General features: G+C 35.9%; 1 protein-coding gene across 3 annotated transcripts; it reads right to left on the reverse strand.

Annotated features, from left to right (window-relative positions):
- Positions 1 to 406: 406 nt before the first annotated feature.
- LOC149538690 (putative phospholipid-transporting ATPase 4) lies at positions 407 to 56,212 on the reverse strand. Of its 3 annotated transcripts, XR_016356096.1 has the most exons (11): positions 53,944 to 56,212; positions 53,733 to 53,843; positions 14,304 to 14,580; positions 14,112 to 14,200; positions 13,909 to 14,002; positions 13,609 to 13,818; positions 13,366 to 13,491; positions 2,444 to 2,542; positions 2,057 to 2,248; positions 1,106 to 1,874; positions 407 to 951 (listed from the first exon to the last, which is right to left on the reverse strand). XR_016356096.1 is itself a non-coding variant. In XM_089800023.1 (10 exons), exons 1-10 carry the CDS (start codon positions 55,785 to 55,787, stop codon positions 1,200 to 1,202), a joined length of 3,702 nt encoding a protein of 1,233 aa, XP_089656149.1. In that variant the 5' UTR covers positions 55,788 to 56,212; the 3' UTR covers positions 407 to 1,199. The 3 variants fall into 3 exon arrangements, 2 of the variants coding, with proteins under 2 accessions (XP_089656149.1, XP_089656148.1); XM_089800023.1 differs by having other exon boundaries at positions 407 to 1,874; positions 14,304 to 14,565; XM_089800022.1 differs by having other exon boundaries at positions 407 to 1,874.
- Positions 56,213 to 72,089: the final 15,877 nt, after the last annotated feature.

Here is a 72,089-nt window from a genome sequence, read left to right on the forward strand (position 1 = left end):
TGTTAACAATGTGTTTTAAAATTATCCTTGATTATGTTTGTAAATTGCACTTTTGTGTTGGCTTTGATATCAAATCCACACCTTTGTCAGTTTTGATACAAATAAAAATGCCATTTGCAATTATTTCCAACTTTATGGGTTTATTGGTGACAACTACTTCGATTCGAGCAAACTGAATGTTTTACCTTAAGTTGTAAAGACAGAATATGTTGAATGCTGATTATGCAGAGATGTAAAATAAAAAAGAAATAAATAATAAGTTTATGCTGGTTATTTGCTATCCTTACTGAAAGCTGACGAGTTCACAAATTATTGTTCTTAATGTGTAAAAATTATTAATGTTCATAGTATCTAATAAGACAAATGTAGTTCTCTCATGCAACAATAATTAGCTTTAAAAAATATAGAGAGAAATGTAAATCGATAAGATTTTGAGTCATTTATCACAGCCAATGAAAGCAGATTGTGACAACTTTCTTTTTTCAAAAATTGTTCTGCATCATAGAAATGATAGTTTATCGCACATTTGAGCAGAACAAGAGGATCATACAAACTAAAATACATTCCGTTTCTGTTCTCCCTGACCTGATGCAAAACTGCTTGGCCATGCCCTTTGCATCATCAGAGAGCTCTTTCTCTTTTTTGACAATGTCAAAAGCATGGCTACATACAGATTAAGCATAAGAAACTTTCCTTTTAGATTTCCAATTGTGCAGTCACTCATTGGTTCTCTGCGTCTGTCATTGTTACACTGCACATATAAACAATTTAGTGCTGTGGAGCCATAATTAGCTACCACTCTCAAGACCAATGTAACAATGATACAAAATACTGTTTGAAACTGCAAGAAGACATCAGAACGGCTAGTGTACTAAACAAATCCTCATGATTCCTGAAGAATAGTGATAAATCTACTCGATTGACCTCTTCAAAAATTATGCATCTTGAACCCTGGAATCAATAGACTCTGTATATCAAGTCCAAAATTGTAGGCAATATGAAATGGACTGCTGAACTCCATTATGTAACTATAACATTTTTAATGATACAAATATTGATGTATTGCTGAAACAAATGAAAAAAATGATAGAAGACAAGATAGTACAAAAATTTGTAGGTGTGCATCAAAAAAGGGCTCTCTTCTTTCCAGTGTATAATTCTGAATGCTGCAGTCAGATGCATTGAAATATACAGCTTCATCAAAGGCGTGGACTTCCTGCAGCGGAAGTAGATGAAACCAAACGTTTTATGTGCAACCTTTCCTTAAAATACCGGATCCTTGCATCTACCCTAGCTGAAAATCCAATCTTAGTCTTTTGCTTGGCTTTTTCACTCTCTTTTGACCACATTAAATCATCACTCACATCTTTCTTCAAATATTTGATTTCTTGAATAATTTGATGGTCCATGGGATTATAAGCCCTTTGGAAGACAGAGTAAATATAATAAGGAAAAACAGAAATTATGACAACAATAAGTGTAGCTGACCAATATATAGGTGCAGGACCAAGCGCTTCAGTTAGGATTTGGAAAGCATTGGTTGAGTAGGTAGGAGAAATCATACCATATATCAATAAAAGTAAATACCAACCAGTAATACTCCCCCAAATAAACAAGTGTTGAATCCAAGTAAAATGGCTAACACTTAATGCCAGCTGGCAGTTGACCGTCCAAACAATGCATGTGAACATGGTGGTTCCTAGAGTTGCCATGTCTGATGTCTGGCCCCTCAGATGGAATGCCTGACCTTGAAGAATACTTATATTTAAAAAGAATATAGCAAGAGATGCATACACTCCATTTGCCATCCACCCGAGTACCCGGTACCAATCAAAGAATACATTTCTTGGACCCTGCTGGTATAATGCAGGAAACTACAGCATAAAACAGGAAAATAAGAATGAGAAAAAGGTCTAATCTATAAAAACTAAAAATAGGATAAAATACAACAAAGGAAGCTGCTTATGTGTTTCATCCTAGACAACAAATGAACACAAGAACATAATTTATTTCCAGAAGTACAACATGCTACAACATGCAAAAGAAATACATGTACCTGCAAGCACACTTCAGATGAAACATCTTGCTCAAAGACTCCTAAAGATATGACTGGCAATGATGTCAAAATGACATTAAAAAGCAGCATGTACCAATCATCATATACAGACTGCCCAGAGAAACTTGTAAGTGCTTCAAAGTAGAAGATCGTAAGCCCAAAAGCTATATTTTTGTAAAAGAAATAGCAGATCTGCAACCCATAATGATGCATTGTCATTAAATATTTCCCCATGGAAAAGACATCCATAAATTTGACACAGCTGACACATTATAGCCATGGAAACCAGATTAAAAAAATGGGAATACAGAAATGACAATTTAGTATAAACCTGTTATAAAATCTTAAGATTTATGTTTTTTCTTTTCTGTATAAAAAATTGCATACCATTTGAGCAATTCTCTTGTAGCACCAGTGTCCATGAACAACCAGCAAACGCTCTAGAAAACGGAATTGTGCTATAGCGAAGTCACTTGCCATGACTGCCTGAAAGAGTAAAGATAGACAAGAAGCAGAATCATAAGTAATCAAATGCAAGCAAGGATGATGAATTTTTTAAGGAGGGATTACAAATAAAATGTTTAGAACTGATGGATAAGAAGTACCTAAACTAAGTAATACTGATGAAAAAGACTTGGATGTAGCCAACTGACTTTCAGATATAATAAAAGCATAACTAACACTAATTTTAAGTAAGTGAGTAAAGAGGACACAAGTGTGTATCAGATACGCATGAAGATTTTCCAAATTTCTAATTCAAAGGTTCAAAAGCATGCATGAAAACACAGTTAAAGAAATAATGCTGTTACAACCACATATGATATGATTATATACTCATGCTTTATGCACTATGCGTGTTCACGTTTATGCTTCGTTACTTAAGCAAATTCATGCTTATGTATATATTTACATATATACTTCAAGCCTTTCATGCATTCATAAGCTTTATGCCCTTTCTGTATTTGGGGTGCATACTTCATGCTCTTCATGTATTTGTGTGTATGACTCGTACCTTATGCATAGTCAAGAGAATATCCATACTTAACATGTTTGGTTTATTTCTATTGTGTTTTCAGCATATGCCTCACATTGATTCCATGAATTGAATACTGATAGATGTTTCAAGAGCTAGATATTCTTGCATTCTTAATAAACATTGGTAAGACTCTAGAAAAATAACCTCAGGATTGTTGGACAAACAATACTGTGCAAATCTATGAGGGTATGCCCAAGGGAGAAAGAACAGACAGGATCTGACAGCAAGTGATAGTATGAGAACTTTATGAATAGAGGAAAATCATTTATAAATTGTGAAAGAAAACGTGCTGATGATAAAATCCATCCATGATATATTCATGATGATAATAGGGCACTGCAACAATGGTCATTAAATCATGAGAGGAGCAGTATAGAATAACAACAGCATCCTCTAAAAGTGCACAAATCAAAATAGAGTTATCTATCACAACACCAAAACATCCCTGCATATGGACACATCATTGATTAATTGAGTTCAAGATGATAAAGTTGATGTACAGCTCTCTTTTGAGAAATCAATGAATTCATACCATCCATCAAAACATTTTCCTAAGAACTTTACAAATTATGCTTGAGAAAAAAAGGTACTACTATATCATACCTTCAAAGGATGACTTCATTGTGTCAGGACTAATAATATATCAAGCAACATCTAACTCAAGTATAATGTTTAAACACAATACAATGTATAATACATCTACCATAAATATTCTTCTGTTATATGAGCTTTTACATTATTGACAACAGAAACAAGAAGCACTTCATCATGAGTAACAGACAACTTCACATCAAGTAGAACAAAAATTAGTATTAGCAACTTAGGACTACAGTAAAACGTTGTGGACATCAGAAGATTATCTGCTAAAGCAACACAATCGAGAGGAACAAACACATCTATAGATATGTTCCATGCTTCTAATCCTCCTCTTAATATACAGATTCTTCCTTTAAGATAACCCACATTCAAATTAAAAGAGAAAAACTAATGGTCTTATGAGGACAGTAGCATAGAAAAGGTGGATTCCAAAGTAGACTCCATCATTATTTGAGGACAAGCAATCTTGGGCTAAATTAAGATCACATCTTTAAGAATAATGAGATCCTACAATAGTCAAAGGAGCTATGATTAAGAATAAAGACAATGGATCAAAATTAAACTGTTAAAAATGAACCAGAAATGTATATGAAAGCAACAATTAAAAATCAAATATTTTGAAAACAAATAACACTAAGGAATTTTATCCTAGGAAAACTCCTGCTCGAGCGAAACAACCCAGCCCTCAAATGCAGATCTCATTATTCAGAATCTTAGAAAACAATTACGAAGTCTTCAGCATATGATTGAAATCCTCAAGTGTGCTCAATCAATTAAAACTTTTTCTATTTCAAGATATTAAATACAAGTAAACAACATAAAGAAGAGAACATTTCTATGATCAACCACTGATCATTCTCCTGACAAAATTAATCAATAAAAACATATATGTCCAAACATATAAAAATTCTAATACACAGAACATATATATCATCTCACTGAAGAATCATGATACATATCTCCCATGTGCAGGAGAAGAATAATACACGATAAGCAAAACAAATAATAATTATCTCTTGAAAACGATCACCGCTATATCAAATACAAAGTTCAATCATGCAAACTTCAGTAATCACAAAAACGGCACTCAAAGAAACCAATACACCCAATATGAAGAAAATAGCCAGCTGAATGAGAAGTAACAAAGTTTATGGCAAGAAAGATGAAATGAAATGATGCCAGCAAAGCTAGAAACCAACATCAATAAAGACTATGAACCATTGACCATAAATGACATGAGCTCAAGCAACTTAAAACTGCCGGCATTACACATGCACATATAGAATGCCATGTCAGTGTCCTACTTGGAACAATAAGGAGAGTCAAGAATGAATAAGCTGACAACAGAGGAACCATGCCAAATAAGAGCTAAGCATCAAACGTAAGATGTTGGCTATAACACAAACATGAAGAAGACCAAAAAAACACAAGATCATATGAAGGCATCCATAACAGGAAAACTCCAAATGAAAACACGAGCTAAACCATGAAGAACATTGCAGAGTGCAGACTAAAAATATGAGGGAAATGGATCAAAGTTGTAGAGGAATTTCTAAGAACTTATTTGCAGATAATCCCAGCCTTTCTCAGGTATGCAAGATCTCTTTCGCAGCTACCAAATTCAACACTCCCTCTTAGCAAGATTGAGATCTTCAATATGTCATCACCTGACAAGTACACATAGCTGCAACCAAAAAGAATGACAACAAGAAACCTCATTACATATTTTCTGAATATAAATTCTTATCTCAGCATAACAATATTCACCATAGCTACTCCTAGAGGGTGAATCAAAAACAGAAAAACAAAGTCATAGAGTAACACACATGACTTCCACCATGGCTACTCGTAAACGGTGGATCCACCATAGCTACTCTAGGTGGGTGGATCCACCACAGATTTCACCTCGAACTTCTCTCGAAGAGAAGAACTCATTAACAAGGGATTTCACCTCAAACTTCTCTCGAAGAGAAGAGCTCATTAACAAGGGATTGAACCTAGAACTTCTCTCACAGAGAAAAACTCATTAACAAGGGATTGCACCTCGAACTTCTCTTGCAAAGAAGAAATCATTACATAGGTAAAAATCATAGAAGTTGAGACTCTATCTCAGGAAGAGCATCATTCTCCATGATACCAAGCATATCCCAAAAGAAGTGGCTTGGTGAGAATGTCAACAATGTGCTCCTTTGTAGAAAGGTACTTAAAATCAATTGCTTTCCTTTGAACCATATCCCTCAAATAATGGTATTTAATTTCCACATGTTTGGTTCTATTATGAAAAACTAGATTAACCAAAATTTTCACACAACTTTGGTTATCACGCATAATCACTGTAGATTCCAAAAGCTGCCCACCCTGCAGGCAAATTTTGAAGCCATAGAGCTTCCCTGGCAACCTCACAAGCTGCTACATATTCTGCTTCAACCTCACTTTGATCAACACAAGATTATTTTCTGCTGCACCAGGAAATCATGGCTGAACCTAGACTGAAATAACATCCTGAAGTACTAATCGTGTCGAGCAAACATCCTGCCCAGTCTGAATCAAAGAAACTCTGCACATAAAGAATATTTCAAGTCGTGTCCTTCTATACTACAAACATATGTCAGTATGTGTTTGGCTACCACAAGGTAAATTTGTCTTGGTTCATACATGAACTGACTCAAGGTATTAACCACATAATATATACCAAGCCTTGTGTTGACCAAATACATAAAAGAACCAATTAATTGTCTGTACGTAGTAGGATCCACTAAATCTGAAAAAGTTGCATCCTCATGTAACCTTTTCAAGTTTGCTTCAATAGTTGCCACCATAGATTTACACTCTAACATGTCAAATCTTTTCAGAATATCAATTGCATATCTTACTTGACTCAATATGATTTCATTTGGTCTTTGCCATACTTCAAACCCAAGGAAATAATGAGACAAACCAGGAACTTTCATTTCAAATTCAAAAGCTAACTCGTTAAATTTGAGAATAAGATCATTATTACCAGTCAGAAATAAATCATCAACATACAATACGAAAAATCAGCAACATTGCATTTCTTGAAGTATAAATTTGGATCAGCATCATTTTTTAGAAAACCCAAACTCAAAAGGTAATGATCTATACTCCCATACTAGGCACGGGGGGCTTGTTTAAGGCCATACAGTGTCTTTTTCAGCCTGCATAAATGTGTGTGTCTATCATGAATCACAAAGCCCTCTAGTTGTTCAATGTATAGTTTCTCTTCAATTATACTACTTAAGAATGTTGCTTTCACGTCCATTTGATGAAGCTTCCAACCCTTAACTGATGCAACAGCTATGATAGTTATGATGGAAGTGTACCGAGCTAACAAATGAAGAAGTCACTTCATAGTCTCTGTCTTTCTGTGAAAACCCTCTAGCTACAAATATGGCCTTGTACTTTTCCACACTTCCATCCCTGCATGGTTGATTTTGAACAGCCACTTAGAAGAAACAACAGACTTATTTTTAGGCCTTGGAACAATGTCCTCCATTATGGCATCTTTCCACACTTGCTCATTTGAAGTCTCTTCAACACTGGAAGGCTCGGATGCTATTATGTGACTCATCAAAGCTACATAACCAGAAAACTTATGTGGCCTATTACTCTCTCAAAAAGTACCAGTAGGGTCTGCATATTTTTCAACCTCTTTCCATAGTGTGTCTGGCCCACAGAGGTCTTTTCTTATTAGCTGAACTATTATTGGGACCTCCTGAAGTGTCCATAGAATCAACTGGATCAGCAAGGTCTTCTAAATCTATATTCTCCCTCTGAAACTCTAAAGGTGAATTTAAAGATTCACTATAATCAACAAAGATGCCCCTCTTTCTTAATGGTTCTAACTTTGTTCTTTTCTCTTTAGGAACACAAAAACACTTAGGCATCCAAAAATTATGATATAACTAATATGATAATATCTGGTCTGATACTTTTAAGAGCCTCTTTTGGATTCATGTTGTCTAGAATCTGATGAGGACTACAATTTTGAATGTGTACAGTTGTCCTGCAAGCATCAACCCGTAAAATGTTTGAAGGCTTTGATCATGATTCATAGCCTTCACTGCCTCAATAATTTTCTTGTTCTTTCTTTCAACTACACCATCTTGTTGAGGGGTTTAAGGGACGTTACTCCCTCTTAATCCCAGCTTCAATACAAAAGTTATGAAAGATAACTGAAACATATTCTCCTCCATTATCAGACCTTAAAATCTTAATCTTTTTGTTAGATAAATTTTCAACAAGTGTTTTGAATTCTCTAAAATGGGAAAGCACTTCATCAGATTCTTTAGACTTAAGAAAATAAACCCAATACTTAATGAGAAAAGTCTTCAATGAGGTACTAAAAGCTGTTAACAGAAGCAACAACTGACATAGGAAAACACAAATCAGAATGAATTAACTCTAGAATTTCTTTTGCTCTATTTTCACTACTATGAAAAGTATTCTTGGTGTTCTTAGCATCACTTGCAAATTGCTTCACAGTTTTGTTTAGCTTTGGTAGACCAACCACAACTTTCTCCATAGAAGATAAAGTTCTGAAATTTAGATGTCCAAATCTTTTGTGCCAAAGTTTGGCTGAAAGTTTGTAAAGAATGTCGAGACGAACTTCAATTGCACAAGCTGATTGAAAGTTGGAGTTCTTCCATGCAAGAACTTTTCCATCAACAGAGGCAACATGATAAATGCTGACATAGAAATCAGAGTCCTTTTAATGCCAGGAACAAAGAGAACATCACTCAAGTGAAGAAATTCAATAATCCAGCTGGAAGGAAGTCAAACCAGCACCCTTTACACAACAACATGCATCATCACCAATCATAACTTGAAGATGAGAATCTTTTTCTTTCAAGTTGAAGTGCTCTCGGTAACCCGTAATATGACGAGATGCTCCATTGTCAGTCAGTCATGTATCGCTGTTTGTAGGAACATTGCTAGAGAGTGCAGAAATATATTAGAATCCTTCAAAATTTTCACCTGACTCTCTTTGAGGAGAAGAATTTCTACATTTGCACCAGTTGTTTGAGGCTTTGGTCCAGAGGAACACTCTCTAGTAAAGCGTCCATATTTGTCACATCTAAAGCACCGGATTCTAGACAATCCCTTCTTTTTTTTCTTTCACTAAGGAGCCGACACAAAGTTCTTATCTCTGAATCTTTTGAAATTTTCTTTCTTCCCTTTCCTTTTGAGGTGTGGGCAGCAAGAACTTAATCATCTTCATGATGATTTTTACATCCATTTCCTCTGGCTTCTAATCTGCATTCTTCTCAAATGCAATCTGCTCTCAACTTGTCAAATTTAGGAAGCTCATCTCTCCCACTAACATCTTGAACAAAGGATTCCCAAGAGTGGGGAAGCCCATTCATGGCAAACATGACTAAATTCTTATTAGCAAAAGATTCTCCAATTGCACTAAGCTGGTCCTTTAAGTCTGTAATCATCATAAATTATGAATAAACTGATTCACCTCTAGCCATTTTCACGTGTAGAAGTTGACATCTCAGAGCTAGAGCTCTATTGGCGTTGTTGAATTCATACAGGTCCTTAAGAATCTGAAATCAGTTTTTAGCTGAATCCAGTTTTGAGATAATGGGAATCAGATGATCCTTAATTGACTTGATATAATTTTTTTTGTCAACTCTTGTTCTTTTTCCATTGAGTTATTTCAGCTTCTTCACATGGCTTTATAACATCAGAATTTACATAGTCCAAAAGGTCATTCTCTTCAAGTGCAATCAGAATCCTAGGCTTCCATAAAGAGAAGTTAGAAGTGTCATCTAATCTATCTTCAACTTTCAAACCATTCACCGTTGTCACAAGTTGACAAACAAACAACTGAAAGTAGAGTAAATAACACAAGTAACTTGATACTTTGGTTCTAGATCGTTTCCTTAGACCCGCTTTGATACCATGTTAATAATGAACGAGAAATATATATGAGAGCGACAATTGAAAATCAAATATTCAGAAAACAAATTACACTAAGGAATTTTAACCTAGGAAAAATCCTCCTGCTCGAGAAATCTCTTTATTCTGAAACTCAGAAAACAAATACAAAGTCTTCAGCATATGATTGAAATCCTCAAGAGTATTCAATCAATTAAAACTGGTTAACTCTTTCAAGAGATTAAATAAAAGTAAACAACATAAACAAGAGATCAGTTCTATGATCAACCACTGATCATTCTCCTAACAAAATTGATCAATATAAAGTATAAACATATATGTCCAGACTCATAAAAGTTATGATACACAAAACATACATATCATCTCGCTAAAGAATCATGATACATAACATATCTCCTATTCACAGAAGAAGAAGAATACACAAGCAGCAAAATGAATAAGTATTTTCTCTTGAAAACTATCACCGCTATATCAAATACAAAGATCAATCGTGCATACTTCAGTAATCACAAAATGGCACTCAGAGAAACCAATAAGCCTGAAATGAAGAAAACAGCCAGCTGAAATGAGAACCAACAAAGTTTATGACAAACAAGGTGAAATGAAATGATGCCAGCGAAGCTAGAATCTGATGTCCATAAAGACTATGAAACATCAGCAATAAATGACACAAGCTCAAGCAAGATAAAAGTGCCAGCATAACATATGCACATATATAATGCCAAATCAGAGTCCTACTTGGAACAACAAGGAGAGACAAATGAATAAGCTGACGAAAGAGGAACCACACTAAATAAGAGCTAAGCATCAGACATAAGATGTTGGCTATAACACAAACATGAAGAAGACCGCTAGATCATATGAAGGTGTCCATAACAGGAAAACTCCAAATGAAAATACAAGCTCAGCCATGACAAACATCTCAGAGTGTGCAGACCAAAAATATGAGGGAAACAGATCAAAGTTGCAGAGGAATTTCTGAGAACTTAATTGCAGATAATTTCAGGATGCAAGACCTCTTTTGCAGCTACCGAATTCAACAAAGACAACAGTTCATAACGGAGTGGCCATTATTGTAAAAGGAAGCAATTATTAGTAAGTGAGCAAGAGAGTCACTGAGTTTAAAGGCACTGATAAAGTAAGAGAGTGATTAGTATACATTAAAAAAGGGTAAATGCTTGTGTATATTACTAATAAACACAAATGAGGGTAGTGATTGTAACAATAATTATGATCACCACATGGACAGCAACCCATGTGAATAGTTTATAATTAATTAAGAAAACAACATAGCAAATGAGCTTGATGAACAACAATCCAATGAAGGGCAGTGATTCACTTAATAGATAGTTTAATATTAATTAAAGGCCATAATTGGCAGCCATTGTGCAGCCACTGTGCAGCAGTAGCACATGCTATTAATATAAGGTCAGGTGCAGTAATGACAGCAACTTGATAGTTATGATGGGTCATCACCGTTCCAAGGATTGTGACCACTAAGAGAGGCATAACCTCCTTTTCATATTGAAGGAATATATGTGAAGCACAACGGCTTTTCAGGAGGGATAATCCAACAGATATATGGACATCTCTGTTATTATATTAACTATACATTACAGCACTGAAACTGTACATCAATAGGGTAAAGAAGGGATATGCACTAAGGGAAAAAGGCATTAGGGCACCCTGTTACAATGGCCAGTAGGGAGAACAGATATCAGGGCACCATATTGCTCTATGAAAGGGAGAGAATGGTTAAGGGATCCCTATTGCAATTTCCTTTCTAAAACCTATAATGAGGGACTGTTGGTGACCCAAAGATCTCAAACCATGTAAGAATGGAGGGGAATTGCACAGGGAGAACAGCTGTCTTAAGGCACCCTCTCATGCCTCCTTGTTCCATATCTTTTATGACTGAGACTCAGATAAAAATCAGACATTTGCGCTTATTGATAAATGTATGATTTCCTTACTCTAATAATAGATTCATTTCATGAATAGCATCTGCAACGTCTCCTAATCTGATTGCAGGTTCCCAGAACAGGCTTAGCACATCTTATTCTCAGATTAAGAAGGCACCCTAACTATATTATATGCATTATATACTTAGTTTTGTGATCTTTAGGGCAAAATATAGTGGCCCAGACAGGGAATATTACACCTCATTACTACCCCTGCCATGGGTTTGGAGAGGAAAGGCTTGCCAAAATGTCACCCAGGATTTCAAGGAAAGAATAACTCTAGCACCCTCCAAGGTTCTGACAGGCATTGATCAGAGTTCAATCCAATGATGAAGAATAAAAGGCCCAACCTAGAGAAAACAATAACATCCAACGAGCAAGAAAACTGTGAGACCAACCAAACACAAAAGTATAAAAGCTGAGGCAGATAATGTACCCATCTTAATTCAAGAGAAACACAGGCCAAATGCCTCCCCAGGTAGTGCCCACTATAAACCTATTTCAAGACAACATGATCCGACAGTGAATGCAATTTCAGAAGATCCTAATCACTACAACCACCATCAATGCATTCATTCCATGCAGCTCACCTTCTTGTGGCCCCAGCAAAATCAGGAAATCTTCAGATCATCTTTAGCGCATCTTGATTCCCTTTGTGAATCCCTGCCTATAATGTATTTTCATTAGAATTGTGGCTTAGCAACTGATGCAAATCAAGATTACATCACTGAATCTCAAAGATTAAGGTTGTAGCCCAAAACACAAGGGTGTCAAATCATTTCAGAGAATAGAATGCAGACCAAACCAACATTATCAGAGATTATCAGGCAGACATCCTACATTGGAAAACATGTGTCCCTATCGCCCCTTTTGTGTGGCCCAGATCAATGCAATTGACATAACATTTTGTTGCCCTTTTGGTTGTATATTTATAAGCTTTGTTCTTTGTAAAGAACTGAAATCCTTAGAGATTGACCTAAATTGCTTCAAAGTTTTATCCTCCACCGAGCTACCATAGAAGCCTAGTCTTTGTATTTTTCAGTAGTTGCAATCCATGTAAATTTTTGAAGTGGAGAGGTCCTCATGAAATTGAGTGTAATCAGAAACAATGTTTAAAGATCATATGGCTCTCTACTTGATCTAATTTTAACGTAGATGTTTAAAATGCTGTTATAGTATTAATTCTGATCTTTTATGTGCAGAATGGTTAATCCTATAAGTGTTTTAAAATATAAGTAGAGCTGATAACCATGAAGATATCTACACCAGCAGTCATTACATTCCACAGCCTATTAATGCAGTTTATTGTACACATCCCTTCTGTTCTAGCTGAAACCATTGTTGCTGATGTCTTCGGAAGAATTCTATATTTGCATAAATGGGGTAGCAAAATTTTGCCTATCATGTATTGATTATCTAATGAATTATAAACTGTGATATCGATAAGTAATTTTACAGTAGTATGACTCTGCCCTGGGTGTTTTTATGTTATTTTGGTGCTGGATGTTCTTAGTTACTCTTTGGTTCTAATATGGGTTAGCTGGTGCCAGCAGATTGTGAATTGACCTTAATATCTTATATTGTGTAACCTGTTTTGTTGACTACTCAAAATATTTTAAAAATATATAGTTGAGAGTGAGGTAAAGTACATGGACTTACACTATCAAGCAATTACATGATAATGGAGACTAAAAGCCCATAGTTTAATAAGATATCAGAAAAATATTCATTTCTTTCCTGACAGCTTGACAATAAGCTCAAGAAGGTACTGATGAATCAATTATCATTACCTGCATGCCTTCCACACCACTGATGCCAATACCAATATCTGCCTCTTGAATCATGCCAACATCATTGGCCCCATCACCAATTGCCAAAGTAGTTTTGCAAGTACCTTCTTTCACTAATCTTGTTACCTGAAATATAAAAGAATGCAATAGCCTCTCAGTTATCAATCTCAAGATGACTATTGATCTAGATACAAAACCAAATAAGATGAATGTGAATCCAGTGGGGATAAACAGTAACTCAACCAAGGCTTTTTGCTTAGGGGACACTCGACAGCAGATGACAGAAGCACAGTTTACGGCCAGTTTCAAAAACCGGTCTTTCAAGTCAGCTTCTAAGGCATATGCCAAAGCTTTTCCATCAATTATCAGAGCAAAAGCAGAGTCAGGATTCGTCTCCAGTATTATTGTCTGGTACGCATTGGTAATTTGCAGTGAAATGCTTTCTTTTGCTGCCTGATCAAATTTAACAGAAAAACTGTGATCAGAACCAACCTTATCCATGTGCTTTTCAAGCTATTAGCAGAAGCGATTAAGTAAACACACCTTCGCAGATTTATCTTGGGTACTGGACTCTTCTAAGCTCTTTAGACTTAAACAGATCTGTTTCATGCCTTGCCGAAGCAGACTGCATGCAAAACTGTTGAACATAGACAGTTCAATTTAAATAAGATGGTAACACAAGGAATGACAAGTTTAAATTATAACACTTCCATTAGCAGCAAATTTAGAGATCTGAAACTCCCTACCCTATGTTAATTGCAGTCTCCATCTTATCACCAGTCAATACCCAAATCTTAAGACCCGCTTGAGCAAGTTTATCTATACACTCAGGGACCTTGACAATTAGAGAGAACAAATGCATCAGATGCAGCTTCAGGTTACGTTAAAAGCAACAATCTAAAATTAATAATAATACCAATGAAGGCCCTAGAACTTACCCCTTTCTGTAGCTTATCCTCAACAGCAGTAGCACCCACAAGAATCAGATCCTTTTCAATCAGGTCAGATGCGTTCTCCAGTAGGGACTCTCTATCTACACCAATCGTTGTCTTGGCCCTCAGAAACAATGTATTCCATTCTGAATATTCTGTTTCTGTCATGCTCTTGTATGCAAGTGCTAAGGTGCGCAATCCTGCCTCTCCATAGTTAGCCAGATGTGCACATGTTGCTTCTTGATAATCTTTCCCATTCTTCCCAAGTCTATCAAAGATGACACTAAAAGGCTCCATATAGAAAAGATGTAAATTACAGAAGATCATAAAAAATAATAAAATTGGACAAAGGAGCACACATGTGCAAAAGGAAAAAATACTAATTCCAGAATATTAAGAAGAAGAAGAAAAATTGTCAATGGGACGACATTTGATCAAAACCATTTAAACAAGACAACATTGAAGGATTGGTATAACAGGAAATTCACTAGAAAAGAAGGTCCACACTAAATAGGACTTTTCTTTATTGTGTGCAAGATAATGCATTCGTTCATATCACAATCTTACTAAAGGATCTAGACTTGTGACGAGACAATGAACTACAAAATGTGAAAAAAGAAAAATCTTAAATTAAACAAGTTATTAAATTAGTAAACCAAAATCCAAGCATACTATCTCACATAATAGTTCTAGAAATAACTAGGAAGATGGCTCAAAGAGGCAAATAGGCTGGCCTCTGACCTAGCAAGCACCAGGGATGGTTTGCAGAGGTGCTACTCAGAGATAGTTAAAGACAAGCTGTCCGTCAATTGGAGTTAACCATGACCTCTATGAAAACATAGTTTTCTTTCAATGGCAACGGAGAAGTCAAATGAAGAGGTATAACCCCATCAAAATCAGTTTGGAATGGAAATTCTTAGAACACCCAATAATCTGTTGGACAAAGTTGTAGATCTCTCCTCAAGTGGTAGTTGTGTCTACTAAGACTCCCCTTAGGAATGGTAGGCCACAGAAAGAAGTGATCTGGAATAATGAATTCCAACTGCAGATAGTCCTAGGACCTGTGTCCTAATGGTGGATATAGCAGATGTGATAACAGTTTTTAGAGTCGAAGATCTCTCTTTGTCCAATAATGACAGGGAATAGTAAGGATAAATGTATATCTCGGAAGAGAACTGAGCTCTCAAGTATTCACTTTTCACTACCAGGCTTCTTTATTCATCTCTTTTCCACTCATGAGCTCTGGGCAGATGTATCAGTTTGGGTGTTTCCTGACTTCAAAATTTCAGTTTGAGCATTTCGTATGCTCCTCTACTGCTTCCCTTCTGTCAAAGATCTATTAGCATATTTAATTATATTTAGTGTTCTATTAATGGTCATTTAGTATTTCATCTTAGCTCTCTGTTTTTTTTTGGTTTTTTTGGTCTCTTCTATTATTATCCTTTCCTCTGATTAAATTGAAGCCTAATATAATACTTGCAGCGATAAGAGTCTGTTTTATTACAACCCAATGAAACACAGAAATACAGATGGGAAAATAGAGATATTGACAATCAATAGCAGAATATTATTGAAAAAATTGAAGTCAAGATAACAGAGTTTACAAATAATTATTCCCAAAGCTGAAATCATTTACCGCTGACCTAATCTGCTGATCTATTCATTTATTTACGGAAAAAAGCTATGAATTCTTCCTGTTAGTTTGTCTTCTGGGGACGCCTTAACTTCTGCAGCTTTTAACTGTTTCTGCCCAAAAACGTCTGCTGCATGAACCTGGTTAGAACAGTGATCCACAACTTTGAAGCTGAAGATTCTGAAATGATTCTTCCGGGACTTCATCCAAAAGAGGGTTTCTATGGGAGATTTGTGCTGTAAAAAGCAGAGACATGCAATTTCTTGCAGAGATGAAAAATCAAAACAAGTTGATAGATAAGAATGCCCCCTTTGAACCCAGCGTAGCCCCTTCTAAAGAAACTCATTACCAAAAAGCATTTGAACAATTCCCTCCAAAGAGCATTCAATCAACTCAAAAGTCTGGCCTTGGAACTTAGGCATTAATTATTATTCACTTTATATAAATTAAAACTCCACCATCGCACTTACTATGTGTAATAATGTTATAACTTATGTGTGGCCCCAACATCGAATATAATGAAGAATTAAATATATTGCAAATAGCTTTAGCTTTTTAAGCTTATAAATAATTATTCCCTCATTCCCTTACTATTCCATTAATTTTCTAGCCTCTGGAAATGGAAAAGGCTTAATATTTCTTCTTTGTTAACCATCACTCAAAAGGGGACATTATCAGGATTGTTGGTCCTCTAGCAATTGCATAACTATCCGCTGCTCCACTCTGATGTACTTGTCTAAACACCACAGACCATGAAGTAACTCACTAGGGCACAACCATAACAATGATATATTTGGTCACAATCCTGGGAACGGTGATAAAAACAAACCATCATCCCAACCATAACTCAAATTTGGCATCCCAACCATAACTCAAATTTGGCCAAGCATTTGCCGCCCATAAAAACAAACCATCATCCCATCTATCATCACCCAGCCACAAGCCAATAACAATATTTATTGACCACTCGCCATTAAGAACGACTATACATGATCCCAAATGAGTCCCAAAAATCAGATATCAAACAAAGGTGCACTTTTTTTTGGCTTCCAATGAATTATTAGAATGTATACCTCTATTAAATCCCATTGCTAAGCACAACATACCATCATGTGCCAAAGTCACCATATCAGTATAAGGAAATATGTTACTACTGTAATACTTGGGATAATCTGATTTATCCCCCTGCCTCCCAAAAGCATTTTAATCATCAAGGTGAGTTTGCATACACTTGGCTACCACAATTTATCATTTTCTATAGCCTTCAATACAATTTGTTTACCTCCATGAGAAAACTCAAGTTCCATGTTGCTGAAATCCTGCATGTGCCTTCCTAGGGACTTCAACCATGGTACTCCCGATACTACTTCTGTTCCACCAATACCAACAACATAGTACTCAGCATCAATTGTATAATCATCTAATTGTATGCCCAACATTGGTATTTTCCTTGTGCAACTGATTTTGGATTCATCTAACAACATAACACTGAATCCGGGCAAGTTCTCTACTTGAGATCCTTCCTTGACTACAAAGTCCTCATTAATAAAGTTGTGTATCACTGTTGTACACCAAACATATGACTCCATGTCTTTGGACAACCCCTTTAAGTTATCAAATGCTCTTTGGAGGGAGTTGATCAAATGCTTTTTGGGAAGGAATTTCCTTATAAGGGGACTTGATGAAATGCTTTTTTAGAAGCATTGTATAACTTTATTAATGAGAACTTTGTTATATGCAGTGAACTTTGTTATATGGGGATAGATACACAAAGGTATCTTGCACCTTGACATCAAACTCATTATCCTCATCGCTATCCACATCAGAATTCACCTCAATAAGATATTTCTTACCCTTACAAAGACACCCATGTCCTGGTTCCTGAGGAACTCTGCAATAAAAACAAAGATTTCTTCTTCTTAACATTTCATGACTCTTTTTCTCCCATAGGAGTAATGACCTTGGTTAGATTATGAGCCTTCACATCTGATTCGCAATCTAATTTCTAATTCTTGAAGTTCTTGTGTGGCTGAGGAGAGGCTGTGACTTCAAGATCAATTACTAACCCAATGGCATCATCTAATGTGTTAAGCCTATGTGCCTTGACTAATCCCTTCAGTCTATTGCTCAATCCCTCTACAAAAAGCATCGTGATAATTTTCTATTGCATATCAGAAACCACTATGGAAATTTTTTGGGAATTCATGGATTTAAGTCTCCACATGTCCTACCTGCTTCAGTTGGGCCAATTACCCGTAATAAACTTCTATATCTTTTTGGCCAAAGCAAGTAATCAGCCTTCTAAAAAAATTGTGAAATGATCTGGGAAAGAAATCCATGGTGCCATCAATCATATGATACTCCCCCCAGGTGCATGGTAGCAAACTGTGCCTTCTCCTCTTTCCATGGGCTTGTGCACCAAGAAAGTGTCTAATTTATGAACCCATGACATCGATGATGTTTTTTCAGTTCCATTGAAGCTTGATATAGAAATTTTATTCAAAGCATCCTCATATTCTGCAATCTGGGTGCCCTACCTGACTTGATCTTAAGGTCTCATGTCTGGCCTTTCCAAACAGTTTCTAGCCTTGTCCTTACACTGGTTCATGAACTGACCTAACTTCATTAGTTGCCTTACATCAGCAAGAAGTTGCATGCATTCCTCTTGAATCATAATAATATCAATTGTGATGTGCATCACTTCACTTCCTCCTCTACCTCTGGAATTGGTTCCCTTTCGGTCTAACAAGGTAAAAATATGGGACGTAATGATTGATGAGACCTTGTATCCACTTTCTACTCTATCTTGGTTCCTCCTCTATCTTGGCTGCCATGTTTCTATTTGCTTCTGTTGTGTTGACCACTAGACCACCTTGGTCGTATAAGATCAATTCTTAGTTGTCCTGTAGCTGTGATCATTCTATCCTAGAATTGTTGCAACATCTGTTGCTGTTAGGCAAAAATTGTTAGTAAATCATTGCATTGGTTGTTCATATCCCTATGTGAGCTTCCTGCTCTTCTTTTTCCCATCTCTGTCTCAACTGGGTTGCTTCCAATCCCTTCATGTATTGTACCTATGCGGCTCAAGCCCACTGGAGTGCATAGAGTCACTGACACACATTACATTACGAGCAGAAACCAATCACAATTTCTTAATTGCAGTGGATATAACTGGCGTGCAATTGAAAAATCTAACATGCAATTGAAACAAAAATCCGTCATGCAAATAAAAATCTTTGACACACAACTGAAAAAGTTTACATGCGATTGAAAACCTCAGAGGCTGGCAGGGTCACTGTGCTCGGATACCACTAAAATATCCTTTCCTCCAATTAAATTGAAACTTGACATAATACTCATAGCAATAAGGGTTTGTTTTATTACAAACAAATGAAACACAGAGAATATATGGGAAAACAGAGATATTGATAATCAATAGCAGAATATCCTTAAACGAAATTGAAAGTCCAAAAGACAGAATTTACAACTAATTATTCCCAAAGCTGAAATCATTTACCACTGACCTAATCACATGATATGGAAGATTGGCCAGAAAAATTGTAGACCTGTGATTCAATTTTCTATGGCAAAAAGCTGTGAATTCTTCCTGGTATTTTGTCTTCTTAAGATGCCTTAACTTCTTTACCTTTTTACTGTTGTCTGCCCAGAATATGACTGTTACATGAACCTAGCAAACTTTAATCCACAACTTGGAAGTTGAAGATTCTCAGATGCTTCTTCTGGGATTTTGTCCAAAAGAGGGTTTCTACCGGGGCTGTGTCCTGTAAAAAGAAGACATGAAATTTCTTGCAGAGAGGATATATCAAAATAAGTCAATAGATTAGAATGCATTTGATCAACTCCCCCAAAAAGCATTCAATAGATTAGGATGCATTTGATCAACTCCCCTCAAAAAGCATTCAATAGATTAGAATACCTCTTATAAATAAATTGCTTCCCAAAAACAATCCAATCAACTCCCTCTAAAAAGCACTCAATTGACTCAAAATCCTGGCCTTTGAGCTTAGGCATAAATTATTATTCACTTTATATTAATTAAAACTCCACCAAAGCACTTACTAGGTGTAATTACATTATAACTTAAGTGTAGCCCCAACATTAAACATAATGGAGAATTAAATATAAGTCAAATCCATAACTGCAGAAATTTCTATATCCGAGGCAAAATCTTGTGTGGGACAAAAAGCTCGTCTAATAAGATGCCATACCCCGGCTGGGTTTCATTCTCAACGCCTCAAAATGAAACCATAAAATAATGAACAGCAATTGCATGTAACAGATTTTACCAATTATTCAACCCAAAACCAGCAATTACACCAATATGACAGATTAAAACCACCTCTGATTTGTTATTGCGTTATGCATTAGCAATACAATAACTCTTATTAGCACCCAAATCCAATCTTACAACCAGAGATACAGTCAGCTTGGAAGTACTGAAAATCAGAGATACAAATAAGTACAAGTGAGAATCCTCAAATGACGCCTCCACTACAACAGGTTTTCATCCACCGTCTTCCGACTTGTGGGTTTTCATCCTCCAAGAGGACTGAAAGTTGAAGCTTCCAATTGACTCTCCAAGAGAGCTCAATATCCAAATTAAATCCAAGCAAATATCCAAGCAAGATGAAATGAGCTCTAGTTCATATCCCTCTACCTAACTCTACATTTTCTAAGACTATCCTTGTCCTTTTGTCAGTTTGTCTCTTATTGACTCCCCCTTTTAATTATTAAATTGACTTGAATAACTTGTATTAAGTCCTCAATAGTCAGTATGACTATAAATAGGTTTGGATAATTAATTTTCAAATGTCCTAGAAAAAGGGGACTCCCTCCTCAAGATTGTTTTCCCTCAAACAACTGTATGCATGTGATCATGATGCCTGGGTCCCATATCAACCTCATGATAACTGCTTTGACAATCCATTGCGCCACTCTGGTATGAACAAAGGACTTAGAACTGCAAAGCCATTCACCGGCTTCCCATAACAACAATACATCAAGTGTGCTAATACCAAGATCCCAAACTATGTTGTCATGACCATCAAATATGATGAGATAGAAATCTATTATGGAGCTATGTATATCACAATAGATGGTGACAACCCAACCTAAATCGTTGATGTAAGAAACAAGCTCCCCAATAGTTGAAATCAACACCACGAGCGCATAAAGTACAATATTGTCGTCATCAATCTGGAGAACCCCTAAGTACATAGGTGCCATGAGTAAGAATGTGGCTGAAAAACCATTCCCTATGATCAAAACATAACTCCCATCAATCCTCCACCAAGATCTATTCAAGTATTGAAATATGAAATCCATCCAACTCATATATAAGTTGGAATCTAGAACCATGTATAGGCTGATCGAGGGATGAGCGACAGTAGTCAATTCACCATACCAATCCTTAACCAAGATTCACCGCTAGGAACTGTAACTAGATCCACAATTCTGAACTCAAGATCATCCTTTTCATGAAAATCAAGAAGAGATCCCTTATTTATCTCAAATAGTAGATTATTGGAAATCCAATCAGCATCTACTTCAAACAAAGGGTTGCCTACCAATTGAATATGATTTGAAATTTTGGTACTTGGTCTCTTGGGACAACCATTAAAGTCATAAGTCTGTTGAATGCTATCAAGTTCATTAATTACTTCTTGGAAAAGCTCTTGCCTCTCTTTACTCTCATGTTCCCTAGTCTGATTTGTGACCCTAACCTGATTTCCTACTTCATGGAGAGCAACCTGTGTATCATCCAATCCCTCTTTAGCAACCTTAAGTTCCCTGCTAAGCTCCCCAATCTCATTCCTTCCTTTACTCAACTCATCAACATATGTTCCATCGACTTTAAGAATATAATCCCTATCAAAAAGCAAACATAAATAATCTGATTTCATAGATTCAATAGTTGTTTTGACTACCTGCAAATCAGCAATAAGTAAATCTCCTTCCACTCCCATTTGATCCTTCCTATGGAGATCCTCAATCATCCTATGAGTGCTGTCAGAATGTATCAAAGATGCCACAACCATGTCGTCACTAACCTTCAATTGGGTTTTTTAGGAATGCATCTCATTATTGTCATGTTGACACAACTCATCGTCTTATAGTGTCATCTTGGACTATTCCTCTAAGTTAATATCATGTGTATAAAAAATACATGGTCCATCACACCTCTCAAGAATATAATCATAGGCCTCAATTTCCTTGTTCCTTTGATTTGCATGCAAAGGCAAATCTATTGCTATGTTATCATTCTCATACAAAGGCTCATCATACAAAGATTCCAACATGCTATTACTTTGAGTAAGACCAACCTCATCAAATTGTTTGTCAAGAACAACCTCCAAATCACCAACATAGAAACCTCTATGATCCTCATCTATATTCTTCCCATCACTGGTCTGAATTACTTTACCTTCCTCCTCTCTGCAACTCCCACAAAGCCTCATAGGAGTTCCTTTAACCAATAAAACCATGGAGATCAGCTCACTATCCCTCATGCAATCTTGAAATTTGTTGATTCTACACTTATTTATTTGCTCCACAAGCTTGAAGGTTGCAAACAAGAGCATCAACTTGAACAATCCTTTGCAATATTTATATTCCCTCATTCAAAACGCTAACAAGGTTGACTGCAACATCTTGCAAATTTTAACATCTACATCAAAAATTAAGGATATAATAGTGTGCATGCAAGCCTTCACTTTTCTTGAATGGTGCTTCCTAATTCTAAACAAGAAGCAAAATAACAGATGAAAAATTGAATTGTTGCATTCAAGATCAATCATAATGTAAATGATTCTCTTCTCTACCATAATATCTAAAATCTTAACTCTCTTGGCAAAAGCAGGGTCTTTGTCATCGCGTAATCCCTCTAAATTTTTGACAAGCAGTTGCAGAACTTTCCTCAACACATCATCGTTATAGGTTGCTATAGGAGTTGTTATTCGCATAATCTCACTAAGACATAAGGCAACTGCAAAACTGACTTGCTTGTTTAGATGCTTTATAAACCTAGGCTCAACCAGAGTTACCAATGAAAGGCATAAAGCCCAATTTAGGAGCCTACAATATGTATGGTCTACCTTGAACAAGTACGTCTCTAGTTCTTCTAACTTGGAGAGAGCTCCATCTTGGATTTTCATGGATTTCAACTGCAAGCCAATCACATATAGCCGATTCCCTATTTCTATTTCCTTCTGAAGGTCCCTGAGTTGTTCACCATTAAATGTGTTGTTAAATTCATCTGAAAAGAGTTCACTTTTCAGATTTTCCATATCAATTTTAAGCTTCCAACTCAAGATTAATTTTCAATATTGTCATTATACTCCCAAACAGTGTAGTGGTGTACTAGTTTTGTTTCTGAGGTATTTTCTTATTCCATAAGGCATTTAATCCAACATTTGGTACACTATTTCTTGTCACAAGGAATTTATAGTTTTGGACTTATAGTAAAACTTGCAATAAATACCTGCTTAATCATGAGTCCCATTGGATTCCCCCTACTCCCACAATTGCTTCTACTAAACAAAATAGCAATGATTGTTGTTGAAACAATAGCTAGAAGTGCTGACCCAAATGACATTCATAGAATCCTTGTTAAAGACTCAATCTGTAAAAGTTCCCCACTATCGTCAATAACCAACTCCTGATAACACTTTTGTTAACAAAGACTTAACAGGCACTCTAGATAAATTCCTACTTGCAAGCAAAATTTCGGTTCTCAGTTAGATACTAGCTCAAACAATCAGCACTCCAATGCCAATCTTAGTTTCTATGGCAGCCCTTATACAAATCCATCCACACACAAGAGATGACATAATGTTTCTCCAACAGCGAGAACACTTCCACAAGCGATAATAACTTCCAAATGTCTCCTGCCAAGTGTCATCCACCTGCATAGACGTCTTTGTCTACAAAAATAACTCCTTCTGCTACGTCCAAATAACTAACATAAAATCTCCACTTCTCTTGTCGTTTTAACCCTTAAGTCTTCAACAATGTACCCAACTATCTATAACAGCATTCACATGGAAGTTGATAGCCGATCGTATGCCTCTATGTATGGAAAAAACTCACAATACTCTCGTCCTTCAATTCCAAATTGATCTTTCACAAGATTTATCCTAAAACAAAACCGCCACAAAGTAAACTAGGAGGCTCACTTGCAACATGAAACCCAAACTTCAGATAAAACTTTGCTTAGACATGAAAATCTACAATGGCAATCTGTAACTCCTTCGTTTTGCAACTCCGACATGTTGGAATCCACAAATGTACTGTGGAAAGAAAGAACAAGCATGCCCAAAGGAATCAACTTGTTTCTGGGGACTATCGAACTATTAGGCATTGCACAACAAGCTATAGGAGATAACTGTGTTACTTCCTAGTATCAATGCAATGACACAATTTTCACTATACCCTGCAGAGAGAAATTGTTTCTCATCAACACAAACTCTTCTTCAATTCAACCCGATAGCAAGAGATGGCATATACAATTACCATTACCTTTTACCAATTGTCGTTTAGTGGCTTGGCAGACTATAAGAACCTTTAGAGCATTGTCGATTTCTATCGACAAGTGTCTTCCTGAAGAGTGGATGTCTCTCAGCAGTTACGAGAATCCAACGATTGCTACCTATGTGATCTGACAAATTTGCCAATACAATTATGAAACAACAATCTATATTCTTCTACGGTTGCTCTGACTATTCGTGCACATTAGCATTATCGACTAACTATGATTGCCCGCTAATAATGAACTGCCTTCAAACTAAGTCTTGGAATTGTCATTCTTCCTAACCAATATGGGTTCTTCGGCAAATGTTTAAATGTTATCCATGATAAAATATAAACAAAGAGAGAAACTGATTTGCGTGTCTTTTCAAATGACAATATTTGTCTGATATTCTTTGATGGTGTTTTGTCTCCAACGGTGATATTTGATACTCCACCATCATCGGTTACATTCTCATGGATGGCAACTTCATTCACAGTGGTCGCAACTTCCCAAGCATTTGTAGTCCTAACGAGGAAAATTTTAGTTCCAACCAGTTGCTTCCATATTCACAGATTAATCTACCCCTCTTACAAACGTCTTCAACTCTCGACTCCAACCCCCAATTCAACACAAGTCGAGGCCACTTATATTTAGGATGGAACTTTACATCTCATTTTTATATTTTATTGATTATGGTCCTGGGTTGCAATAATCCTCACACCAACTTAATAAGTCCACCAAAGTTTAGATGGGGCCCAAAATCTCCAACCAATTACTAACCTGTCAAAAATAATCTTGCACTCGTTGAATGCCTATTGATGTCCTTCCAATGGAAATGAATCGTACCTCTTGAATATGAATTTCATAACTTGACCAAGATATGAAGTCTCCAAATTAAAATCAATCACTTTTATGGAAGCCCCAGAAATCAATATTTTATTTCTTCCCAGCTTCAATCGAAAAGTAATTTTTCTCAAAAGAGCGAGTAAAATTTTCAATTGAGTTGTTCTCAAAATCTAACCATTAAATTTATTTGATAAACTTTTCTATGAAATCTCTGATATAAATTTATAATCTTCTTTCTTAATAAACTCCACAGGATGGCGGGATTTTTGGCTCTGATACCACTGTAGTATCCCGGCTAGGTATTGTTCTTGTTAGAAATATTAATCTTTCTTTGGATGTATTTAATTTGGGATATTCCAAAGATCCCTACATGTAGTTTGTCCTATTGTACACATGTGGAGGACGTCATTTACTTGTCCTCTAGTCTACATGTGAGGACAACTCATTTTATAATTCTTTTTATAAAGGAAATTAGTTTATCCTCCTTAAGAGGATCTTAACACTTTGCATACACTTATTATGAATGTGGCATTCATAGAAATGGGAGTTACACATGCGAACACATGCAACTCCTTTCTCATGTCCATAAAAGAGATGCTTCTTTCATATTCTTCTTTACACATCACATTGATGTTATTGTAGTGACCTATTTTGCTCCACCACTTTCTCTCTCTTCTCTAGGCATTTGCCCTCATTCATAATACTTACAAGGGGTTTTTTTTGTTTCCCCTTTAAAATCCTTGTCTCCATTGTTGATCTACTTTGGTGTATGCTCTTGGATCTTGTTTATCTCATGATATCATTATTTCTTGCTTAACTAACTTGAATTGTTTTCTTTTCCTTGCTCTAGTTTATCATTTCTTATATGGTATCAAAGCTTGGTTACTAATCTTGTTTTGAGTTTTAGCGTTGAAGGTTGTCATTCATTGGAGCTCATCTTATTTGGGGACGTTCTTGAGAGAAGAAATTTTTTTTTTTTTTTTTTTTTTAAGCTCATTCTAACATCTTGTGTGTATGCGCAATTTTAATATTTAATCTATTATTTTTCTCTAACCCTCTTTGGAAGGCTTGCCGCCAAAGGGTTATTCTCTTAGAAATAAATTTTACTCTTGTTTTGGAAGGCTTGCCGCCAAAACAAGAAGCATTTAACACTCTTATTTTCATAAGTATTTTGTTATCATTATTATAATTTGTGCAATTTGTTTTACAATATTTAAAAGATTTTTTTTTATTTTTTTTCTAACATTTCCCTTGCAGGAAACTCTTCAATAATTTAAAATATCTTTTGCAAATATCTTATTTCACACATTAGTTGGTTAAAACCAATTCAATTATCTTTTTCAAAAATTAAATATATATTCGACTCTATTACTTTTGGGATTTATTCAATTTTCAATTTCAAAATTTATTTTAGCATCTCTATGTTTCTATTTTTTTCTTTCCAAATCTGAGCTATTTTTTCTCATAGCTCTCTTGTCATTTTTTAGTTCTTTCCTTCTTTGAATCCTGTTTTCTCTCTCATCCTTGGCTATTTAAGCTAGGTTATTGTTCTTGCATTTCATTTTTTTATTGTTGAGTCTTTTTGCTAGGTTTCGTTATTCTTCCTCTAGAATTACCTTTGTTTGTGTTTTGGATCCTCTTCTTTTTTCGTTGCCTTCCCTTGTCTTTTGCTGGTTCATGCTCATTCTCCTATCTGTTGTGCTGTTTTAAACTGCTTGCATGTTGCTAAGACATTGAAGGGCTGTTTAAACTGTTTGCATGTTTAATATGCTTGCATGTTGCTTTGAAGTGTTGTTTCTATAAGCCGCCTTCTCTCCTTACGGCCTACCCTTGCAGCCTGCTCCTCCTGCCTTGTGTGAGCTGAGCCTCACCGTCTCCTACCACCTCCCTTCATGTGGACCTACTATCTCCCATTTTGTTCCTGCTGCCTCCCTTCACATGGACGTGCCATGCTTGGTTAAGTGTGGGTCGCCTGCTCTCTGCGGCCTTCCTCCACTGTTCGGTGCTGCTCCTCGATCTCTCCCGTAGCTGCCCTCCTTCACACTGCTTTTGCTTGCGGTTTCCTTTTGCCAGGTGCTGTGCTCTCCCCTCCCTCTCATCTTCTGAGCTCATTTTTTTTGTTTCATATTTCATTGTATTGCATTATCTGTACATGCATTGCATTGCATTAATTTACATGCATAATTATTCTTCTTCTTTTCCATGAGCAACCGCCCTCTGTCATCATTTATCTTTAGCCTCTGCCAATCCAAGTCATTTTTGGTCATTATATTCTTTCTATAATTATTAGTTGCTAACGCTTTATATGCAGGATTGAATGATTTTAAATTACATCTATAGTGTTAACTAGTTGTTGTTAAGAATTCATTATTAATTTTTATTTATTACTTTCTGTTTTAATTCATTTGGTAGAGACTAGTTCCAAATCAGCGCAACTCAGGAATCTGCAGTCTCAAGACGTTTTTTTTAATAATTATCTATCATCATATTGTACATCTTTATTATCTTTTGTCCAAATTCACATTTAGAAAGTTAAATATATCAAATTCTCCTACTCAGTTTTAAAACAAGAGGTATTTTTTCATTCTTTTCAGCTTTTTATTATATAAATTTGTTTTCTTTCAGTAAGCTTCCCCTCAAGATTACTCGTTTGGTTTTTTTTTTACTATTTAATTCATTTTAATTACGTTAACTTTTAAAGTAATATTTATATAAGGGGGCCATTTTTTTTCACCATAAAGTTGTCAACTTTAATTCTAGATAATTAAACTTAAAAGTTCTAATTATGACTCATGGAAAACTCACACTTCATTCATTTTTCATTTTAAGCACATGTTGGATATTGCCACTGATACTTTTGTTGAAACCAGTTCAGCAGCCACCCAAGATGGAAAAGATGCTTGAAAAATTAAAAATGAAGCCGTCTTAGGTCTAATCGTTATTTCTATCATTCCAGATTTATATGTTTTTATTACAAATTGTTCCAAAGCTCATAAGCCTGGACAATTCTGCAAATTACTTATGACAGTACAGATGAATCCCGCAAAATACAATTGCAGGATCAACTTGAAGATCTCAGGTATACAGACTTCAAAACCATGAATGAATTTCTATTAAAATTTGATGCTCTTAAAAGTCATTTAATTGGTTTAGGTGTTCAGTTAGCTGATATTCGTTTGATTCATATTATTCTTAAAAAGTGTCTTCCTAGACAGTTTCAGCAGTTTATAACTAATATTCATGCTCAACTTGCAATTCCGGTTTATCTACTCAATTGACTTATGTTATTTTTCAAAACTTATTGCGAAAGGAAGAAGCTAAGCTAATTCAATTTGGTACTCTTAAATCAAGTGAAAACTTTCGTTCAAATAACAATAATCATAATCATAATCATAATCATAATAACCATAACAACTCTAATCATTCAAATAATAAATCTAATGTCAAACATAACAATAATCAAAATAATAATCGTAATCATTCCACCTATAATAATAATAATCAAAGGAATCATTCATATTCCAAACCTAATTGTACTTATAGTGGCAAAGATGGTCATGTTGATAATAATTGTTTTAAAAAGTAAAATGATAAAAACACCTATGAACAACAATAATTGCCATCCAAAATCAAATCATAAAAAAGGTAATTCTAATGGTTCTAATTCTCGTCATGCTTTTACTTGTGGTTATAATGTTTGTAGACCATTAGAATGGATTGTGGATAGTGGTGCTTCTCAACATGTTACTTCTCACAAGGAAGTTTTTGATTCTCTGCAACCTGATCTAGCTAACATTCCACTTCAGTTAGCTAATAATCATACTTGTAAAGATGAAGGTTTAGGTGTTGTAAGTGTTCCTAATGGTAAATTACATGATGTGCTTTATGTTCCAGATCTGAAAACTAATCTTCTTTCAATTGCAAAGTTATGTCAGGACTATAAAGTTGAATTCTATAAGGATACGTGCAATGTGATTGATCCTCAAACTAATCACATGATTGCTAATACTAAAATGGATCATGATAATTTATTTAAATTTCATGAATTTGCTAGTTCAAGGTATTCTTTAATACCTCCATTGATTTCAATATATGGCATGAAATACTTGGCCATTTAAATTCTGATTATATTACTTTGACGCAAAAAGGAAATATGGTTGATGGTTTGTCTCACATTATTCCTTCCAAAATTATTTGCACTAGTTGTATGAGCAGTAAATGCATAGGGAGCCCTTTCCAAGTAGTAAATCATGGCGAGCAACTCATAAGTTGTACGTAGTCCATAGTGACCTTTTGGGCCCCATAGAGAAAAACTCCATCCAAGGTTCTCAGTATGCACTTACTTTTGTTGATGATTTTTCAAAAAGAACTTGGATCTATTTTTTCTATAGCAAGGATCAAGTTCTTGATATATTTATTGAATTTCATTTATATGTTGAAAGGAAATCTGGTTTTAAACATAAAATTTTTTAAACTGATAATGGAAAGGAACATATGAACAATGTTTTTCACTCTTATTTAAAATCATATGGAATTAAATACGAGCTTACTATTCCTTTTACACCAAAACAAAATGGTGTGGCGAAAAGAAAGCATTGGACCATTGTTGAAATGGCTAGATGTATGTTACATGCTAAGAATATGCATTATAAGTTTTGAGTTGAAGCTATGTTTTGTGCAGCTTATCTTCTTAATAGGACTCCTACCAAAGCTCTCAAGGATACTACTCTCGAAGAGGCTTGGTCTGGTAGGAAGCCCGATTTACATCACTTAAGGATTTTTGAATCTATTGCTTATGTTCATACACCTAAACAAAAAAGGCATAAATTAGATGCCAAGTCTTCTCCTTATATTTTTGTTAGGTATGATGAAAATACTAAGGGTTATAGAGTTTATGATTCGACTACTAACAAAGTACAAGTTGCAAGGGATGTTTGTATTGTAAAGAATGGAGTTCATGACTGTTCTAATGCACATGATGCAACATTTAGTGGCACTAAAATTGTGCTAGTGGAGGACCAACCTCCTTCTCTAAACCCTACTCCTCTTAACCCTACTCCTCAAGCACCAACTGTTATTTCTGCTCCTCCTCCTCTTGCTAGTAATGATATTCATATTGCTACTAATGATGCCTTTACTGATAATGATTCTTCTTCTAGTGATGATTCTATTACTACCAAGAGAAAACCTAAATGGGCTCAAGGCTGGCTTAATGAAAGTGATGACTATCTTACTAGATTAAGTAGAATTAAACTTAGGGGGATTAATTATTGCAATTATGCTTTGATGACTTCTATTATGAATTCTAATAATCATAAGTTTTTTGATCAAGCTAACTCTCAACCTGATTGGCAAAAGGCCCTGCAAGAGGAATATGATTCCTTAATTGCTAATCAAACTTGGGACTTAGTTACTTTACCTCATGGTAAGAATTTGGTTTCATGCAAATGGTTATATAAAACAAAGTTGAATGCCAATAATGAAATTAGTAAGTTTAAAGCTAGATTAGTTGCTAGAGGCTTTTCTCAAATTGAAGGGTTAGATTATAGTGAAACTTTTGCCCCTGTTGCTATAATGTCTACTATCAAATTAATTCTTGCTTTAGCTTATAAAATGAATTGGCCTATTCATCAAATGGATGTTAAAAGTGCTTTCTTAAATGGTGATTTAAATGAAGAGATCTGTATGGCTCAACCCCCCGGTTTTGCTAAAAAAGGTAGTGAATTTTTGGTTTGCAAATTGAAAAAATCTCTTTATGGTCTCAAACAATCACTTAGAGAATGGTATTCTAAGATAAATTATTTCTTTATTTCTCAAGGCTTTTCTAGAAGTAAGAATGATCCTAATATATTAAACATATTCAAGATGATATTATAATTGTTATTTGTTATGTGGACGACTTGACTCTTACTTCAAGCTCAGATGCTTTAATTTCTGATATTAAGTTTCAACCTAACTAGAAATTCCAAAGGACTTATTTAGGTATTTTACATTACTTCTTAGGCATGCAAATTTGGCAAACTCCTCAGGGTATTTTTCTTTCTCAAAGCAAGTATGCTCATGAATTTTTTTTTAAAATTTAAGATAAATGATTCTAACCATGTTTCAATTCCATGCAAATTAGGAACTAAATTAATGGCTGATATGGATACTCCTTTTATTGATGAAATTTTGTATAGACAACTAGTAGGAAGTTTGAATTGCTTAACTCTTACTAGACCCCATATTGCTTATAGTGCTGGTTTAGTTTCCATATTTACGTCTAAACCTCAATAAACACATTTCAAAGTTGCTAAAAGAATATTAAGGAATATTAAAAAGAACCATTAATATGGGATTTTTTTTATGCAAATTCCGATTTTATTTTACAAGGCTATACTGATTTTGATCTAAGTGGAGATCCAAATGATGAGAAATCTACTTGTGGGTATTGTTTCTTTGTTGGTTCAAGCACAATTTCTTGGAAAAGTAAAAAAGAACATTATTTCTCTTTGCTCAACTGAAGCTGAATACAAAGGTTGCACTAATGCATCTAAGGAAGTTTTATGGCTTAGAAGAATTCTTGAAGATTTCGGTCTACCTCAACAAGCACCTACTCCATTACATTGAAACAATCAAAGCGCCATTGCCTTAGCAAAAAATCCAGCTTTTCATGCAAGGACAAAACATATTTCTCTTCAACATCACTTCATTCGAGAACAAGTTGAAGACAAGCAAGTTACCCTCCTTTATTGCAAGGGTGAAGATAAAGTGCCTGATATTTTGACAAAACCACTTTGTAAAGAACGATTTCAATTTCTTTGTAAAAATTTGGGTTTACAACCCCTTGATATAAGCTCCCAAAGTAAAGATGGGAGGGGGTAAGAAATATTAATCTTTCCTTTGATGTATTTAATTTGAGATATTCCAAGGATCCCTACATGTAGTTTGTCCTATTGTACACATGTGAAGTACATGTCATATACTTGTCCTCTAGTCCACATGTGAGGACAACTCATTTTATAATTTCTTTTATAAAGGAAATTAGTTTATCCTCCTTAAGAGGATCTTGACACTTTGCACACACTTATTATGAATGTGGCATTCATAGAAATGAGAGTTACACATGCAAACACATGCAAAACTCATTTCTCATGTCCATAAAAGAGATGCTTCTTTCATATTCTTTTTTACACATCACATTGATGTTATTGTAATGAGCTATTTTGCTCCACCACTTTCTCTCTCTCTTCTCTAAGCATTTGCCTTCATTTATAATACTCACAAGGGATTTTCTTTGCTTTTCCTTTTGAAATCCTTGTCTCCATTGTTGATCTACTTTGGTGTATGCTCTTGGATCTTGTTTATCTCATGGTAACATTATTTCTCACTTAACTCACTTGGATTGTTTTATTTTCCTTGCTCTAGTTTATCGTTTCTTACAGTTCTCAACCCCTCAAAATGAAACCACAAAATAATGAACAGCAATTGCGTGTAACAGGTTTTACCAGCTATTCAACCCAAAACCAGCAATTACACAAATATCACAATTAAAAAAACCTCAGATTTGTTATTAGATGTCCCAAAAAATGGGTCATTACATAAGAGAAGTGATCCAAAATGGATCATGAAAATCAGAAAAAAAAAAAAAAAATCATAGGAATTACTTTGAAAAAATCCAAAGCAGTAGAGCATCATGTAGGAAGAACATACACCTGAGACAAATCTGCATCTGAGGAAATTAGCCAAACTTACCCCTGCATAAATCATCCCTTACTATGAAAATGCAATAAGAAACAATTTAGGTGACATTTTCACTTCCACTTTTAAGAGGATGCTTCTTATACCTAGAGGGATGCTCCAGCTTTGCATAGAGAGATGGAAAGCATTTTAAAATTGAAATGGCGGAATAATGAAGTGTTGTTAAAGTTTAAAACTTTTAGTTTTGACTCCACACAACTCCTTGGATCAAATTAAAGACCAAGATGACTTTCACGAGAGAATGGCAATACAATTGCAACAAGATGCAAGAATGATCTTATTGTTTAAAAACATTAATAAAATGTACATAATGAGACTTCTTATATAGGAAAGGCAATAGGGACAATAATAAGGAGTTGATAAGCTATTACTCACACAAGGTGGAACCACATGTCCACCGAAGGTGGATCATCCTTCATTATGCAATAAAGTATGTGTAACATGTGGAGTCAACACATAAAGTGGAATTTAATAGCAACTATCATCACCTAAAGTGGAATTTCTCCTACACCGTATGCAAATAAGGTACAAACTCCTAGGTTTTACGGTAAATTGATGTTGTTATTAAAAAAAGGAGACAAAAGCTCCTTATATAAATTTACAAAGACAATGTTTCTAAAAGAAACAACTGTGAACTATAGATGAAAGTAGAAACTAATTAATAAACTAAAGACTAACTACGATGGCCATTAAAGAAACATTATAATATTATGATAGCCTCCCTTAATGGTCATTGTCTAACTGTTGTCGTTTGGTCACAAATTCTTCAAAATATTTTGTTGCTACTGAGATCCTCCCTAGATTTGCAAAATGTTAGTGCCCAAAAAGCTGTCCAGAAAAAAGAAATAGAGAAGGGTGCCCCCTTCTTGAGAATGCTCAACAAAAAGAGACAAGAGCCTACCACTGACTCTACCACTGAGATGAGTGTAACACTAACCCTCCCGAATCAGCAAATCTTCTTATTAGAAATCACAAAAATTCAACTTGATGTTGGACAACTAAGTTGAGCCTTCCCTATAGACAGAAACATACTAAGAACAGCCACCACAATCTTGAGTAAATTTTGGAAAGCCCTCCAGACTTTGCAAATGAGAAAAATGCCCCAAAACAGATTGCAAGATACTATGATTTGATGTTTACAAAGCACTGTTTTTTAGGAGAAACATCGACGAAAACCCAACACAATTTTTAAGGTGAAACATCAATCACCCAGCATGAGTTTTTAGGCAAAAAAACAATCAAAACCAAACAAAAAAATATTAAAACCCATCAGAAATTTTCGAGGGGAAAATTTATGAATTGTGATTCCCAAAAAAAATCTTCGAAGACAAACCACGAATTGCATAAAATACCTCACTATTTTTATCCCAAAATATCCAAAAAAAATTCCTAGATCAAAATAAGCTCATTTTTTCATAAAAAATTTGACAATTTTTATGAAATCCCATCGACCTACTTTGATAACACATTACTGAGAAGTAATTGGTAAAAATGTGCGTTGTATTAACAAATGATCAAAACAATCATTATAAAGAATTTACAAATATACAGCTTGTATTTTTAGGAATTAGTTCTCAGTATACTAGGTGTCTCATATGCAAACTACTATGCATTGCAATGGATGCATTATCCTAGGCAAATTTGAGTAAAGTTTAATTAGGAATATTTAAATACACCAACAATTGTCAACATAAAAGAAGAATTTCCAAATTTTCAATGTGTTTTAAAGCAAAGGTTTGACAATTGCATATGCAGCTACTAGAGCAATGCGTAAATTGCAACTGAGTGATCCACAGACTTAGCATACTATTAAATGGAGCAAGGGACAAAATGCATCCAATTTTAGCATATTCAAAGCATTTGTTAATCTTTGAATAGATTATTGTACGAATGCAATTGCCAATTTCAAAGGCAATTTTTCCCTCATAGAGGATTCTAGGATAAAAATCTAGTGTCCACTTTATTCCACAGAAGAGTTAGTAGATGCTCCTTTGTCCCTCACTAGGAGCACATATCCCCATATCCAAAATGGATACATATCCGAGACATCCTAAATACACATCGGGTATTGCACCACACATGCCCAAATAACCTTGATTTTCCAACCATGTCGGATACTGTGATATGATTTTTTTGTATTTGATGTAAATCTTCCTTAATTTAATTTAATAAAACTTTATTCAAGCATTTTTTTAATAACAAAATGATATAAACGAAACCTACACCAAATGTATTGATCAAAAAAACCTATGTACTGCACCAAATGAGTGAGACATAAAATGTAATTCTATTTCAGCAACCCATTTTTTTGGTTATCTTCCAATACAGTTGTACTAAATTTGCATATCGTATTGTTAAAAATCAGCTTGTATTAAGTAGCAATTATGTGCCTGTATTGCTTTTTAGGGAAATGAAAATATGATGTAATAACTTAGAAAATTGTGTTAAATCGTGTATGTGATTTTAATCAATCTCATACCCAGCCGATATTGGGGGTCTTGAAATCTGGTTGTATCTGTATTGGATACAATATCAATATGTGTACATGTATCTATGTCCATGCAACTTTGTTCTACACTCTTTTTTCCTCTCTTAAAAGATCTCATTTGATAAAACAAGATCAATAACTAATAAATTTCTGAATTGTTATTCTACTTTAATTTGAAAATTTAAGGATCAATTAGCAGCTGCAGTTCAGGGTCAAATGAATTAAGTATCTAGATAGAGCATAATATTATGTGGGTTCATGACTAGTTAGTGTATGCTTGGGGACTTATACGCATGATGCAAGAACATCTTGGCATGCTGGAATGCTTTTGACCTTGGAGTTGAGGGACTCAATTGAAAGGAGGTGTTGCTTGGTCACTGTTGGGGAGTTCTTAGTTGTAGTTTTGCCCAAGAAGCTCGATGACTGAAGGAACTCGATTAAGCTTGTGGTGCTCGGTTGTTGATCTGCTCGGTGATGCTTGTAAGAGCTCGGTGAACATGCTTGCTTGGTATACTCGACGATGCTTGGCTTGCTCGATGATGCTTGTAAGAGCTCGGTGAACGTGCTTGCTTGGTATACTCGGCGATGCTTGGCTTGCTTGGTGGTTTTTGCTGACACTTGGTGGTTTGGCTCATCGAATGATGTTCTTGGGAGATTCAATCCGCCGACTTGGTGCATTTGATTCGTGTTGCGTATAATCATGACGTGGATCGATCATGGGATGTGTGAGGACCTATTTAGGGTCTTTGTTCTTTCTCCAATGTGAATTTAATGATTGTTGTAAACTGACTATGGCATATTGTCTTTATTTGGGTTCTAGATTATTCTATTTGCAACAGGTCAACTTATGGTCATGCAAGTATAAAAGGAGGGTTTGGGTAGTGTTTTAGGTAGTAGAGTCCATTGTAAGGATACACTGGCAAGCACAGATTCAAGGAAGGAATTTGGAGTTGCAAATTGTGAGTAGAACTAGTAGCTAAGTGTTGGCTTAGAAAGTAAGAAGATTGCTTGGTGGCTTACGAGCACAAGATTAGATCTTGCTTGGGGTTTCTACCAGATTGTTGTGTTGGTACAAATCTAGGCTAGCTAGGGTTTATTGGATCTTGTGAGGTCTTGCTGAACTCTTGCTTGCTTTGTACTTGGCTCCAACTGAGAAGGCCTTACAACTCGACACATTGCATGTAATCAGTTGTTTTATGGATAAAGAGTTGAGTTTGGTATCAAATCTTGTCTCGTGTGTTGTGTTTCCATTGTGCGGTTGTTAGCTAGAGGCTTGGTCATCTCCTTTGCGGATTCACTAGGCCTTGCACTACGTCAAGTGGTATTAAAGCAAAGGTTGATCTGGTTGGAGTGTGGTTGCAGAGATTTTGAGTGATTTGGTTTGCAAAACTATGATCCTGGACTTGTGAAACCTTTCTTTGTCGTTCATGCGAGGTGGTAGGTTGTGATATGACTTGCAAGCAACTCAAGTTTGTCACAAGGTGCTCGGGTAGGATTTGTTGTAGACGGTTTACGAAGATCTTGAAAGACGTCTCCGAGCAGATTGGACCCTAGGGCTGTTTCAGATCTCGGTGATTTTGTAGAGAATAAGATTTCAAAAAAGGCTTGATCATATTTCAAATCTGAGATGGAGTTGATTAAAAATGATATGGTCGTTGAGATCATGAGAGCTATTGCTAGTGTACTAAGGAATGTGAGTACTGAAGATGGTTATGAGGAAGTTTGAAAAATTTGAGGTTGCTAGATCTAGTGGTGAGGACAGAACCGATCATGTGGAAAGATATGTGGAAGACAAAACTAGTCGGTTGAATAGATCTGAAGCTTGGTTGAAGTTGAAGCATAAGATGGATGTTTTTAATTTCTCAAGTACTTTGAATCCTAAAGACCCAATTGATTGGATTGGTGAGTTGGAAGACTACTTTGAGTTAGAGAATATTGGAGATCCCCTCAGAGTGAGGTTGGCACAGACTAAGTTGAAAGGACATATTGCTTTGTGGTGGAAAGAATTGTAGCGAGATAGAGAAGAGGAAGGTGAAATGAAGATCGCTAGGTGGAGATTGATGGTAACAAAGTTGAAGGCTAAGTTCATTCCTGTTGATTATAAAATTGAATTGTTTAATAGATTGCAAAATCTGAAATAAAAGGATATGTTTGTTGGAAGCCTATTGGGAAAGTAAGATGCCGAGAGGGGGGGAGGGAGCGGAGGGTGAATCAGGATCTTTAAAACTTTTACCCTTTGAAACAAATATCAAATCTGATAATGTCACCTCTAATCCTTCTAACAACAATATCATAAATCACATAAACATTTACTACAATGATGTATCTAATCTAACAACTAATCACATCAATGAAATATGGAAGTAAATGATCAACACATAACACAAAGATTTTGGTTATCCAGAAACCCTCTAAGGTGAAGGTAAAACTAGGGTGGGGATGACACCCACAAATCTTCACTACTACAACAATAAAGTTCGCCTATTAGGGCTACAAGTTTGATCACTTCTAATGATCTACCCTGTGAGGGGTCTGCACTGTTAAGAACTAACAAGACTTATTCAGTCTACCTTAATTAAAGGATTTAACCTTACAACTAAGTAAGCACTATGTTAGGAGATTTACTAAGGTCTGTTAAAACCACTCCGTTAAGAGATTCAACCTAAAACGCTTATTAGAATGTCTCAATACCTGATCCTTCGGTTTGCACTTAATATGTTGATTACAGATCTCCTCTTTCCAATCTTTGATTTGATCTCTAATCTGATATGTCTGTAATCTACCTTTCACTGCACTGCTCAGTCGCTCTGTCTGATTCTACTTCAAACTTCGCGTCTAGCTTCCAAACTTTGCTTCTCTCACACACGCATACACACACACACATATATTGAAAATAGGGTTTGGATCCTCCTTTTATAACCAACTGGAGAAGTTTCTAGATTAGAATCAACAATCCAGATCTCTCCCTTTTGCTACTGAAATGTCCCTTTTCTGATTTTTTTATGATATTTCCAACCTTTAATCAGATCTTTAAGATCAAACAACTGATATCACAAAGATCCACCAAATTTCTTAAGAAACCCCAAATCGGGTATGTTGAAAATAGTGCCAAAAAGCTTCACAGCTTCACCTGTTATTAATAAATCTGAAAGTAGACATTTTTACAGAAATTTGAGCAGCATAATAGCCTATAAAATGTCATTTCCAGATCTATATAGCCTTTACAAAACAGCTCGCAAATGTAGGACAAAAACTATGCTCATCGGGCTCCCAAAATTAACACAAAAATGCTCGGAAACACCACAAAAACACTAATAAACTATCTCAGAAGTTTAATCACGTCTCAATACATATATTCAGCTCTATTTTAACAGCTTAAAGTCTGAAATACAGCAGCAACCAAAACTGATATGAAATGCTCAACTGAAAACACCAAACTCATGCAAAAAACCACACCCAAAAACCCACAAATCTACACTGTTCAGCACAAAGGCAAACTCTGTATGAGCATGCACATGGAATGGCTTCAAACTCCCGTCCTTAGCCTTCCTGGAAACCTGCAAACTCCCGTTCTTGGGTCTCCCTAGAAACCTGCAAACTCTCGTTCTTGGGTCTCCTTCTCCACAGGTTTGGCAGCCTCTGAAGAATAACAAAGAATGAGCAAAAATCAAGTTCTGGAATGAGCCCAAAATGCCTCCAAACCCCTTAAAAGAGGGCATAACTGTAACTCACGTCCAAGAAAGGTTAATGAAACTTATTTTAATAATAATTTTCATTTATTAGTCCAACGGTTTCCAAAGATTAACCCCCTTTTTCCGAAACTTCACTTTCTTGGGCCTGCCTGCCTTAGCAAAGATTTTCTTTTTTAATTATTTGAAAAGGGGACATGACAAGTCCTCCTCTCCCAATCATTGCTTGTCCTCAAGCAATGGCTGAACAATAAACCAATCAATCCACCTGGATCCCAAATGTAGTCATGAACTATACTACTACCAATTAACACAGGCTCCTGCAATATCCTCTGCAATATGACCAAGAGGAATCCATAATCAAATTGACAATTATAGCTCAACCAAACTCCGAAATCACCACTACCACAATCAAAAACCCATGAGGCACAAACTCTTAGAACATCAGAACCCAAGTAAAGTGGACAAATCAAACTACCAACACAGTAAATACCATCAACGCATCCCACTGGCCTATATGGAATGTACAATCCAACTCTGCAACAATGGTGAACCCTCTCGAATGAAACTGTACCAAGTATGGAGAATCCACACACTGTACAACTCCTGCAGTCAACACAACTCTGCAAATCATCGGCCACTATCTCATAACCATAACTCCCATACACTGCTGATGGTGAAAAGACATTACAAGATAAAGAGTAAGAAATGGAATCCAAACCAAATTTGTCTGCCATCAACTCCTCAGCACAAGGATCAAATGCTAACTGATGTACATACCCAGCAATATAATGTTGATAAAAAAAACCAACCTCAGTCAACAGCTCACCATGAAGAAGTGATACAACCCACTGTGACTGATCACCAGCTAAGTCAAGAGATGTCATAGCCAAAGGAGTAGAATCAATAACAACACCTGCTAAAGCATCACTCCAAAACTCCTGCTCTAAGTCATGTATTATCAACCTGTCAATTGCAGGACCTATCACCATGTCATGCCCATCACAACTCTCATCCCGAGGCATCAAACTATCCCATAACTGATGATAAGCACTAGGAACCAAAGTACATCTCTGTATCATCATCTCATCAACATGGTCATCAAAGGTAGATAGATGAGCATACCTCACAGTGTAATGCCGATAGAATGCACCAATCTCAGTCAGTGGCTCAGACTGCAATCCAGATGTAACTAACTGCAATCGATCATTAACCAAGTTGGAACTGACTACTACCTCTGAAGACATTGCGAAGGGAGTAGTATTACTAGTAGGAACCATGCCAACTATCAGCTCACCAACGTCACACATGGTCTTTGATACAACATCTCTAGTCTTCGTGCCATTAGTACTAGAGGTCACCACCATGTCAGGCACACCACAAAAATCTGCTACAACACCCAACTCAATTGAACCTGACTCTAGTGGGAATGAATCTGATATGCCAATGTTAGTATCAAGGATGGATGCATCCCCATCTCCACTGTCTCTAACAATCTCAGCCATGGACATCCTCGGATCACCAAACACCACAGCTTGTGACTGTATAGAATTAGGTAAAGACTGTAGTCGCTCTAACTCCATGGTCACCTTAGCCAAATGAAACTGTGACTCCTTGAGAGCCAACTGTGTACTCTCAAGAATCTCAGAAGTCACCTCAAGCTGCTCAGTAAGCTCACTCACCTCATCTTCCTTGGCCAACAATGCATCATATGCTGTACTGCCCCACTCCATAAGATAATCTCTGTCGGCTACCAACTGCATATAATTTTGTCTCAAAATCCGAATAGCCTCCCATAAAGAGTGGATCTCTGTCAAGGAAAGATAACTTCCTCCCTGCTCATCACTAGTAGGAGAACCCCATCCATAAACTGCTAACAACTGACGAGCAGCATCGAAATGTTGGCAAGTGATAGCAATGTCTTGGTCACTAACTCTCAACTGATTAGACACATGATTGCACTGACTTGACTCTCCTACAAACCTCCTCTGATGCACTGTCTGAAGGAGTGTCCTCAAAGTTACTAATCTCTAGAGTATTACCATCCATATCCTGTGAATCAAATCTAAAGCTCATATCAACATACGGAGTATCAAAAACATTAGCATTGCTGTCCAACTCCTCTATACCCAAGGAAACTAAGTCTTCAAAACTGCCCACTACATCCTCCTGGATGTCATCAATGCCAATATGATCCTGGGACTCATCTATACACACTGCCAAATATGAAATATCATCAACACATTCCAGCAAGTATGGTCGACTGGATATATGAACAAAGCCCAACATTGGTGTATAAAAACTAATACCAACATCAAACAAGATACTGGCACAAGAAAAGACAACACCGTGTAATCTGCTAATCAAATCCATGATAGCACCCAAACAAACACTGCTACCAAAAAGTGTTAAAGATCTCCAGTCAACTGAATCCCAAATGCCAATATAACAATCTCGAGTCCATATCCGTAAACTAGAATCAACTGGTAACTCAAGCAAACTCCTCACCTGAGTAATATGACCAATACCAACTAACTCCACATACCTGTCATGATTAGATAATGAAGTCACAATACTATCTTGGTTCACCTTCAGCTGGCTGGACAAATCATGTGAAGTACTACCAGCCTCAAACTCATGTGATGAAGCATCTAACTGTGCCTGGTACTCTTTCTCAGCAAAGTCATGAATGCTCAATGTCTGCTCATCTCTACTAGGTATCTCACTATCCTGCACAACAACATCCTCATAATCATCATCTGAACCCACTACACTGTAGTCACTGCCTGTTGTAACTATACCATCTTGAATACCTGTGGCATCACCCTTTGACGACCTGTAAACAATTGTCTCAATTTGAGTATCAAGTTGACTGTTACTATCAATCTGTGTGATATCCTTTCCCACCACCTCCTGTGGCAGAGTAGAATCTGAGACCTCTACCTGGCTATCAGCTAGTTTCTCAAACTCCTCATGCAAGTTCTTGGGAATTGTGTCATCTGTCCTGTGAGAAAATCTGCCAAATAGAAATCCAGTCAACTTATCCACCTTAGCTGGGTCAGATAACATGTCATTTATACGGTGGTGCTCAACCAACTGTTTAGACATGTCATGGCTTATTTTCATAAGTTTATCTCGAATGTCTAAATAACCATCCTTTCTACTATTTTGACTCTGGCTATCAATTGTCCAAGATCGTTCCCTCTGAGACTCTGTACTATACCTGTCCATTCTGGATAAAGTAGAGTGTAACCCCAATAGGATATAACTTCTTCAAGCACCAAGAACTAACATGCAAATGATTAGAAGTAGCATGCAACCATAAATTTGGACATGCAACTGATTAGAAGCAACATGCAACCACCAAATTATGACATGCAAGATCTGGGTAGTTGTCAAAACTGACATGCAAACTTCTACAACCACCAAATTCACCAAGAACTAACATGCAAATGATTAGAAGTAGCATGAAACCATAGATTTGGACATGCAACTGATTAGAAGCAACATGCAACCACCAAATTATGACATGCAAGATCTGGGTAGTTGTCAAAACTGACATGCAAGATCTGGGTACTTGTCAAAACTGAAATGCAAACTTCTACAACCACCAAATTCACCAAGAACTAACATGAAAATGATTAGAAGTAGAATGTAACCATAAATTTTAACATGCATCTGATTAGAAGAAACATGCAACCATAAATTATGACATGCAAAATCTGGGTAGTTGTCAAAACTGACATGCAAGATCTGGGTAGTTGTCAAAACTGACCTGCAAACTTCTACAAACCCTCAGGCTGGCAAGATCATGGCTCTGATACCACTAAAATGTCCCTTTTCTGATTTTTTTATGATATTTCCAACCTTTAATCAGATCTTTAAGATCAAACAACTGATATCACAAAGATCCACCAAATTTCTTAAGAAACCCCAAATCGGGTATGTCAAAAATAGTGCCAAAAAGCTTCACAGCTTCACCTGTTATTAATAAATCTGAAAGTAGACATTTTTACAGAAATTTGAGCAACATAACAGCCTATAAAATGTCATTTCCAGATCTATATAGCCTTTACAAAACAGCTCGCAAATGTAGGACAAAAACTATGCTCATCGGGCTCCCAAAATTAACACAAAAATGCCCGGAAACACCACAAAAACACTAATAAACTATCTCAGAAGTTTAATCACGTCTCAATACATATATTCAGCTCTATTTTAACAGCTTAAAGTCTGAAATACAGCAGCAACCAAAACTGATATGAAATGCTCAACTGAAAACACCAAACTCATGCAAAAAACCACACCCAAAAACCCACAAATCTACACTGTTCAGCACAAAGGCAAACTATGTATGAGCATGCACATGGAATGGCTTCAAACTCCCGTCCTTAGCCTTCCTGGAAACCTGCAAACTCCCGTTCTTGGGTCTCCCTGGAAACCTGCAAACTCCCGTTCTTGGGTCTCCTTCTCCACAGGTTTGGCAGCCTCTGAAGAATAACAAAGAATGAGCAAAAATCAAGTTCTGGAATGAGCCCAAAATGCCTCCAAACCCCTTAAAAGAGGGCATAACTGTAATTCACGTCCAAGAGAGGTTAATGAAACTTATTTTAATAATAATTTTCATTTATTAGTCCAACGGTTTCCAAAGATTAACCCCCTTTTTCCGAAACTTCACTTTCTTGGGCCTGCCTGCCTTAGCAAAGATTTTCTTTTTTAATTATTTGAAAAGGGGACATGACAGCTACTTAATCCTTCCATTTTTCTAATTAGTTATATCATTATGCATAGGGATTGATGATCCATAACAAAATGTGTAATCATCACCTTATATGACTCTATGATCATTAATTCATGCATTAAGTTGGCCAAAAATAGTTTACCTCAGTGTTTGTACAATTCCAAACAAATATACCATAACTGGTTTACTTGGCACATGAATACTTTGATGCTTGATCATAACTAAACTTCATGTTGTCCCTCAACTTCTATATGCTCAACACATATTGTATGACTTGGCATGAACCGACTCTGTATAGCTCGACTTATATTGTCTTTTGTCTCACTCAGCATGTATAGGAGTACTCAGCAACCATAGACTTGCTCGGCAATAACAATTGCTCGACTTTAACTGAAATATGAATAAGTCCTATATACATAGCTCGGCCTTAATAAGATGCCTTGGTAGCAGTGATGACCAACCAACTCTACCATATGAATGACTAAGTGTCTGATACTAATAGACAACACATCTTAGCAATCAACATTGTTTGTAAAGGATTATAACAAGGAGTTTTACAAGTTGACTATTCGGTACGAACATAGAAAACTTTTTAAGGAAAAGGTGGCTAGGTATGTTAATGATTTGAGATTTTGTATTCAATATGAGATTGGTATATTGAAGATTGATTCAGTTGAGGATGTTTATCAGTATGCTCTAAAAGCAGAAGATAAGTTGAAGAGAAGACATCAAGGCAATTCCCAAGGGAAGGAGAAGCAAGATCACTCAGTGAAGGATAAGTGCATTGTTGAAGATGAACCAAAACCTGTTGAGCAGAGAAGGACAAGTAGAGGTGCATTTAAGGGTACTTGTTTTCGTTGTGGAGGACATAGATCTTTTAATACTCCCCAGAAGGCTGTAACGGGCAACCTGGAAATGCCCAAGAACTAAACCAATTGCTGAAAGCGATTTAAATGTCTTTGCATAGGTTTCAATCCACACAACATGAGCAAGAAGGAATTTATGCAAATCAAAGGCTAAATCATTGCTGAAATAATATTAGTTCTCACAATGATATAGTCAAGTACATAGCAATGTATTCCAAAGGCCAAACCCCAAGGGAATGACGTCTAGAATGTTACAAGAGAGGATGAACGTCCTCTAATGCCAAGAAAGATATGTAACTCACACATCCAAGCTCTTATCAAATGCAATTCACAATCATCCCATGCTCAACAATGACTCTCCCACCTCTATTTATACTTTTCCTACACCCTTGTAGAAAGAAATCAAATATTAATTAATTGCAAGTACTAGAAGCTTCCCCCTTCCAATAATTAATGCACTCTCTAGAAACTCCTCCCTTGCAATACAATAATTAATTGTGCTTCTAGAAAATTAAATTACTAGAGGCTTCCCCCTTTCCAATAATTAATACACACTCTAAAAGCTTCTCCCTTGTAGCACAATAACTAATTAAATTAATTAAATATAAAGTTACCTTTTAATTTTAATATATTTAATGACTTTATAAGAAATTAATTTAACTGCTAAAGTGGGGACATTACAGTCCACCCTCCTTGAAATTGCTTGTCCTCAAGCAATCTCAATCCTGTTTGCTATAACACCTGCTCACTTTCCCAAGTAGCATCGTCCTCTAGCAAAGATCTCCATTTGACTAAATATTCTTTAATCACCTTGTTTCGCAGAGTCCTATCCCTAGTATCTAGAATGGCCTCAAGAATCAATACGACTTTTCCTTCCTCATCTAATGGTGGCAATTCTACTAAAGGCACAACTCTCTGACCGATGGCTTTCTTAAACCTTGACACATGAAACACATTATGCACCCGACTACCCTCTGGAAGCTCAATCTCGTAAGCAACCTTGCCCACCTTGCTAATCACTCTGTAGGGGCCATAAAACCTAGGCTTCAACTTCTCTACTCCGCTTTTCTTGAGTGATGACTGTCTATATGGTTGTAGCCTCAACTAAACCATATCTCCAACCTCGAAGCTGCGCTCTATCTAGTGCCGGTCAGCATACAATTTTTGCTGATTTTGGGCTTGCTGTATATTCTCCTTGAGCACCCTCAAAATATCCTCACTATCCTGCAAGAAGTGTTTTGCTTTGGGCACTCTACTATGCCCCAAAACCAAATCTATGAAACTAGGTGTTTCATAACCATACCATGCCATGAATGGAGTCATTTTGATGGACATATGATAAGTGGTTATAACAGTACTCTCCCATATGTAGCCATTTGACCCAATCCCTCTGTTGTGCAGTCACATAATTCCTCAGATATCCTTCCACCCATTTATTCACAATCTCTATCTGCCCATCTATCTATGGATGATAACTAGTGCTAGGTGTAAGATCTGTACCACACAACCTAAACAATTCCTGCCAAAAAAACTCATAAATTTACTATCTCGATGTAACCTGAATATCTCCCTGAAGAAAAGATCGACCACCTGTGTTGCTGTGTAAGTGGATGGAATAGCAAAGAAGTGAGCATACTTCGTTAGCCGGTCAACAATCACATAGATGCAATCTTTCCCTGTACTCGTGGTAACCTGGTGATGAAGTCCATAGAAATACTTTCCCATTTCCTATCTGGAATGGGCAAAGGTTGTAAAAACCCTGCAGGATCAGTGTGTCCTCCCTTATTCTGCTGACAAACTACATACTCTCTGACATGCTTCTGAACATCATTCTTGAGCCCTTTCCATGTGAACCGCTCATGGATCTGCCTGTAAGTCTTAAAGATCCCTAGATGTCCAGTTGTAGGTGCATCGTGGAATGCCTTCAGTATTACTTCCCTAAACTGTGATGAAGGAATCAAATATATCCTACCCTCGAACTTAATCAATCTGTCCATCACCACGTAACGATCATCATGTATGGTGCTTGCAATAACTCCAAAAACCCAAGTGTCCCTCGCATACTCTTCTGTGATATTATTTCTCCAATCTCCTGTAATCTCAGCTAGAGCACAAATATGAGGTCTCCTAGATAAAGCATTTGCCATCACATTCTTCTTACCTTTGACAAACTCAATGTCAAAGTCATAGGCCTGTCACTTCGTAATCCACTTCTGTTGTCTATCATTCAAATCACGTTGGCTCTTGAAGTATTTGATGCTGTTGTGATCAGTTTTTATAACAAACTTTCCCCCAACTAGGTAGGACTGAAACTTAGCCAATGCTTGCATTGTAGCCAACATCTCTTGATCATAGATGGAATAGCTCCTCTCTACTCCATGGAGCTTCCTGCTCTCAAAAATAATGGGATGCTTCTCCTGCATCAAGACCGCCCCAATCTCATCTCCTAACGCATCACAACAAAGCTCAAATGGCTTTGTGAAATTCGTTAGAGCTAGTACTGGACATGATGACATCATCTTCTTGAAATGATCGAAGCTTCTCTGAGCTACCTCTATCCATGTGAAGGCCCCTTTCCTCGTAAGGTCTGTCAAGGGTGTAGCGATCTGTGAAAATCTTTTAACAAATCTCCTATAAAATCTGCAGAGACCAAGGAATCCTTTAAGCTGTGTAAGATTCATAGGAGTAGGCCAATCAACAATAGCCCTAATCTTTTCAGGATCTACCCAAAGTCCATCTGTGCTAATGATATGCCCAAGGTATAGTAGCTCAGTCATCCCAAACTCGCACTTAGATTCCTTGGCATACAGTGACTCTTTCTCCAAAGTAGACAACACCATCTCAAGATGTTGTAAATGCTCCTCCCAAGTCTTACTAAAGACTAAAATGTCATCAAAGAAAATCAAGACAAATCTCCTAAGCTGCTCCCTGAATACCTGATTCATGCAACTTTGGAACGTAGCAGGAGCATTGGTTAGCCCAAATGGCATAACTAAAAACTCAAAGTGGCAATAGTGACACTGAAAAGTTGTCTTCTCAATGTCCTCCTCCCTCATCCTGATCTAATGATACCCTGACCGTAGATCAATATTTGTTAAAAAAATGCACCGTGTAACTCATCAATCAGCTCATCTATTCGTGGGATGGGATATCTATTCTTAATGGTCTTCTTATTTAATGCCTTGTAATCAATGCACATGCGCATTGTCCCATCCTTCTTCTTTACCAACACTACTGTTGAAGCAAAGGGGCTCTTACTAGGCCTAATATGCCCTATTTCCAACAACTCCTTAATTGCCTTCTCTATCTCATCTTTATGTTTCTTAGGATGATAACAGGGAGTAATCATGACTGGTTTGGCTCCCTCCTCGAGCTCAATAACATGCTCTATCCCCCTGTCAAGAGGAACCCCGTGCGGAATCTCGCCAAATACCTTGGTGTGCCTGTCAAGTATCTTCTGGATATCTGGTGGATGACTCTTCACCTGTGGCTCTTGTGAAGTTTGCATAGTGAAACATTCTACTGCCCACTCATGTTATTATGCCGAAAAAGCCTCTGCATTCTCCTTAGGGAAACTACTCTGCAACTCCCATCTGAAAGTCCTCTAAGTACAACAGTTCTTCCCTCATGTTGAAACTTCATCTCCGATTTTGCTAGGTTAAGTGTGAACTCTACTAACAAGGTCATCCATATCATGCCGAGGATGACATCATAGTCCCCCATGTCTACCACATAGAACTCATCTTCCAACTCATAGCCATCTCCAAACCTGATGTGAAGATTAGATATCTTCTGAGTGCATAGTAGTTTGTCACCATTAGCTACCATGACTCTAAATCCGGCATGCTCCTCAATCTGTAGACCTCTCTTGGCTACCAATTGTGCATCTATAAAATTATGTGTAGCCCCAGTGTTAATGAGTGCGATCACTTTCTGCCCTTGGATAGTAACCCTGACCTTAAATGTGATTGCCTTCTGAGCCCCCGTTAGTCATGCTAATGACTTCTCATCCTCAGGAATGCTGCTCTCCTCTGTAGTGCTATCCTCATCTGAATCAAAGTGCTGATCCTCCCTCTCTGACTATGACTCTTCTGCTGAGAAATACTCCATTTGATTTGCCTTAGCCTTGAGAGGACACTTATGAGATAAATCCCAAGGCTCTCTGCAATGAAAACATAACTTCTTCTTTCTTAAATCATTCAAGGTATCATTATCCAACTTATCTTTTTTTGGCTGAGCATCCTTGTGAAAAGTTTTTTTGTCCTTCTCCTTGTCCTTTTTCATATTAGAATCCCTGTGCTGAAATCTGCTCCTTAATGAAGAAGGTGCTAAATCACAAGCCTTTTTAGTAGCCTCCTGCAACATAGTTGGGTCATGCCCCTTGACCCATCCTCGCAAGGGTTCTGAGAGTCCATCCATAAACAACACTACCAACCTCCTCTCTGAAATATCTGTGACCAACATAGCTAACCTCTGAAACTCACTAATATACGTCTCAACTGATCCCCACTGCTTGAGTTGTGCCAACTCCTTAAGTTGTAATTCGGGATCCCTAGTATCAAATCTCTCTATGAGCTTCTCAGTGAACTCCTCGTAAGATGTGATCTGATTATGTCCCAAGGTTACCATGCCATGGTGCCACCACTCATGTGCTGGTCCATCCAAGTGAATAGCCGCATACTTTATAGCCTCGTCTTCAAGCATAGGATTCAGCTATAAGTACGTATCCATCTTCTGTACCCAAGCTTGTGCAGTCATCTTCCCTGAAGCATCATAATAAGGTAAAGAAAGTTTCCCAACTTTCTTTCTCAGCTCAAGGTTTTGACTTCTTCCTCCTGATCTGGGCATATGTCTGATCCTCAAGTCCAAGTAATCTCTGAGAGAAATGTTCGCCTGAAACTCCGGTCCACTGGCCTCAGAATCCCTCCTGAACTGATCCTGTAACTCCGTAATTTGCGGTTCATTAATTGGCTGAACTGGATCTCTAGGTGGGAAGGTGGGTAGAAGAGGTCTCGAGCTGGCTATTTGAGTTGGGCATGCAACATGTCTAAATTTATCAGCCTCATTCCCATTATTGTCATGTCCATTATTACCATTAATGTTGCCTCGGCCTCCATTATCATTGCCCCTATTATTGTTGTTTCCATTGTTGACATCACCCAGATTAATATTGATGCCCATTAGTCTAGCCATTAGCTGCAACATCATATCCATTCGCCTATTATGCTCCTGAAATGTATCCAATAACCTGAACATTACATTTCCCTGATCTGGACCAGTATTCCTATCATCTCGGTCACCCATACTGCTATCTTGTTCAAAGAATATCTCCTCTGTATTTGTATGATTGGATTGTGTGTCCCTCTGCACAGATAAACTACCTTGTTCGTTCTGCAAGTCTGAACTCCTACTACGTCTTGCTCTGGTATTGCGAAAATTATAAAGCCCTTGTCGCATGCTCAAGCATAAATGCTAAAGATCTCCACAAGATGGCAGGACTTATAGCTCTGATACTACTATAATGGGCAACCTGGAAATGCCCAAGAACTAAACCAATTGCTGAAAGCGATTTAAATGTCTTTGCATAGGTTTCAATCCACACAATATGATCAAGAAGGAATTTATACAAATTGAAGACTGAACCGCTGCTGAAATATTATTAGTTCTCACAATGATACAATCAAGTACATAGCAATGTATTCCAAAGGCCAAACCCCAAGGGAATGACGTCTAGAATGTTACAAGAGAGGATGAACATCCTCTAATGCCAAGAAAGATATGTGAATCACACATCCAAGCTCTTATCAAATGCAATTCACAATCATCCCATGCTCAACAATGACTCTCCCACCTCTATTTATACTTTTCCTACACCCTTCTAGAAGGAAATCAAATATTAATTAATTGCAAGTACTAGAAGCTTCCCCCTTCTAATAATTAATGCACTCTCTAGAAACTCCTCCCTTGCAATACAATAATTAGTTGTGCTTCTAAAAAATTAAATTACTAGAGGCTTCCCCCTTTCCAATAATTAATACACACTGTAGAAGCTTCTCCCTTGTAGTACAATAATTAATTAAATTAATTAAATATAAAGTCACCTTTTAATTTTTAATTTATTTAATGACTTTATAAGAAATTAATTAAACTGCTAAAGTGGGCACATTACAAAGGCTGGTGATTGAAGAATTGTGTGGTGAATGAGGTTGACCACTTGGTGAATGAGACCGAGTGGGAGGAGAAGAACTTGTTGATTTGACAAGTGTTGCTTGGTAAGAAGGTGTTGGAACCTTGTCAAAGGAGGAATTTGAGCTTCAATAATATATAGCTCAAATATCTCCTTTGTGTTTACCACTTGACTATAAATATAATCCTTGAGGAAGTGTGGTCACATAGGATGTGATGCATATACAATTCACCTAAAAGGTGCTACATATTTTCAGATATTTGCAATATGCCCGATGTACATTGTGAGAACATAGAGCTCTTTTCACTGATACTTGTGATGCGTATAGATACCATTATATGGATTGCTCTACTGGAAAACAAAGCTAGGAAAATGAAGGATTGTTTAGTTTAGCCATGAAGTTTGAATGGGTGATGGCAATGATGTCCGTTAGTTTCATGTTGTTAAATTATTATTCTGGGCCAATTAGTAAACTATTGGCTTGTACCTTAATGTATATGAAGCCCCAGCTCTAAACATCCCTTCATGAATCACCAAGATCCAGCCAAACATTGTATGAAGTTTCACTGATCTCCTTAAATAACCAGTCCTTCACATTCCTAATCTAGTCATTGTAAACCACCAAATATTGCCTGTACAGGATTAGCACAATGGACACTCCAGCAGCATTTGAGTCACTTAAGATGCTTTGACTCTGATACATTACAGCACACCGATGCAGCTTATCATCCTTTTGGCCAACCCCACTATCAGAAACCACTGCAGCTATATTACATTAAAAAGAAATAATAATAGTAATAAGTACTGAGCTGAAAGAATGAAATAGAAAACAGAAAAACTATGATTACAAAGAATATTGTCATCTTTGAATCCTAATGCCAAGATTGTATTGGTTGAAGCATTGCCAATAGCAAGCATAACACATGAATTAAACTGAAAGCCAAAATAAAAAAGAATATTCATGGTTCCAATCTGTTATTGGGATTCTTGTTAGTATTTGATCAAGTGTTCAGACAGGCAATTGTCTTTGGAGATCACAATTCCTTGAGAAGAACACCGCACAGTGCATTGAAATAATATTATTGAAGCTTATCTATTGATCAGTGAAGATATTTGAGCTATTTATATGTCAGCATATGTATTCCTTATATATACTAATGTTCAGTGATTAAATATATGCTACTGGCAGAATAAAAATATGATTGAAGATGTCTAAAGATTAATATCCTAGCATTGCGGACTATATGGTTATTGCGGAACTAATCTATAAGACTTATACTTGCCACTATCACAAAGAGAAAATAATATATTCAATGATATATTTCATATTGACAATGTTTGACATACATTTAATTTAATAATTCACTATTTGAAGTATTAGGTGAGACATAAGGAAATAAGTATTTGATGCTGTGATCAAACATTATCGAGGTGAACATAATCCATTGTATTTCGAATGAAAGTCCATCAAACATGGTTCTCAATAAGATGTTGAGGATTATCTCAGTTTGGAGGAAGTATCAGATGTTAGCAGCACCTTTGACAGTCATTAATATCATCAGATCATCAATGGCAATCAAACATCATTACCATTATTCAAGCTGGGCATGATTATTCTTGAGGTGGTCTTATCTGTTTCTACGTGGACTCCAGGAAAAGACTGAGTTAAACATTGGTGGTCTGTTCATTTTGCACCCTTCAATGATCCGCATCTGCCACAGGAGGGAATCTGGACAACTATGGGATTCAAAACAGAGGGCAGGTAGAGAAACACTGAGCATCTTAGATAACTTTGAAGTTGAAGAAGAAACAAACAATGAAGAGTAAACTATTCAGTAGCTTTACATATCATTCAATCACCTGGCTACAAGTCAAGAAAAGTTTCGTCTTCTGGAATCTGAATTACTCTAAGAATTATTGAGTTGAATAATCTAATAAAAAATTTCATTTTTTATAAAATTAAATTATAAACATATTGCAATTCTCATCTCAAATTGGAAGTATTGCCTCCAGACTAAAGAAGGTAAATCCCAAAAAGGTACATTTCAGAATTCTCCTCCTCTCATTTGCCTGGCAGACTAGACACCAATTATGGTTTATGTTAATTTTGAACAAAGTTTGTTAAAAAAAAATCTAGTAATTGTTGTAACGTTCTGAAACAGAGTGTTGCCATCTGCAGAAGCTCCACATGAAACACTGCCCATCTCTCTTTCAACTTTATTGATTACCTCAGAGCAAACATCTTTATAGGTCAACATAAGAGTTACAAACATATCATATCAGCTTTGCAGAAATTACATCTATGGTAGTGATTCTTCCATATATTGTTAACTCAAAGTGTGCAACACTTTAATGGGCTAATTTTTGAGATGTGCAATTTAATTTATGTAAGCTGAAATAAAACTACAAATTGCAAAACTGGGGCAATTGTTCTTATAGTTAGAACCAGAAAGTTATGTAACAGGAAACTATGAACCAATGGTATCGGTGGTGTGTATTTAGAAGAATAAATACTAGAAGCATGAATGCTTCAAAAATTCAATTAGGTGATACTAAATTCCTCGTAGAAACAAAAGTTCACAGATTTATCTTGCACTTTAAGTGCCTTGATTTAGTATGCTAAATATATTATTCATAATGTTCTTTTGGATTTTGTAAACTTGTCCAATAGTAACGAGCACGAGTTAAACAGAAATTCGATATAAGGTAACTCACCTATCAGCTCCTTTGCACAGTAGAAAGATCCGACCATCTTCGTCCCGCACAATAACAGACATACGCTTCCTTGTGCTGTTGAACTCCAAAAGATTGAGCAATCTGTACTCCCTGTAAAATATTGCGTGCATCTACTATATATCCTTTAGTCATTAAAAAAAGCAAATGCGGTACAGCATTATGAATTTACAAGAAGCATATCGGATTCTACCTCTCGATCTTTTGTTGAGAAGATGGATCCCACTCCTTAATTATTACACTTGTTTGTGTTCGTCTGCAAAACTCAAAGCCAAACTCCCTTGCCGCTACAACAAAAGCACCCTCATCAGGTGATTCTGCTTCATAACTTACCGTACCTGTCTCTTCATCATGGTCCGGAACAACCGTATGACAAATTGCTAATATACGGAAAAACATTAAAATCATATCCCTGTTAGGTTCCTTCGCCCAGTTTCCATTCATGAGTCGGTCATCCTTAAAATTGAATCCTTTGATAGAAGGATTTGCAGTCATCTGAGTCCATTGTCGCCCATCAATCTGCAGTTCAATCTCTGGTTCCGCTGAGTCTGATCTCTGGGTATCGTTCGCCGATGCACCCAATTCTTGTCTATTAAGACTTGGGATACCAAAAACAGACAGGTGACCCTTGAGATCCATTGCCATCCGTTTTGCTGCAGCAATCTCCACTTCGCTTGAGACAACACCATATGAAATACCAGCTATCGAACACTTGATAAAGTCCATCTGATTGCATGTAAGGGTTCCTGTTTTATCTGAGAGAATGGTATCCACCTGTCCTAGCTCCTCATTCAAGTTAGAAGTCCGAGCTTGAGCAGGGGTACTTGTTTCTTCGTCATACATCTGGATGTCTTGATTTATAAAGACCGCTTGCAAAACCTTGACAACCTCGATTGAAACATACAGCGAAATAGGGATCAAGTAGCCATAGAGGATCAACGCAGTGACTAAATGGAAAATACCTGAAGTGCCTGCTTTTTCTGGATCATAATATTCCGTAGTATTCTCCGGTTGCAAATACCACCAATCAGGCATGCTGAATTTTGTCCTAAGGGCAAAACCAATAGAACTAATTAAAGAAATGAGGAGCAGAAATGAAAAGAGAAGGTAAATAATATTGTCCATTTTCTTCTCAATGGTGCTCCTCTTGGAAGGAGACTCGGTCCTGTTCTGCATCACTTTACTATCATGGCCAGTAAAAATTACCACACCATAAATATACTGAGTATTCCGGAGCTTTGAATCTCGTAGAAGCACCTGATCAGTGCTAAGAGCATAAACTTGTCCTTCAAACTCAAAATTTCCGACAAAACTGTAGAGATTGGGATTAGGATCCTCGCACTTGACCGTGGCAGCGAAGTTACTGAACTCATGATCATCGTCCAAGACAAGGGTTACTTCCAAGCATCTCTTGACCTTCAAATTTGTTTCACCATCAAGGTTCATGGTTTCTACATAGCAGATACCATCTTCATAGCTAGAGGAGAGTAAAAGCAAATCGGCAGGAAAAAAGTTGTCTTTCTCTACCTTTACCACATCGCCAACACGAAGCTTCTGCCAAGACTTGGTTGCAAAAACACCATTTCCTTTATGCGCAGTGATCTTACGAGAATTGACCTTCATGTCCTGGATGAATCGCTTCCAGTCCTCCACGGCCTCTTTGGCCATGCTGGCACCCACCACAAACACCAAGGGGGCGACGACGCTCACTGCGCTGAAGGGCGACACCGGGGTCGCAGACAAAATGGCCGCCAGCAGGAAATAAAGATTGGCAACCCTCCTGAACTGCTCAAACAGAGCCTTGGGCACAAATGTCAAGACATTGTATTTGGTGGTGCTCACATAATTGGAAGGGTACTTCAAAGGTTTCTTGCTGTGCACCTCGGGCTCATTGCACATAACCACACGTGAAAACCCAGGTCCTTCAAGCGGATGGGGCTGCCCGAGCTCTGCCTCATCCACGCCCGGTCTTATGCAGCTGAACGAATAAAGCTTACTCCATCGCACCCTCGATTTCTTTCTCGCGCCCCGCGCCATTAAAAACCCTTTTCGATCAGATCCACTGCATACAAATCACAAATTCAATCAGTCCTACCCGAAATCAGCTGATAAAACCGATCCCTGAAATAGATCCTTCCCCTATCGATCTCCCCGGACAATCTCTGCCCGCTTGCTGTTTCCGCATTCTTTTCCAGCTTATTTTTCAAAGGTATTTCAGTCTGATACCATTGGAAAGCGCGTGAGAGGAACGCGGCACCATCTATGCATTCCAGAGACTATTAATATTTTTTTTTACCTCTGCTTCCAAGCTCAAGTAATTGTTTATGAACTCTGTAAATTTCCAAGTAATTGTTTAGGGAAACTGTCGCGAGAAATCGAAGCGCCATTGTCTTGTTCAAATTCCGAAAGATTTTGGTTGGGAAAGGGGGAGTGTTGGGTGTTCCGCCCAATTCGGCAGATTTCCAAAACAAGTTGGGGTGCATGGTGAAATATAAGCGGCATTGGCCGACGACGACCAATCCTCTGATGACAAATAAATGCCAGGTAGATCGGAATGGAGTGTACATGTGCGCTTTAAGACACCTGCATCCCACTCCGGCCTGTTGCATTTTATGTTATGGATTTTCCATTGATTAGGATTTGTGAAATTTTGTGAAAGTTCGAAGAAGTTGATATCTAATCATATTTTTCTGATTGTCTTTACTATTATCTTAGGATGCAATTTTGTGAGATATTTTTCATTCAATCCAATGATAATAAATTGTTTATACTTAGTTGGTATCAATGATAATGATTATATACCATTTCTTTAAATGATGGTGTCTAATGTTTTCAAAAAGGTTTATTAGTTCCTATCTTGTTAGTTTCTCTTGATACTATTGTTGCTTTTATTCAATTGAATTCGATCAATGAATTCATAAGATTTAAAAGAATTAAAGAAATTTCAAATGTTTATATCTTTTTCTATTTTTTCATTATTTTATAAATTATTTTTTCCTATTCACTCTATTGAACCATACTATTTTGGTAAGGAGAAAATTCAATTTTCTTCAATAAAAATACAAATATTTTCTAACAATTCTATCATGCATTAATAAATGTATCTTTTCCACATTTGTGACAAGTTAATTAGATTTTCAAAAAAGTAATATTTGTATCCTCCACCTCACACCATTTTAGACAAAAATGAATGTCTAATCAATATTAATTATCACAATTTATTTTTTCAAATATAGAATTGAATGTTTTATATTTATTATTTTAAATATATTTATTAGTTTCACATTGATGTTTATTTTTGACAATTGTAAAATGTTATTTCTTTAAGTTTACACTATGTTTACTAGCTACTATTTTTCAACCTTGCTCTAATTTTTTTTTATCATTTTACAATTTGTAAAACTAATACCACCTCTCAAACTTACTAGATATTTTGGTAGTTTGAATTAATTTAATTAAATATTTCAACTTATAATTGAATTGGTAGAAATGAGTAATTCATTCATATAATATAATTTATATTGTTAATTTATATATTTTTTAAAATAATATAATTATTAATATTTATAAAATTCCCTTCAACTCTCTCTATCACTCTACCTTTACTTGTCATTATAATAACATATCATTCTCTCTTTTAGCTCTCTCTTCTTATCCTTCCTTTCTATCTATAAATCTCTATCTATAATTGTTAAGAGCAAGTAGATTTCTACCAATGAGATTATTCATAAGTTGTTTATTTTTAATTTGATTGTGTGAATACTTTTGCATTGAATTTTAGATCACACTAAGTGATTCATCATCAAGATTATACTACTAGAAAGCATAAGGAGGGAAAAAATGCATGCTTGTATGCATGAAATTTTTTGCATCACATTTATCATCTAGATTACACCTTGTGATCCATCATTGCATGAATATTTTTCCCTCTTCATGTTCTCTATTAGTATCATTCTGATGATGGATCACGTGATATGATCCAAAATGTCGATGCAAAAATATTTTCATATTTGAATCCAAAAGAAGCTTGCAATTGATGATTTTTGTTATTTGGTATCATTATCTAGATATTATATTGTGTTTTCATTTTAATCAATTTAAATATTTATTTCACCTTTATTGTTTATTTTGTTATTGTTATTTCACATTGGAAAGTTGTCTACAAATTATGGTTTATACTATCAAATAAATGGTCTCAATCGTGTAGAGCAATTCAATAATATGGATTCAAAGATTTTGTAACGCTTTGCTAAGGAACCCAAGAGAAATTAACCAAAATATGTTACTAAGTTTATTAGACTTTTTTCCCTTAAAACTTTATACAACACCAAGATAACAATGTGGAAGGACCTGGTAATGGGTCTTTGAGCATTCATCCTTTGTTTACAACATGAGATAATTCCTAGTGTCCGCCTGAGGAAGGGTGGATCAAAATTAATTTTGACAAGCATCTAGAGGTAATTCAAGCCAATCAGGGACTGGATATGTGTCTAGCAATGCACAAGGATCCATAATTGCAGTAGGATTGACGAGGTTGGTGGATGGAATGAGCAATGAAGTTGAATGCCTTGTTGTAGTAGGGGTAGTCCTACAAGCTAAACAAATTGGAGAGAGAAATTGCACCTAGAAGGAAATTCTCATTTGATAGTGAATGGCATCATGAAAGGACAAATTGACACATGTTACCTTAATAAACACATTATGCGGATAAGAAACCTACTATCTAGCTTTGAAGAATTCAAGGTATCACATGTGATGAGAGAAGCAAACACAATAGTAGATAAACTTTCTAATACTAGAGCCAATGGGTCCCTAGATGACTAATTTGAACTTTTTGAAGACCTTCCTTTTTGGAATTTGAAGATCTTTCAACCTAGGCAGTACATGTGGTACATGTGGCTATCTCGATTTCTACCTTGAGTGATGATAGCTCTTATGCAAATGGAGGTGAGGTGCTACTTCCTAAGGTAGTTGATGTGATGGTAGATTTGTTCTTGTGGGGGGTGGTCGAGGCACTTATGGTGGTCGTTATGAATTGCATTCATTGAAATTACTGGGAGCAGTTGTTCGCACAAGTTTGGATTTTTTTGTGGCAAACCTTTGCCTTTAAATCTAAAGTACTAGTAGCTTTGTTTCATTATTTTGATTGTATGCTTTAGCTTTTCCCTAGTTGTGAGCTCTTGTTTAGCCATGGAAGCCAATTTCTCACTAGAGACTTTAGGCCAAATCCTTGATTCACTAGCCCCATTTCTATGCACAAAATGATAAAACATTTTTATGATTAATAATGTCAAGTTTTGGGAAGCGGTTACATGGAGATTTTGGGTGATGAATTTTTGAATGCATACCAATGCCCAAGAAGTAACCTAGATATCCCTTCCTTGTTTTTGGGCTTAGCTCTTTTGTTTGGTGCCTCTCGAGGTTGCACGTGCATGGTTGGAACTAAATTGGGTTGGCGGGTTGGAAAGGATTATGAACCAAGCATAGGTTAGGGTTAGAATCCACATGTTTTAGTAGTCGTGGCATTTAATTGGAGGTGGATCCATCCATTAGTGGTTTTCACATCCACTCGGCCTCAGGAAATACTCTTGGTGAGTGTGTTCAAGGGTTGTTTGTCCTATTGAATTTTATACACGACCTAAAGATGGATAGGACAACGGTGGTAGCAATGAGAAGGAGGTGGAAATTCACACCAATAGAATCCATGACCCTTCATGGGAGTCATGGACACCCTCTATTACAAAGACAACTCAAATCGAGGTTGGGGTTGGAGGGGAGCCTAGTAGTGTAGCACAAGTGGCTGGTGGCAGGGAGTCAAGTGGTACTACTCAGGAGGTTGGGATGTCTAGTGGAGGTGTTATTGGAAGTGGTTTTGCTATGGCGGGTTGTGATAGTTTGGCAATGGTTGAAAGCCTGAATTTCTCGCAAACAGACGTGGCGAGCTAGTTCAAGTAAATGGTCAGGATGGCTTGATGTTAGGACCATTTTGAGCTAGTATTCCATTTCTATGTTTTTTTTTGGTTCTCTATTTGTGATAGGTGTTAGGTTGTGTTCACGTTGTAGGGGCAGTTGGGATTCTTAAATGTATAGCTACTAGTTGAGTGGCTTAGTTTGTGGGTTATGTTTGTCATTGTATATTAGCCAAGTTAGTGTAATATCTTTTGGTGGTGATTTGAAGTCTACTTTAGCCATGTAGATTGTGGAATGGCCTTGATATACTGAAATTTCTATTAATATTAATATAAACTATTAGAATGATTAGAATAACTAAGAGGGGGGGTCAATTAGTTATCCTTGGGTCTAGATGTACCAATTCAACTTTTAACAACTTCAAACAACTTATTCAAACTCTTAAACCCACTCAGTCAATATAACAATTCATCTATAATCCAATTTATTCATCTCACACTTAGCTCTCTATTTAGTATATGTTGTATAATAGAAACATATAACAGTAATAACATGAAACATGAAAACAACATTCACACAAGTATGACACCAATATTTAAAGTGGAAATCCAATTTGTGAAAAATTGCCAAGTAACGTGCTTAGCTAGATTGTTGTACAACCTAAGTGGGCAATTCCCAACGGCTAGAATATCTTAATTTTGTTCAATATATTTTTATACAATCAAAACTAATTTAACATATAAGGAATAGCTCCTATTGTTATTTGGAGAGATTATAATAAACTTATGGTTTTGATAGCAATGTATTCTTAGTAAACCCTAGTTGATTTTATTTTTCCAATTTTGTTGAACTTTTAGTTGTAGAATTTTCTCTAATCAACCTAGGTTTTTTACCAAATCTATTGTAGCTCAATTTTATTAATTTTCAAATCAAGATTTCAAGCAAGGGTTTACCAAATCCAGTGAATTTGTAGAATTTTCTATTTAATTATTCAACAAATTTCCTTCTACTCAATTCCTTACATATAATAAAAATCAAATCTAAATATCTCTTTCAAATTTTGCAAAAATCTATTTATGATTTCATAAATCAATTTTCAACTATCATGATAGACACAAGTCGAATAGTCTTTCATAAGAGAAATTTGCAATGGTTCTCAAATCTTACCTGAGTTCCACCAACAAAATTCTAAAACACACAAGATTCACATGATCCAAAACACTCCTAAGCTTTGAAATTTTTATTTCTTTACTTCACTAGAAGACTCTGCTGAAACTCGTGTTTGTTAAATGACCTGAAAAGGCTCTAATAGAGAAACTTAGCTCTCCCAGGTTTCTAATTTTCCAAGTCTAAAATAAAGAAACTCAATTTAAAATTTAAAATTCAATATTAAATATTTTAATTGACTATTTTTTCTCATGCACACTAATTCACTTTTTAATTACTTTATTTTCTTATTTCACTTTAATTATACAATGCACTTTAAATAATATATTATTATTTTATTCAATAATTAATATTTATAACATGCTAATTATGTGCAAATCATAAGTTAACTATCATCAAATCTATTATGCAGTAAATTCCAATTTACATTTGTTATTCAATTAATTGGCCAACTTTCTCAAATAGACTTTTTACATTAAGTCTCCAAAATTAATAAACTAATTTAATTAATTCCCAATTAATTAAACATCCTCATGTTTTATGTTATTTTTTCTTGGTAATGAGCATTAGCCTTGAATTTTATTCATTTTGAAAAAAGTTACATTTACCCCGTTCAAAGTGTAGGAACCAAGGGAAAAAGAATAAGGAAGAAATTCCTCAGTATAGCCTGAGATTTTTGTCTTTACTACAGTTATACAAATTCCCTAGCCTTAGCTAGACATTTTTAAGAAGGCATTCATTCTTATTATATTATCTTTTATTACATTGCTTACCCTTGGAAAGACTTTAAAGTTAGCTTAATACATAACCTATTTCCTAATTATAATACAATAACCCTCTTTTTATGAGGGTATGGATTTAGTACTAATTTATAATGCATTTGAATTATCTGACAATATCATTTTGTTAGACTAGACCTTTTTGCTTGTTCTTCATGTGTCCACATGCCTTTCCTGCCATGCAACCACAAATGATAGAGGAAAACCAAACATCTCCACCAAGTTTACACAATACTCATCATAAATTAGATTATTTCCTAGTAGTTATGTTAGAATCTTTGCATCATTAAATATTAATGTGTAAAGCAGTGGCATCATCTATACAATATAATTTGCATATATCATCAAGTTTTCTTCCTTTACAACTTTTGAACCAATACTAGCCTAAAAAAATGGTTGTAAAGCATCTTTAAAAGACTAAAACACAATAAATGTTTCAAGCATTAAATATGATGTTGGTAAGGATTTCTCCACTTATTACTGAATGTATTATTATTTGAGTCCACAAATTAAAAAAATGCAGGCACATATGTTAAGGAACAAATTTTTATTGTCATTCAATTTTAAAAAGCTAATAAACATACGATTTTATTAGGAATGTCACTAATAAGGAAACTAGGAAGGGTATCTAAGCATCATCATCTAATCATAATACTTACTTTTAAGAACTTTGGCAAACTGGTTGTTGATCTTTATTGCTCAATCATCGTAGAGTTGACATGCCATATAAAGAGGTTGCAACATGTGGAATCCAAAGAGGTTTCCACCTGCATGTATCAAATAAAAATATTAGTGGGAGTAGTCTTGAATCCTGCCAACCAAAATGCATTTGTTGTTCTTGAGCTTATTTTCTATTTACATGAATCAGGCTTAACATTCATGTTCTTTGTAGTTTGTAGACTATGTTGTTTTGTAATTAGAAGTTTTAACTGAGATAAGTTTATTATCAATAGAAATATTTAGAATACTTTAAGCTCAAACACAAAAAGAGGTTGTTATGGAATGTTCCCTCAGTTGTAACATTCTACCTGTACATTGCCACAGTAAATAGTAACTATATCCTAGGCTTCATGTTCTTAGCAACCAAATATGAAAATTTGTTGAAGACTATTTATGCATATATTTTTAACTGAGCATTTTCATCTTATAGTTTTAGACAAGAATATTGCTTTCTATAGCTAACAAACTGTTGGAAATAATCAAGACTTGCCAAGTTACTGAGAGGGGAGGGGTGAATCAGTAACTTCAAAACTTTTCATAAATTAAGCACTTAGCAATATAAATCATTCACCATTAATTGATCTACTTTACTACATGCATATGAAACTGAACAAAAAATCATTCATGACACATGAACACAGAATTTGGTGACCCATAAACTTTCCAAATAGAAAGTAACACTGGGGTGGGAATGATACCCACAAAACTTCAATATTGTGGTATAAAGTTGGCCTGTTAAGGCTTACATTGACCACTTCTGATGATCTACCCTGTTAAGAGCAATTTGAACTACTAGATCCACCTTGTTAGAGGTTTTACAAACATACAATGAAGTATGCACTCTATTAAGAGATTTAAAGAAAGATTGTTAAGTTTACCCTATTAAAGGATTTAGAAACTGATTCACCTATTAGGATGAAACTAGTAGATTTGACTTACAACTTGATTTTTGATTAGATCCTTGAAGTACAGATCACCTCTTGTGATAGATATAACTTTACTGCTCCTTATAGACCTTGTTGAATACTCTACTCTGTTGCTGATTCACATTCACTCTTCTCAAAACATTACATCTCCATACATGGAAAATGATATAATACATTACATATATACCATTCCAATATTTACAATTACAAGGTCAGCTAAAACATAAGTAAACAAAATATTACTGAGTCGGCCAAATAGTAGAAACTCAGGTTTTGTAAGTTGACTTGGTGAACTTCTGATACTCAGCATCCACTGCATTACTCGACATCGTCATGCACTTGGTATAAGTAGAGGCTTGATCCATACTAATCACACAATGTAGCTTCGAACTCTGTGACCATTGGAGACTCGATAGATATAGTGTCACTCGGTAGAAACTGAATACTATGTTTACCTTGCTTGAACTCGATAAACATTGTTTATCCATCACTCGGTAGACACTAGCTTCACATCACAAAAACTGAAGACTCGATAAATACTACTTGAAGCTCAGTGACCACTATCTGCTCGATGATAACTGCTGAACTACACACTATCTATTTTCACTTGGTAGCTTCTGCAATGCTTAGTATGAACTGCTTAACTGCTAAACTCACTAGGCAACCACTGAATGCTCGGTAAACACTAAAGACTAAGTGATGAACTCAGTAATCATACAGAATTAAATAAGTGTTGTCACTAATGACAAATATAACTTAATGCCAATAATCTCCCCCTTTGGCATTAGTGACAAAAACACTTATAAGCTAAGACTTATGTAGACTGACATGTTGATTTTTTATTTTTCAAAATCTATATTTGTAATGTTGTTGTATATACTTTTGCAATATCTCCCCCATACATAAGACATAATATATACATAGTCTCTCTCCCTTTGTCTCTCCATAAAACACAAAATATCTCTTACTCCCCCTTTTTGACAATAATGCCAAAGAATTATACAATATATTCATACAGAGACACCAAAATGTGAGAGAAACTTAGAACATACCTTAAGAATAAGAGCTAATGTCTTATCCTAGTTCTCTTGCAAAATTTTGCAAGTATGAAGAGCTACTTGAACCTCTGCTAAGAGTTCAATCATATGCTCTGCAATAGAAAAATTGTTATCATGGATCAATGTTTTGGAGTAGGCAATATGTTTCTGCATTGAGTCCATGATTGGCAAGATCATGTTTTGGATGTCTATCAATGTGGATTTGATCCTTGCTTCCTCTCTTAGTAGTTTAGCTTGCAAATCTAATAGAAATCTCACCTTAATGTGATGTACTGAGCTTGAGTTGGGGTCAAGCTACAACCTTTGAGCACTAGCCTTCATATCTTCATCAATCTTATTTAGTTTTTCTTTTACCTCCTTAGTGAACCCGGTAACATCACATAGCTTAGGAAAAAGTGATGTTACATTTGTAAAAAAAAAAATCATTGTTAGCCAGAATGGAGGATAGTTCTACCTGATTTATGGCAATGTGCTGAGCAATGTGCTCAAGCACTTTACTATCAAACTTTTTCTTTGCCTTTTCTATCAACTTCTCTTTACCAAAAGTGTCCTCATTAAACTTATTAACTGCTTCTTCCAACTGTAGCAAACTATGTTGATTAGAATCAACATCCACACCTATAGCCTCCGTCAAAATGTTCTTTGCACTCTCAATTATTCTAAATTCTCTATCTCTTTCATCTCTTAATTGCTTTTGCCTTGCCTTCTGTTCCAAAAGCTGGCTAACCAATCTCATTTCTTCAATTGTAGCAGTATCAAGATCCAACTTAGGAATTACAATCTCTTTGTCTAGATCTATATCTTCATCAATTTCCTTTCCAGTAAGTAGAAGTTTTAGGGGTGTCCTTGGTTCTACTTTTGACATTCTGCCTTAGACTTATAACCAAAAACAATTGTAGAGATAACTGGACTTGCAATGAAAACTTGACTAGGACCAACTGGAGGAAAACTGACAGGAGTGCTAAAAGAATCCAAAATTGAAGTAATAACAGGTGGAGTGTAGACTAAAGTACTGGCAATAGAAGAACTTACTAGAACAATAATTGGTGCAAGTAAAGCTGTAGTAGTCAAAACTGTAGAATAGGATGTTGAACTTACTGCACATGATGCTGATGAAGTTCTTGACTCAGGAGCTGAAGAAGAGGGTTGCAGATTGGTAGATGAAGTGGCTGACACTTCCATTATTGATACTTGGAGCTCAGAGGGAGCAAATAGTGATTGAGAAGATGATGCATCTGTTGTAGTTGCAATCACATTTGTTGAATTTTTCTCCATGCCAGATGATGTAGCAGTCTTTGGCAGAGAGTGAGGAAGGGAGGCTATAACTTTTGCAGCTATTCTCACTAGATCATTTTCTTCATCTCCTTCCTTATCTTCCTCATCAACTTCTTCCTCTTTCTCTTATTCACCATCCTTTAATGCTTGATAATCCTTAGCATCAAAAGTGACACATGGTGTATTGTCTTCTTCATCGTCACTATCATCATCATCATCCTTGATCTCCACTGGATCTTCACTTGGTTTGTGCAAACGATAAATGTTTTTCCACATATTTGTAGCATCTCTAACTACATGCTCGATATCTTTGATCAAAATTAAACAAGTATGAAATCTAATCATCATTTTACCTTCATTATCTTTCATTGTTGCCTTAACCTTTGCATTTGTAAGATTCGATAGCAAATTGTCTTAATGATTGCTCATATATATCTTTTTCCATTTGTATAACTAATTCCCATCTTGGTTTCAACCTTGCCAATAATTCATTGGAAATCTAAAGGGTAATTTGATCTAGGGAATATTTCCATTTTCCCATCTTTGATAGCACTAGCTTCTCAATTTGCATCTTCTCTGCATTTGTTCAGGTTTCAAATTTTAATGCTTTGAAGTTTGTAATATCGGCACCTTCTTCCATTTGCTTCAATCTTTCTTGGAAGGTGAGTGGGGGCTTACTCAATACAACTTCACTACCACCTTTCTTCTTAGATCTTCTTGTGAACACAACTATGGAGGCCTTGGGTGGCATGGCAATAATTACCTTGCCCTTCTTTTTCACAGGCTCTTCCTCCTTTTCAAATTCCTACTCTTCTTCTTCAGATTCTTTTTCATCCTTTCCTTTTCCCTCGATAAGCATAAGAGGGGCACTAGCAGTTTTCAACTTCGCTATCTTCCTCTTGCCTTTGTTTACCACCTAAGGTAGTTTGATCTCAAGCTCTATTCTAGTTTTAGCATCATCATATGTTCCAAAGATAGGTAGCTTTGGATCTACTGGCTCATTGACTAAGGCTTCAATAATGTCTTTTGTTTCATCAATGTTAACCTCATATGAAAGAGGTTTTACCCATGCAATTCTAGGGCTAACTACCTGGATATAAACTTTATCACAATCAACCATGAAACATACATCATCTTTATAATCTTCAACTAGTTTAGGAGGAATCTAGAATCTGTTGTTCATCTTTTCCTTGAAAACTTCAAAATAATTATCCTGAATACTTTCAAAATTTTCACCCATTTCTATAATGAATTCACTAATCTGATACAAAATGGGAGTATCTTTCCTCCATACAACTGAACCTTTGGATGGGAAAAACTTTTGAACATAAAAGAAAAGACAAGTTAGCAAAGAACTGAATTTACAGGGGTTGTTCTTTGATGTCTTGATGCTATCCATGTTCTTGTTTAATTGTTTCAACAATAAATCTGACAGATTAAATTCTAGGTTCTTCTTCACAACCTTGTATGCCAAATCAACAGCTTCACATGACACATTATTCACTCGACTAGAACAATATATCTTATGTGCAATGACGTGAATTCCAAACCTAAGTTCCATGTAAGATACATTGCTAATCTTTAGACCTCTATTGTCCCACTCAGCTAGGGTTTTCTTCTAAAGCTCTTCCCGACCTAGGGTTTTGGTCGTTTTAGCCTTGTTGAGCATAGGGAGACCTGTGATCTTATGAATTATTTTCTTTGTGATCAACACAGGCTATTCTAACCATAATTGACCATTATGCACACAACTCAGAATATACCTAATCCACTTCACATGGAAATTCCTCGGCAAATGCGGGATATGAGTTAATCCTTTGACCTCTAGATGCTTATGCTTGGGTTTCAAAGATCCATCAACACACATTTCTCTCAGGAAATTATCCATCTCTAGGGTTTCAATTTCTTACACTAAACACTTTAAATGAGTGAGAATATCGTTAATAATTAGTACCTTTGGAGGAATTTGTGATTGAGCTCCATTTAGGTCGAGTGACTCCGCAACTACTAGTACCAACTTGAAATTTGGTGCTTTCCATTCCACACCTTTCACCAACATTTTAGAACATCTTTTTGCCTTGTTGTTGTTGCTTCCAAATGCCACGGTTGCTTAGTAAATGAGAAAATTCTTTGAAAAAAAATCTTTCTTGCAAATTCGCTCTTGGATGCACTAAGAATTACTCTGCTCTTGGTATACTGAAGTTGTGGTGAAAAATGAAGTCGAATTCTACCCTTTTTGATGAAAATTTTCCATTAATGCTTGGTGCCATAATGACATAGTGCATGACAAACTATCATCCACTGACTATGCTCAATAATAGTTTGTAACTAGGCGATTGAACAAAAAAATTATTACTCCCGACCTAGCTCGGTAGAGTCTATGACCAACCTTGCTCGGTATGACCTAATTTCTTGTGATCCCTCTGTATTTGAAATACTGTTTGGATCTTCTGTTTCCTTTTATTGGAATTGCTTGAGATATGACTTGAAGATATAGTTCATGTTCTTCCTTTAAGAATCTAATTGGAAATGGTGAAGTCACCCACTTCTTGAGTGACATGGCCATCATTTGAATTGGCTTGCTCGGTCGATTTGGGAATCCACCGATTTCTCATCTGCTTCCTAATATTATCAGCTTTAGCTTTCTTTTCATCTTCAACCTTTCCTATATTCATGCAATCCTTAGCTATATGGCCAAGTTCAGTGCATGTATAACATCTTATTGTTGTATCCTTCTTTCTCAAGTGATGCCTTGCACAATTTATGCCAATGTGTCCATATTCTCCATAATAATGACATCTACACCAAGTATTGTAGTCCTAACTAAATATTTCTCTTACAAATTGTTTAGCTAGATTTAATGGTTTAGATATGCATTCAAATGCCTTGTGACCTTGTTTCTCGCATTTGTGACATTTACCTTCAAATTTTGGTTTCTGCTTACATTCATTAGCTTTATGACCATGCTGATTGCAATTGTAGCATTTTTCATTGAATTTTGCCTTTCCATTGCTCCAACATTTGTTAGATGTATGACCTAACTTACCATAGTGATTATAAGTAGGTCTTTGATTCATTTGAGCACCTTGTTTGGAAGATTCACCTCCTTTTTGTATCCAAGTCCTGCTTTATCCTTTTGCTTATAAAGATTCTACTCACTTTGCTGATTCAATTGATCCATGTCTTCTTGGGATTTCATTATCCTTTCATTGAGTTGCTTCTCAGAATTTAGATCAACTTTCAATCTTTCATTAATTTATCTTTCAGTGATCAAAGCATTCCTTAGCCTTTCATTTTTAGATTTTAGATTTATGATTTCCTCATTTGCATTTGAGAGCTAATTGATAAGAATTTATTGCTAAAGGGATTGATTTTGATTTGCATTGTTCCTTGCCTCCAAGTCTTCATTTGCCTTATTTCTCTATTCCAACATTTCACACATTCTTATTGATTGAATTTCTTGTTCTCTTTTCAATTTTCTTACCTCTTCTTGTAGAGAGCCATTCCTCTCTAGGAGTTCTTTGATTGCCTCATTTGCTTCATCTGAACTGCTTGAGGGGAAAAAGTCTTCAATATTTTCTTCAACATATTTGTGGTCATTCATTTGTTTTGCAAGGTCCTTCCTTCTTTTTAGGGATTGGGAAAGATGCTCTCTTGCCTCCTTGAGTTAAGCTATGGTCATCTCTAGATCTAGCTTTTCATTATCAATAGCTTTGTTAAGTCTGAATATCTCCATTGTCCTTGATCTTTGTTCAAGTTGTTAAACTTTATCCTGAGAACCACAAAGCTCTGATACTAATTTTTGGAAATAATCAAGACTTGCCAAGTTACTGAGAGGGGAGGGGTGAATCAATAACTTTAAAATTTTTCATAAATTAAGCACTTAACAATATAAATCTTTCAACATTAATTGATCTAATTTACTACATGCATATAAAACTAAAAAAAATCATTCATGACACATGAACACAAAATTTGGTGACCCAGAAACCTTCCAAATAGAAAGGAAAACTAGGGTGGGAATGATATCCACAAAACTTCAATACTATAGTATAAAGTTGGATTGTTAAGGCTTACATTAACCACTTTTGATGATCTACCCTATTAAGAGCAATTTGGACTGCTAGATCCACTTTTTTAGAGGTTTTACAAACATACAATGAAGTATGCACTCTGTTAAGAGATTTAAAGAAATACTATTAAGTCTACCCTATTAAAGGATTTAGAAATTGATTCACTTGTTAGGATGAAACAGTAGATCTGACTCACAACTTGATTGCTGATTAGATCCTTGAAGTACAGATCACCTCTCGTGATAGATATAACTTTACTGCTCCTTATAGACCTTGCCGAATACTCTGCTCTATTGTTGATTGACATTCACTCTTATCAAAACATTACATCTCCATACATGGTAAATGATATAATACATTACATATATACCATTCCAATATTTACAATTACAAGGTCGGCTAAAACACAAGTAAACAAAATATTATTGAGTTGGCCAAATAGTAGAAACTCGGGTTCTGTAAGCTTACTTGGTGAACTTCTAATACTCAGCATCCACTGCATTACTTGGCATCGTCATGCACTTGGTAGAAGTAGAGACTCGATCCATACTAATCACACAACGTAGATTCAAACTCATTGACCATTGGAGACTTGATAGATACAGTGTCACTTGGTAGAAACTAAATACTATGTTTACCTTGCTTGAACTTGGTAAACATTGCTTATCCATCACTCGGTAGATATTGGCTTTGCATCATAGAAACTGATGACTTGATAAGTATTGAGAAGCTTGGTGACCACTATCTACTCGGTGATAACTACTAGATTGCACATTGTCTATTTTCACTTGGTAGCTTCTGTAATGCTTGGTATGAACTGTTGAACTCACTTGGCAACCACTAAATGCTTGGTAAACACTGGAGACTGAGTGATGAACTTGGTAATCACATAGAATTGAATAAGTGTTGTCACTAATGACAAATATAACTTAATGCCAACAACAAACCACTTTCCCAAATTTTTTTAAAGTCGTTCAATTGTTCCACCTATTCAAAAGATTTCTAAGACCTTAATAGAAAGTTCATCTTCTATCTACTAACACAAACTATGCATTCAATGGAATATATTTATTTGAGGAAATTTTATAAATAATCTATGTCTATTGTGAGAGAAGATTCATAAAGCCCTGTGAAATTGAGCAATTCTGACAAGTCCCTTTTTAATATATTTAAAGTTATTGCACTCCATGAAATGATAAATTTTGGCAGATTGAATCAAACAACCAAATGACATTCGATCAAAAAGTTGTATTAGACCTATGAGCCTTTACATGTGGCATTTGAAATTATTAGTATATTACAATTATGGTGTCTACCAACAACACAACCTGATTTGAAGCTTCATGTCATGGGTATTTTTGTTGGCCTCTAAAACATTGGTTACCAACATAATGGATATTTTCTTTACCCCTATCTTATGCACTTTTTGAAAATTTATAACCGAACTCCATTCAAGCAATGCTTTGAGACCATTTTCCTATGAGGAATTTTGTCAAACAAGTATCATATATTAACAATGATACTACTTCTGCATTCAGTATTTCCATGGTTAGGAGGAAAGTAGAATAGTCTGTCTCCATATTGAAGTTTGTACTATCTCTCCAACAATCCCATCTCTCCAAATCATGCAATTGTTTATTATAAAGGACATCGCTGCTTAGACAATTTTTCAAACAATTCATATGCCTTGTCTACAAATCCATAATTTTCTTATATGTCTATAGTTTAGTTCTTTTTTCATAAGAATACCTAATTTTACTTCTGATTTCACAAAAATATACCTTTCATTATGCTTTGATGGATTCACATGCTCTGTTTCAAAGATCCTAGTTTAGCACTGGTTATGATCTGCCAAACTATTTCTTGATCATCGCATTCCACAAAATTGCATATGATCGCTGATACTAGGAGCGACTGGGTGTAGGTGACTGCACATAAAATGCCTCCTTCATCGATGACCCAAAGCCTATTAAACATTTCGCTAAATTCTTTTATCATGCCCATAAGTTTCTATTAATGTTTTTAATTTCTGTGTGCATGTGACATGCCCAAAACAGGTCAAAAGTATCTACCACTAGCACTTCACCACGTCAAGGGAAACATATATTCCATAGAAATCGACATAGATAGTTTTAAACAAGAGTGCAATAATTGAAATGTAAGCATATTATAAAGATTTTTATGATAATATTATAGTTTCTAATGTAGAACTGATATGATTAATGTAGTTTTTAATGTTGAACCTTGTTTTTAAAATGAATACTTGTTAATCTAGAATTAGTATGATTAAATTATTGTTGAAGAGAATCTTGTTAAACAAATATTTACATAATATAAAAAATGTTGATTGATAAACTTAGATAAACATCTTTCTTTTCATTATATTATTTTATGTATAACAATAAATTCCAATATTCTTAAAGTTTTTATA

Source organism: Cupressus sempervirens, chromosome 9 (genome assembly GCF_028749045.1).
Source record: "Cupressus sempervirens isolate cs-2001-9-10 chromosome 9, ASM2874904v1, whole genome shotgun sequence".
Lineage (NCBI taxonomy): Eukaryota > Viridiplantae > Streptophyta > Pinopsida > Cupressales > Cupressaceae > Cupressus > Cupressus sempervirens.

Coding starts and splice junctions, on each gene's coding strand:
- LOC149538690 (XM_089800022.1), bottom strand. CDS start 55,787: ATGGCGCGGGGCGCGAGAAAGAAATCGAGGGTGCGATGGAGTAAGCTT. Junction 14,003..14,111: donor GAGACTGCAATTAACATAGG/GTAGGGAGTTTC, acceptor TATGTTCAACAG/TTTTGCATGCAGTCTGCTTC. Junction 13,492..13,608: donor CCCCTAAGCAAAAAGCCTTG/GTTGAGTTACTG, acceptor TTTATATTTCAG/GTAACAAGATTAGTGAAAGA.